The 72,089-nt window shown below is 43.6% G+C and overlaps 2 protein-coding genes across 4 annotated transcripts in view; one reads left to right on the plus strand and one right to left on the minus strand.

The window, feature by feature from the left end:
• Positions 1–4,655: 4,655 nt before the first annotated feature.
• nedd9 (neural precursor cell expressed, developmentally down-regulated 9) lies at positions 4,656–34,528 on the minus strand. 2 transcript variants are annotated; one of them, XM_046418479.1, is made up of 7 exons: positions 34,446–34,528; positions 20,595–21,011; positions 10,428–10,526; positions 9,460–9,582; positions 6,725–7,894; positions 6,304–6,393; positions 4,656–5,623 (listed from the first exon to the last, which is right to left on the minus strand). In XM_046418479.1, exons 2-7 carry the CDS (start codon positions 21,003–21,005, stop codon positions 5,078–5,080), a joined length of 2,439 nt encoding a protein of 812 aa, XP_046274435.1. In that variant the 5' UTR covers positions 21,006–21,011; positions 34,446–34,528; the 3' UTR covers positions 4,656–5,077. The 2 variants fall into 2 exon arrangements, with proteins under 2 accessions (XP_046274435.1, XP_046274434.1); XM_046418478.1 differs by lacking the exon at positions 34,446–34,528 and adding an exon at positions 32,714–32,942.
• Positions 34,529–71,036: 36,508 nt separating this feature from the next.
• Positions 71,037–72,089, plus strand: part of tmem170b (transmembrane protein 170B) — a 10,225-nt gene continuing 9,172 nt past the window's right edge. For both annotated transcript variants that reach the window (XR_006845924.1, XM_046418108.1), the window contains exon 1: positions 71,037–71,736. Coding sequence is in view for 1 of the 2 variants with exons in the window: in XM_046418108.1 (XP_046274064.1) it covers positions 71,283–71,736 (454 nt within the window). In the remaining variant the exon portion in view is untranslated. The remainder of the gene's footprint in view (positions 71,737–72,089) is intronic.

Here is a 72,089-nt window from a genome sequence, read left to right on the forward strand (position 1 = left end):
ACTCAATTTAGTCAATTAATCTACTGTATGTATAATCTAATTGGAGTCTGTCTAGCTTTAAAACATTATTTTAGTCTCTGGCGAGGCATAATCCATTTCAGTCTCAGGGGTCATTAGCTTATTCCCAAAGAGCTCGCACTTAATGCAAAGCAAGGATGTGGTGATTGTGACTGCAAACATGGAGTGAGATCAAAAGGTATGAATTCAGGTGTATTTTTTGAAAGCTGGTAAAGTTAAGAAGCAGAAAGGCAAAGCAGTAAGTTAAATACTCATATGTGCTGAATGGGATTTTAGAACCTTTTCTGCACCACTAAGCTCTTTTGAAACTGAAATTATTATTTCACTCATGACTTCAACACAGAATTATCCTGTGTGCTTACTTATAACTTCATATTTGCAGTTTGAGAACCATTAAAATCAAGAACACAGCAGGGGAAAGTAGCTAAATACATTTAATCAAGTACTGCAGTTAAATACAACTTTGATGTACCTGTGCAGTACTTTGGTGATTCCCCTCCATTTTTCTGATACTTGATACTTTTACCCCAATACAATTCAAAGATCACACTTTTTACCGCAATACATGTATCTTAATTTTGCACATTAAGATCACTCTAACAAAATAAAATCATCCATTATGATGTATGATTAAAGAGTCAGCAGTATAAGTTTGTTAAATTATAATATATCATATCAATAATTATAATCCAGTAATATGTGTTGTTCTAAACCAGGGCTTTCAGTACAATGAGCTTCTAGTACTGTACTGTAGTATTTCTGCACTGTGGTACTGCTACTTTTACTTAAGTGAGAGAACTGAGTACATGTTCCACCACTGCAAGAGCATAAATCTAATTAAATGCAAAGAAGAAATATTTAAAGTGCAGTAATTGATATGTTTCTCTGTGGTATGACTCAAATGTTGAGAATCCACTCATCTAGAATATCCCGCATTCATCATCTACTGGAAACAGATGGAGAAAATTAAGAAACCATCCTCACAGTAAAGTGACTTTGAGGCAAAGCTTCCCTCATAGTTTTATTCATATTAATGATGCCACCTTTCCCTCAGATCTGGCTTAGTGTGTTCCTGCCTGCAGCTGGGGCCTTTTTTTTAAGAAAACGAGGCCCTGCTGAGCTACGAAGCTGTAATTTCAGAGCCTGCAAATACTTTACAGGAAATGATTGTGGTAAGCCAAGGAAATGACATAGACTCTCCAGTAGGCTACTCTATATATACTGTAAAGAGCCACACTCTGCCATCAGCTGTAAGTACTGCACATTACCACCCTGATGACCTTTCACTGTTTGTTCACTCAACAGACAGGTGAGCAGCTGACGTCTTGATTGCTGCTGCTTTTGCATATCACTGCCAATTTCCATCTCAGCAGTCCAACACCTGTTTGCCGCTCGACTCGACCAGACAGTGTCTCATCGGGGAGTGTGGAGACAACTGCTCCAGGGGATTGGACAAAGTGCAGCTTCAGCTCTCCGTCTCCGCAGCACCTTGTGTGGCTGTGCAGTTGTGGTAAACCAAAGACAGCCATTTAAGGGATGTTTGGCACAGAGCCCCCGGTGACAAACACAAACACAGAAGCTCCTGCAGCTTCTGCAGCTTCTGCTGCAGCTGAGTGCAGGATTGTGCATTATGGCCTGAGTGGATTTATTAGAGCTGCCAGGACTAAAATAACTCATTGATTCACCAATCTCTCTCCAGGTCACAAGCATTAATCAGCCAAAAGCTATTTCCTCACTTGTTTGGAGCAGCAAAATGAACTGACTTGCCACTGTTACTGCCCTACAAAGGCAAAAGAACAGCTAAACAAAGGGAGATCTCAAAGGAAATATTGAAAGCTTGTGAGATAGGTATGGCTGGCCTTAGATAAAGCTATAACTAAAACTAAATGTAATTTTCCCCCAGCTGTAATTAGTGGACCAGCTTCTTAGTAATTTAGTTAATTATTCAGCAAAATTAAATGAGGAGTAGGAAAATCAAACCATGGTGGAGAAACAATACGTCCTGCTAACTATAGCTAGCTGAGCACCAGTAACTGCCATCTCGGCTGTGCAGGACTGAGTGTTCTGGCCCAGGTGAAGAGCTCCTTAACTAAAGTAAATGGCTGATTCACCAGCCTCTGCCAGGTCACAAGCATTCATCAACCAAAGGTTATTTTTCCTCACTCGTTTTAGAGCCACAAGATGTTCTGACCTACAAAACAAGCTGGTGAGATAGGCTAAGTTTACATAATCTTTGTTTTTCTATCTCTTATTTGTAACTGAAAAATATCATTGATTGATAAACATTGTAGTAATTTGATTATTCCGTTATTTCCTTCTGAATCATCTAGTCATATTATCTTATAACTAAACGAGGCAGTAGGAAAACGGCTAATCTCTGACAGTAACTAGCTTAGCAGAAAAGCAGCAGTAACTGCCATCTCAGCTTTCAATTACAATTAAATTAATTGTGGTTAATGTACATTCAAATCACAACATCTTCAACATCAGCCTGTCTAAATGGAGACTATTTAGTTTTAGTCCAGAATGAAATATCTCAGCAACTGTTAGCTAGTTTGCCATGAAATATTGCTGCAGACATTTACTGTGTGTCCAGCTCAGGATGACACCATCATTGGGACAAAAGTCAAATATTTTGTCTTGGGACCACATACCTTAAAAGCAATGACATTTATCACTTAATGCTAACTGGCATGCTAACATGCTAAACTAAAATAAGTGAACAGGGTAGACCTGAACATTAGAATAGTCTTGTTGGGTATTATGTACTTTCTGTGGAAATTATTTTTTCTGTAGGTAACGAAGGCATTATAAGTTCCTGTCAGCCTGGAAACTTTAAATTCTCGTTACTCAGTTTGACTGTGATGTAGTTTCTGTTCTCTAGTTTTGCAGGGCACATTAGAATGTCTAGACTTGTAAGGTGTACCTGACGTTTCCTGATTTACCGTGTCTTCCTGCTGTTGGGTTAAATGGAAACCCTTTTTAAAGTCATTGCAAATTCCTTTCCTTCTTGTCTCCCTGGAGAGCACAGAGTGGAATGCAGTGAATAATAAAAACACTTAGATTGCCTGTTAAGTGTCAGCCAGTGTGAGTTCGAAGGACATTTAATGAGATTTTGTAATTGGTAGCTGAAGGGGGGGGGGGGGGGGGTTGGGTGGAGACTCACCATGTTCATGGCGTCTCTTCTCTGCACAGTCCTAACAATCTGTCTGTAAAGCAGCTTCTGCACAGGCACAGACTGTGTTTCACTCAGAGTGTAATGAAAGAGAGGAAAGCGTGAATGTGAAGAAAAGAGAGAAAAACACAAAAGCTGTTTCCAGCTGTATCCTACATTTAAGTTACTGTAGTTGCATGCACACCCGAGTCTTGAGTGAGGCTTTTGTAGAAGATGATCCTCCATTCTGGACATTTATCAGTTCACTACACTTTGAACCACGGAAAATGTGTTGCAGCTGATCAGGTGACTATGAAAACCATGTTTCTCACGGTCCAGAGAACATATGTTGCAGTGTCTTGTCCATTACTCGCCCCTCATTAATCTCTCTGTGTCAAATGTTCTTACAAGCAAAGTAAAGATGCCTATCCAGCAGCTCTGTCCTGCTTAGAGTGAAATCCCTCCTTTCCCCATCTTTAAAATGCCCCCCTTTTTTAGAGTATAAATAACTTTTAGAGCAGCTAACTCTGATCAGATATGACTTGAAATCAAAAATATCCATCAAGAGTCCACAAGGATGTGACTGGGTTTGAGAAGATAAAAATAAAACTAAAACCATCAGTGACATTTTACTTGCAAATGTGGATATTTATATTTATTTTTATTTAATAACTCCTCATGTGTCTTAAAAGAGCTGTTAAAAGTTCATTCTTGACCTTCATCTGTGAATGAAGACAGTGAGATGCAGTTAAAAGACAGAAACAGAGTTAAATTTGGCCGTTAGGCCTAAAGTTACTTCATGACTCTGGTTATAGTAGTTTGAGAGAAAGAAATCCAAACTTGAGGATCATTTCACTTTTTTTGGGCCGGAGCCTGACATGACAGCTGAATAAACTCCGTTAGCTGATGAGGACTGTGAAATGTAAGAAAAACTACACATACAGACTTTTTATGTGAGTGTGAAAGTCAATCCTGACACGAGATAGAAATTTCAGGATCCAGTTAGTAAGTTCATTGTTGACTTGGAAATGTCGAGGTCCACTGGAGGTGATGAAGACGGTGAGCTACAGTTGAAAGCACCGGAGATAAAGCTAATAAGTCAGCCTCAGTGAATTCTGTTTTTTCTTCTGGTCAAACTGTCATTTCCACTTCTGTGTGACTTTGACATCTCATGGTTTTCATCAGGCTGCAGCCAAACAAATGCTGGTTATACTGTTTTGAATTTCAGTGTCTCCTATCTGCAAAGATGATCTTTCAAAACCGACATTAATAAGATTATGAGAGAAGATTATAAATTTCAGCATGAAAATGATCAATGTTTATAGAGATTAACTGGTATTCCCTCGTGGCTTTAAAACAAAACTGGCATTCAAAAGCTTAAATTGTTTATCGTGTGTATTTGTGTCCTCTTCCTCCTCTCTTGGGAGTTTCTCTTCTACTATAACAAATCTGATATGTTGGGAGAAACTGAACTACACAATCACATGGTTAAGAACAATCCTTTACTCTGTGGAGACCTCCACGCACACACGTCGACATTAACACGATTTACAAGGAGATTTACTGTCACACCCAGCAGCAAGACACATCAACGACATTCTACAGGTAACAAGGAAAAGAAACATCTCGTAAGGTGCTTTGTAATATGCGACAGGAATGTTATGAAAAATGTCTACATAGACCTACAGAGACACCAATGCTGCATCTACATATATATTCATACCATAATATAAAACAATCTACACAAAAATAGAGCAAATATTTACAGAACAGACTATTTACAACATCTAAAACAGGCTTAAAGATGAAGAGCAGTATATATATACAGATATATATACTGTAAATATATATATTTATGCTAGATTAATGTACACATGGAGTCTACTGGAGCAAGATGGTTGAAAATCACAAACTGGCCAACTGCAGCAAGTGTTCTTTGAACTGCTGCGCGTGGTGTGAGAGATCAGTGACTCTGTCCACCATTTCCTGGATGGCAGCTGTGTTTGGGTAGTTCAGAGCGGCCGTTTTGGTTGCCGCCACCACCGTCTTTAACAAGTCACACAGCACGTTACTAGAGTTCATCACCCTGTTGGCCACCTCGGGAGCCGAGGCCTGCCTGGACAGAGTGTCTCCGATGAAGACCAGTTTGTGGGCGCTGAGGATGACGAACTTGCTGTGCGCCACGAAGATGCGAGGAGGCTGCCCGGCGCTGACGCAGCTGAAGAAGGCGTCCACGGCGCTGAGGAGCGTGACAAAGTGCTGCTCACACTGCTCGGAGTAGAAGCCGAGCAGCTGGCGGTCCCGAGCGCACACGTGGGTGGACGGGGACATTGAGGAGGAGGAGGTGGAGGAGTCCGAGGGGGAGGCCGGGTGTTGGTGTGAGATCCACTGTGTGATGTCGTTCTCCACAGGCTTGATCACTTCCTGCTCCAGCTTCTTGAACTGATTGATCTGTGAGGGGCGACATGATTCAGATTAGTTTCCGACGTTGCTTGTTGACATGCATAATATCTTTCTGATTTTACAGAGATCATCATGAGATCCAGAGCTGTGAAAATCCATCTGAAATTAAAATTCTGCCCCTTGCTGTAAGCCATGAGACATATGCCTCAGAGTACGGCTACAGTCCACTGGTCCATTCAGCCCCTTTTCAAGCAGAAATGCCAAATATTTGCTGGTTCCAGCTCTTAGATATGAGGTTTGCTGCTTGTTTTTAGCACATTAGATTTTTGTTTTTTGACATCACTTTGGGCGATCGGCGACAGATTTCTATTTTTAGAAACACTCAAAAATGGTCTAATTTTAGCAGAAGTTGCGTGTAATGTAGGACAGCAGTGTCCAAAATAAAAAGCTGATTGAGAAAACATGTTTCCAGGGTGTCAGATATCTCAGTTTAGTTATTTTCTTCACTCTAAGCACAGCAATGAGGGGCCGTCAGGCTGAAAAATGTCTCCAAACCCCCCCGGTCCTTGTCTCATAAATCCTCTGCACCCACGAGACCCAAAAGGTCAACCGCTGCGTGTACCCGATGCTAAGCACGAATATATAAATATTTATGAACGATAACAGAGAATCACGCAGAGGCACCAATCCAAGCAGCTTCTTAATCACTGCAACAACGTCCGTCTCACCTGTTCCTGGCCCAGCTGGATTTGACTCTGCTTAATAATGTTTTCTTTGTCCAACAGCTCCTTCTGCTGACGTTCAAAGTCGTCTTTGCCCTGCAGAGGAAGACAAATTGGTGAAAACATATTCAAGTTTCACCTTTGATGCATCCTGCATGACTCAGAAATATTCTCTGTAGTGCAAAATCATGGGAATTTAGTAGCCATAAAGTAGCATGTCATGATCAATCTAAGGTTTTCTCATTTAGGGGTCACAGAAACAAAGTAAAAAATATCTGAAAATGTCTTTGGTGACATTTAGCTGTCGTGTTAAAAAAAGAAATTCTGGAAATTTCAACAAAATGTCATCAGGACGGTTTTAAATATGAAACAACTCCATTAAAATCTGAACGCATACGGGTTTTCTTCTGTCACTGTGAGGATTTACCTGCAGATGGACGTAATCGTAGTCCTCCATCCAGCTTTTGACACACTTCTCACTGTTGTTCATGTTGTTCATGTCTTTGTCTTGGCTGGAGGGCACAGGGAAGGGTTTGGTCTGGCCTCCGTAGTTGTCAACATCAGAGGACGGGGAGGTGAGGGGGTGCATCACGTTCTCATCAGGTGTGCTCCCGACAGAGTAAGACCCGTCCACGTGCGTCCGCCTGAACAGCAGCTCAGCATTGCTGCCTATCGTGGAGGCCAGCTGCTTGGCGTCATCAGGAACAGTCCTGGAGACCATGACAAAGCGATCCAGGTCATCGCTCTTGTTGTGGTGCTTGCCAGAGGACACAAGGGCATTCAGAGCCCAGCTGCAGTTCTCAAGGACTTGGTAGATCTGCAGGAGGATCTGTTGCGAGTCCTCCAGGCGTCCCAGCTGCCTTCTCAGCTTACTGTGCAGGCTGGAGTCTGATAGAGCCGTGGCATTTGCTGCAGCCCCTCTACCAAACACAACAAAGTCCCCCAGAGCAGCCCGGACCCTGTCTAGCACCGTGCGGACATCGTTAGCATGGCGCTCCATAAAGGGAAAAGTCCTCCAGTGAGGGGAAGCTACCATTGAATGTAAAGCTCCGACTGAGGCTTCCACGGCCTGCTGCAGGCGGTACAACCTCTGAACAGCCGCGTCCAAATCCAGAGCGAGGCGACCCTCGGAGCCGGAGCCCGTGGAGGACGAGGAGGTGGACATGCTGCTGCGTGTGCTGCCAGTGCTGGAGAACGACAGGCGGTTCACGCCGTCTATCACGTCCCCCACGGCAGCGGGGATGTCGTAGATGCCTTTGCTTCCATCTCTGTCAGCGGGCGAAGATCTGTGCTGGGAAGGCTGCATGCCCCGGGGGAAGTCGTACACGTCCCGCTGAGACCCTGCCCCCGAATGGAGGGTGGGTGGAGGTACGTCGTAAATGCCTTCGTTGCTGTTGGTATTTGACTGTTGGTGAGGAGCAGGAGGCTCCACAGTCGGGGGGAAATCATAATGTGACTGGGGGCTCGGTGCGGGCTTGGTGAGGGCAGGTGGCGGTACATCGTAGATGCCTTCTTCTTTTTGTTTGAGAGGCTGTGGGAAGTCATAGTTTCCCTCCTGGAGGACGGGGTTGGTCCTGCAGCGAGGCACCGAGTAGACCTGCACACAAAGACAATCAGAAATCAATATAACCTCACACTTCACATCACTCTGCAAAAAAGACAACTTTGCCTTCTGTCTCAGGCAAGTCTACACGCAAACCAGACAAACAAAAAGGTTCCTTTTGTAAAACACAAGGTTCTCATCAGACATGAAGTAAAAGAGCAGTCATTAAATAAATCATCATCTAATGAGCAATAAAAGTTGTTTTTCATCAGGCAGCATGTTTGTGATTCTGGTTTGTTCCATCAGCAGAACATGTCTCCTTGCAAATCAGGAACGTGATGCGCTTCAATAACCAAGTTACTACTGAGAGAAATCCAGTTACACGGATAATTGAAGAATGCTTCTTACATACACTTTAATAACCCGGTTACTGCAAATCCATGGACACATGGAGCAAGTCAGTAATCAGATTTGTCCCAGTAGCTCTTTTTTTTTTTTACTGTAGAAGAGACAGAAACCACAGAGTGAAGCATTTCCTGAGATTGCTTCTAAAATTGAACGTTCAGTGACGGTAAATGACTTGTTTAGATTTTTAGAGGTTGCATTCACAGTTTAGACTGATTTTTTTTTTCTTTAAATCTGAGGATGCATCACTTCACGTAATAACAACTGATTAGAAAAGCAGCTACACATGCGCAAGAAATCTGTGTTCTCCGGGAGAAAATCGAGTTTCACTAATCCCTTGCCCACATTAAGAAAGCCAGTTTTCTCATTACATGACATTTAAGAAATCAGCTTACTGGAAATAGTCGACTGTAACCCGTTAAGTGTAAATGTTAATCGCACTGAATGTCAGCAGGGTTTCCACCGGATACAGTGTGCGCAGCAGTGCAGCAGTTACAGATTGAGGAAGTGAAAGACCTTCTGGCTTGTGCAGATAAATTTCAAACCTTAAAGTTTCTTCCTCTAATACAGAGTCAAGAGTACAACAAAACCTTAACCTTCCGTTAGCTTGACAGGGCAGGGTGTGTGTTCTGACGTACATGGCACAGAGCATGATGGGAGCGCAGCGGGGTGAATAAAACGGTGGTCTGTAAGTGATTTCCATCAGCCTTGAAATGCACTCTTTGCAGCTAGACAGGCCTGCCCAAACTGTAATTTGGAACGACGCAAATAACAGGTCCCGGCATATTTCAGGTTATTACAAACAAACTGATGGCGCTCTGCCTGGTCGGGCCTGGACGTCTGGTGAAATCTTAGAGGGTCTGGAAAGAAAAGAGTTATGTCCTTTAACTTTTTTTCCCCTCCTTGTTGGAGAGTTCAGACACAGAAGCATAACTCATGGAGGTTTGGTTAGACTCTTCTGGCAGGCAAAGGTTTCATTTGCTGCAGCCGCAAGAATGTCTTAAATATGACATTTGACGTATTATTCATTTATTACAGACAATTAACAGAAATACAAGGAACAGGAATCAATAAAAATAAAATAGCATTTTCTGGTTATGAGCAGCTACCACTTCCTTAATTTTCTTTTATTTGCCTGAAATGTTTGGAGCGTCTGACTGATGTGCCCTTTCATTGAGGTGGAAGATCGACTAGTTGTTGAAATGTACTCGTACCCCTTGTGCAGAGGGAGGTATGTCGTAAATGTCTTGTGTCCTGGTTTCCATCTGAGACGGGGGAACGTCATAGACTCCTTGGTTTCTGGCACTGGGGTACTGACCAGGTGGAATATCATACACCTGAAACATGAAACAAGCATAAGACAAACCAGCAAACTGCAACCCTTTATTTTGTACAATCTCCAGGTTTTGCTTTTAAAAATAACTTTATTCAGCTATCACTGTAACAGTAATGGAAGACGTTGCAAGACAAGATGACAGGACAAAACTGTAACTGTCACAGATCCTTTCTGAGAAAATAAGGTCACTGCAGAGAACAGGATGTGTGGTACGTTCAAATACAGAAAACCTGCTGAGGATCAAAGAAACAGCTTTCTTGTTCTGATGCATACAGATCTCCAACTGGATTCATCTCAAAAAGCTCTTAATAATGTTTTTGTTTGTTTTAATGTTTGATTTATTTCATTGCATTTGCTTAACAACAGTGAAACACAACACAGAAACTGCTCAAGCTTTTACAAATAATAATTTTCCTTCTGTTCTGGGCAGCCATTGCCTTCCAATGGAATATAATTTGGGTCATTTTTGAAACTCTTCGAACATTTTTGAGTTGCGTAATCCACCACGGTGAACCTCAAGTCTGCACTGTGTATCGTGCAACTTTGACAAAAATCAGAAAATCAATCTGCTTCTTTTTTAATGTACGGATATGAACGGAAACCTGTGGCCTGAAGAGGTGGGAAAGCTTCTGAGGTTTGTAGAAAATGGGCTAAAATGTGCAAGAGCTCAGATATGATGCATTAATATTTTCATGTTGCTGGAGTTGGACATTTTAATTTTATTTGAACATATATTATAGCCCATTTTAGCCAAACCCCCCCCACTATTTTTAGATTTTTAAGCAGACAGAAGAAATACAGTCGCAGCAGTGAAGTGTCCATGCTGTGGGAACACGAGACACCTACCCCCTGTGATCTGCTGGGTGGGACATCATAGAGGTCCTGCTGGTTGTGCTGGCCTGGACTGTAGGTGTAAGACTGTCCCACTCTGGTCGGGGTCACCACCTGTCCGATCACAGCGGGGGGAAGAGACAAACAATCAGAGCTGCTGTCTAAAAATCATGACACCTGGCGCACAGCAGTGTTCAAGAAAAAAATCGCAAACACACCCCTGCCACCCAGCTCTAAGACCTCTGTACATCTGTCCTCCACCATTTTCATTCCCAGTCCTCAAGTGACCCGGGAAGAGTCAGTGATTACAGTTGAGGGAGATGTGTTCTGACAACAGAGACGGACAAACATCCCTTGTAAGGGACGCAGGAAACCCCGAGAGGAGCTGAAACTATGAGGAAACTGAATACTGACGGGTTAAGAGACAATCCAGCAATTCAACAAATAAAAACTGAATCAAACTAACGTGGATCAGATGAGCAAAATAAAGGTTTTGTGAAAAAAGTGAGTGAGTCTATGCTTTTTTACACAGGTAGGTGTTTTATGATTGAAAAGGGGATATGAAAGAGTTTCATCATGGAAGGCTTACTGGCTGGATTGTGGGTTTTTAAATGCAGAACCTGGAGAAGTAATCACTGAGTCATTGGCACCGATGAACAACCCCAGAGGTTTTGTGCTGTAGAATTAAATACATCTTAAAATTATTTTATACTGGGGGGGGGGGGGGGGGACCCTAAACACAAACACATGCTGCTGGTTTCACCTTCGCTGTGACATTTTGTTTTATCACATTTTCCCTTGTCTTTTCCCATCGATGCTAATCAGTACCTCCACACCTCCTAATCCCAATGCTTCCACCCCCACTCCTAAAAGCAGAGCTGCAGACCTCCTTGCTGCGTCAGACAGACAGAGGAATGCTGGGAATGTCCTCCTCCAAACCCAGTAGTCCTCTTCACCAGCATCGCAAGCTGGGTTCATTAATAGGGCTCGAAAATAGGAACCATACGCATGGCTTCCTAGCAGAGGGGAAAGTGTCCAAGGGGGTATAACACTTCCCCAGTCCCAGTGTCCACTCATGAGCCGCTGTATAGCCAAGTTAATATCCTAATACCACCTCTCGTACTGTGGAGACATTTTAGCGTGAGCAGTAGAAGCCGCAGCCACAGCCAACTCAGAATGGGATTAATGTTTCTGAGGAAGCAGCAGAGGTGGAGGGGGTGGGGGTGGTGGTTTGTGAAAAAAAGGGTAACAGGGGTGGGAAGAGGGGAGGGGGAAGAAAGAAAGAGCAACGGAAAATCAGAGTACGTCGCCTAGTATGGAAAGGAATGCCATTCATATGAGCTGGAGTCTGACTAACAGTAGTCCATATGGTTCTCATAAGTCCAATCTGAACAAGCCCGCCGTGATTTAAGGTGTTCATTGTTGGCATTCCTGTTGGTGCATACATCATCCCAACAGGGCCTGTGGGGTCAGAGCTGAAACATACACCGGGGGCTTTAAACTCGCATCGGACCGGGCTCTGAAATAAACCGGTGGAGGAATAAATAGACCTGTTGCTTTGAGCTGTTGTCACGCACTGTCACACACTTCAAGCTGGTGAAACCACGGTGCTGTTCTATGGACTACAGTAAAGTGAGGGAAACCACATCATCGTCACGTCTTCATGAATGTAGGATGTCACTTCTGCATGTCTGTATAGGCCTGGTATGGTTCATATGATCCACATTAGGGGTTTTCAAAATCTGACACTCCGGGTTCCCCCCTGGACAAAATCAAGACAACTGCATCGCATAAATAAAACGCCCTTATGTCTCTGTAATGTGGGTGCTTCAAGGGATATTTTAAGCCTGTGTTTGTTTAAATTTTGGCAAAGTCCCACTATAACAAGTAAGCCAAATGATCTGTTACCTGTTCCTGTGGGCAGTATGCCCATGGGTGTACAGAAAACTACATTAAAACTGAAGTAAATTCAATAAGTGATGGTTCTCAGGCAAGTACATTTTTCTAGTTCTAAGCAGGTTTAGTGATGTTTCGTGCTAATGACACCCACGGAAAGTCTAACAGGAAATCTGAAAAATATTTGGCAATAACTGTTAGTACCTTCACCGGCTCCACGTTGGATCCCTGCTCATCAATCCGAATGTAAAACACAATCTGCCTCGGCTTTATTAGCAAGACTCGAGAGCTGCATTTCCAATTTCTCCATTTTCATTGTTTTTCACTGTTAGAATTGAGGCAGAGTGCGTAACCACACTGCAGACGGGGAGCTAGCCTTTCACTAATTAGCCTACCAACAAAGTGATGCTGGTAAAAGGTCACTTTAACCCTGCGGGTTGAGGCTGCGTGCTGGCGATAAGCGGATGTCTGGACTGAGCTGCCGCGTGCAGATGGCAGCGAGGTGTCTGTTAAAGACCTCAGTGACCTTTTCCACAGGTACCTGTCACTGCTTTGAGTAGCACTTGTCTCATCAGTGGCTCCTCTCAGTCGCTGCCAGATGCACACTGCTCATTTATTTCCCATCTCCGCCCTCTGTTTACCCGGCAGGCTGCTGCTCCGAGGCCGCTCGGCGCTGCTGCAATTGTGGGTGGGTAAATATTTACCACATCCAATGAGGTTGGTGCTTGCACGGTGGAGGAGGCGATCTTTTTCCGAGAGCGATGACATCATGAAGGGCCGGGACAAATGAGCAAACATTTGTTCCCACTCAGGTGATACGCTCTCAGGATTCCTTCATAGAGGAGGCAGAGCAAACTGAGTGACTAAAGAGGGATCAGGTTTAAACTAGTGCCTTGAAGAGCCAAATAGATGCCTTGTTAACACTCCTACGTACTATGGGCAGTGACTCACGGCTCTTTCAGCAGTACTGTGTTTACTTATCATCCTGGCAGGCTCAGGTTTTGACTTTTCAGCTTTACTTCAGACATTTGAGAGGTGTTGTCATAACGACAACTACCTCATCACCTTGTTAAAGGTGCTCTTAGACTGATGTCTGATGAGCGACCGGTAATACGGAATTAGTGTGAGTCAACTTTCAACACAGTCATTTTGTGATGATATGACCCAAATATAAAAAGCGAAAAACATCACTAGGGTTTTAAGATCTTTGCACTGGCCTCCTGTGTGTGACTTCTATTGGCCAATAAAGCAATAAAGTATTCTGGTGCTACGTGAAGAACCATACGTGGGCTGGTGTTGTCATAACTGAATTGGCTGCTTACTGTCCTCAAGATCAAAACTACAAGGTCACATGAAGAATCAGTGAGACAATAAACCACATGTCTGCCAGAAACTCCCAGGGATCTCGACAGTTTTCTATTTAAGAGTTTTTGTATTGAAGCTTTTGGTTTACAATTGAAAAAGTTGGTCTCATGCAATGCAGAGCTGTGGATACGTAGTGCGTAGCTTTGACTTGCATTTTCCTTTTTAAAATAATACAATATATAAACTATAAAAAGAGATGACATATTGGCGAAACAACTAATAAGTATAGGAAGTATAAGAATATATAAATGAGAAAATATATATTATCAGCCCACAGCATATGATTCTCATCAGCTGAACATCACACCATCATTAAAACAATACATAAGGGGATATATTTTAGAGGAATGGTGCTCATAACTCCAGTAGTGTTTACAGATTTCAGTGCCAAGATGCACTGAAACTGTTTTGGCCCTACACTCAAAACCACTTAACGCTGGTTCTTATTTTTCTCATTTCTCTATTTATATGGGAAACTATCCTCTTCAATATCATTATTTTTTCCACCTTCATTTCTGCATGATTGCTCGTGGGTGAGTTATGGCACTTGTGCGTGGTAAGATTTCACAGGAAATCATCATTTCACACCTTTTCATTGGTTATATACGCACACGCACAACCACTTCCTCCCTCCTGCCAAATGGCCCGCTGACACAAATCAACAACCCAAATGAAGCTTTTCACAAAAGGTCTGCTTGTAAAAGAAGGTCACGATGACAACTCTGTCAAAGTGGCACTCTATTGAATTTCATTCATCCGTCTCCTTATTCACACCTCGTCTTATCCTTCTATCTAGATGCCGGCAAAGTCGACCTTCCCCCGGCATCCACCTTCAGCTCTGTCAACACGGTGCGTGTAGATTCACCTTTAACTAAGTGTCACGGAAAATTAAATCTGAGCCATCAGCTGTGCCAATCAAACAATGCTATCACTCCAACATTAGGTAAGACTGGCATTTTGTATATGACAGATCTCTTGAATGTAGGGTGTGTTTCTGCGTTGTAATAACCTGCCCTTTTCTGCTTTGCTGAATCACAGTACAAGTGTGTCTCTTGTAGTATTGTGGTCCATTTTCCTCGCTGTTCAGGACTGCTCGATAATGTTCCCCTCAGCTACTCAGAGATGCACTAGCCTATTAAAGTGCCAAACTAATTAATGCAGGTAATTAACTCGAGAATCCTGTGAGGCTTTCAGCCGACTGCATAACACGTCCAAGCGGCTACACCCAAACAGACAGCAGGCTTAATGAGGAGCATTAAAAGAGAACACACTGATTTTAGCACGAATGAGGATCATTCTTCATCCTCTCTGATCAAAGCAGCTTCTTAATCCAGTGACATGATCGTCTGAAGTGAAGTGATGTTAAAGGATGTGTCTGACATTCAGTGTTTACTTTCTAGGAAGACAATATCATGAGACAATCCTCTAAGAATAAAAGAGGATAATGTGAAATGAGAAATGTCTTGAGTGACCCTTAAATCTTAAAAGGGAGCAAGACTAAGACTCTACAGCCATGCTAGCAGACACTGGCACAGCAGTACTTCGAACTAAATGCTAATGCTAACATACAAACATGCTCACAATGACAACACCAACATGCTGATGTTTTAGCATGTATGAGGTTTACCATGTGCAACTGTTCTTAGTTTAGCTTGCTGTTGAACATTTGCATGTTAGCGCTAAATACAAAGTACAGCTGAGGCTGATGGGAATGTCATTAGTTTGACAGGTTTTCAGTCATAAACTATAGACCAACTGAAAATTTAACCTGATGATTGTGCGAGATGTAAAATCAGTGGGTCACTAAAGTAACCAGAAATCATCCTGAGGAGAACATGAATATCTCAACCAAATTAAATTGCAATCCATCTCAAAAGACACATTTAACTAAACCATAAATGTGAATCACGCAAGTCAGATGATTCATCCTCTGGGAACCACGAGTGATTGGACAAAACTTGGCAAAACCAATCCACATGTGGTTGAGATCTTTTTGTCCGGACCACATTGGTGGACTGAGCGAGCAACAGGCCAACACTGCCATTCATGAAGCTGATAGTGTGACCGACAATGTCCAAAAAACACCCCAACATATGAGTATTTCCAGTTGTTCTTTGTCTGTTATTACATGTCACTGAATCTCTTTGGGTTTTGGACAGCTGGTTGACTGAAAAAAAAAAGCCAATCTGAATGTCAACTTGGGTTTTGGTAAATGCCATCTCTAAAGCCACGCTGCTAAAATGTTAACTTTAAGCAGAGCATTTCCTGCCTTCTCTCTGCTCATTTATCACATTCTCTTCTTCAGACTTTCAAGGGGAGAAAGTGCTCCCCTATGCACACCCCAGTGCAGATTACTTTTGGTAGAACTGATTTATGACCTTCGCCTCCTCGGTCAAACCTCATGGGCCAGTGATTCATCACGACTGCGACAATAGCGAGCAGACAAGCATCTGAAGGAGCTGCCTTAGTCCAGGAAGAAATAACTCACTGATCTGGTGCTGAGATTGTCGTGAGCATGATTAGGTAGAGAAACTATGGCCAGGGCAAACAAACAAGCTATTCATTATATATAACCTGGTTACAGGGACTTTTATCAAGGTTGATGGCACACCCTCGTAGCCCATAAAACAGAGCACTTCCTTGAGTTGTATGGGAGTTTATTAATCCTTTTGTTGCACCCCTACCTCCTTATGGCACCAATGAGCAGACTGGACCTATGAACACAGTGAATGGAGGAAATGCCCATACAAGGAGCAGACCCCATGAGCCAGGAAGTTAGGAATGCGAAAGCCGTCTGGTAGGAGTAGATAAGAAGCTCGGCGGAGATCTTTGAACTCTGAACCCAACCCATTTTTGAGCGCCATGACCTCAGCGCCTGAGTCAGAGAGGGAAGCACAGGAACACTGAGGAGAAACTGATGCAGTGAAACAGACACACCTTTCAGCGCTGAAGAAAGGAAATGAAGAGCAGCAGGCTGGGATGAAAGATGGCCCTCTCAGAGCAGAATGATAAAAGGCGGTACAAGGCTTGTCCTGGCCTCCGAGTGAGTGGCCTCTTTGTGTGGCCAAGAGCTACAGGCATCTGTCCCACACGGACCCAGCTCGGAGGCCTTCGAGGAGGGGTGGGGGCGCTCCAGCTCACCCTCCCAAGAGGGTCACCCAAGGACAAGGCCGCAGAATCAAGTCAAACAGCCAGAGAGGCAGAGAGTGCCAAACCTCTGTGTGCCTTTATATACCAGAGCCCCACACCACATGAAGAGAAAATAACCAGTCGCCAATCTGGATTTGCACTGCAGGGTTGGCATGCAAACCTGGGGAAGCATTCTGGAGGATATGTTGAGATGAGACTTGACTCCACGCACACATCAAGTACATACAGGATCCTTTGTGGGAGGCTTTAGGGTAATATGAGAGGGGATCATCACTCGACCGAGCCTGCATCAGTCTTCATAATCATTTGGGAAGCAAACACGTGTCTGTGTGTGTGCTCACATTGCACGTTTGCTCTTGACAACAAGAAAATGGCTGTTTTCCCTTAAGCTCCATCAGTTCTAAGCACATTACACCGTGTGCAGCATGAGTCACTGCTCAGAGTCTGTTATCAATACTGCCCCACGGAGACAAGCGGTAGTAAACAAGACCGAGTTTGGTGTTGTGAAGAGCAAAGGTCAAGGTTTGGATTTCACGTCAGCAAAAATTATCTCCACAAACACTGCATCGCAGTATACTTGCAGAGTCTCAAGGAGGAGGGAGCTGCTGGTTTTGTGCCCACTTTTAAGCCCGTTGAATAATTTTAACTTTACTACCGGTTTATTACAGCTGTCAGTTTGAATTGTTTTAGCTTTGAGAAATCAGTTTGGGAGAATGAACAGCTCTAAATGCCTAAACTTGGCCGCAGTGGTACAGAGAAAGTACTGCCAACGCTTTGTCATTGCAACTTGGAACAAAAATAAAAACACCACACCTATTAAACCAAATAGAACAATTGTTTTTCAACATACCATGCTACATTTTTTCCAAAGAAATTATTTTTTTTATTCTGAACTTTTAAAAGAAGCATGATACCATTAAGTGGATAAACAATGTTTAAATTAATGTATCTTTGGCACAAATGATTCAGGTGGGAGAGTTTCATGTCCGTCCAAGCCTCGAAAGTGCTCACCCAACAAAGTCTATGCAAAAAAGGTGCCCAAAATAACTCCTTCAACTTCCACTCTACAAACCAACAACACTTTTCCTGAAATCGCTCTTGCAGTTTTCACTACACATATTGCTGTTTGGCTTTAACAGGACTGACTGTGGCCACAGAGACCGATGGTGCTTCAGTCCAACAGTCAGGCGTCACTGGGAAACAACAGAGCCTTGTCTGGACTCCTGCAATACACTGACACACAGAAGTTAAGTATAACACAGAGTCAAAATCTTTCTATTTAATAGACAGGAACAACCGCTGAAAATTGCACCACTTTGATAACCACAGATTGGAGGGAAAGTTAAATGTCCAAGACTTAATTTAATCACTCCAATAACATGATTACAGCAGAAAACGCACTCTCATTAGAAGCACATTTAATTTTCCATGTTATCACCAAAGCCTTTTTTAATACCATTCCTCCGTTAAGCCTTGAGGCCTGCTTGTGGAACAGAGAGGTGTTGGTAGACGATTGGTTGATTGGCAGGTCTCTCCTCTCAGGCCCCTGGCTCTGACTACCTTTATCACACGGTGAATCACACAAAGTCCTCTAAGCCTATGGCGCCTGCTGCCTATTTACCTACTAAAATGCACACCTTGGCTCATTTCTATGATGGCTGGGACTGATTTGTTAGAGCGAGAGGAAAAAAAAACACCCTTAGGATCTCAAAAGCTCATCCAGCATGTAATTACTATCCGTTTCCTGGAGGGATGATGTGGTCTGAGGTGCTAGAACTAGTTAAATGGTTGACTAAACACAAAAATTCTTCCTTCCTGTTGGAGTACACACACCTGCCAAGGACTTCCATTTGTAATGATCACTCTGCTCACCTTTGTTTATTTGGTGCACTTAAAATGAGACCAAGCAACTTCTGCTGAGAAGCAGCTGCTGTAGCCATAAACTACTGGATAAGGGCAAATTATATGTAGTATAATATTGTGGGAAAAGTAAAGAGTGAGCAACAGCAAACGATTTCAGCATTTCATTACCAAAGCAGTATCTAGCTCAGCTGCGCTACCATCATAACATAAGCTACCATAAGCGACTGCTAGTTAATGTAAGCTGGAAGTCAGCTAACGTTTTCTAACATCAGGTTACATCCAGACATTTTTGGTAGCGCTAGTCAGCACAACAGCTAAATAACATAATCAGTGACTGGTTACTTGTGATAGCTGATGTGAGCTGGAAGCTAGCTGATGTTTGCTGACAAATATTCTATTTTTTATGTTTCATGTACTTTACTTTTTTTAAATTAATGTATATTTATTCATTTATTTCTAAACGAGACTAGACTCATCTCACTTCCCGAATTTCTATGTTTGGCAAGTTTAAAATGTTTGCACTTGAACCTACTGTACCTATTGAAAAGAAGTTTGACTGTGACAAACACTGGGCCTTTGCACTGTGGGTGGTGTTAGCTGAAACATTTATTCTTGTTATTCCTCTGAGGTGTCAATGAATAAATAAATAGATGATTACTTTTCATGTGTATCAGAACAAATGTGAGACTCACAAGGTTGTTCTTGTGCGCAGTGTCTGTATTTTCTAAGAAAAGCCTGAGATATATGCTTTAAATGACACACCATCCAGCCACTGAAACAACAAATATGGAGTACTGTATCCATACTGTAAAGGACCATATCAGGTGTAATGAGTTTGCCAGCAGCCCCGTGTACAGCATTTAAATACCATATATATATATAGATATATATATATCTATATATATATATAGATATATACCTTTTTTTTCACACAGCTGGGCTCCACCAAAATCCAAAAAAACAGCTCTTTGCTGTTTGCTTTTCCAGAACTTCTTCCTATTTCCACTGCCCTTTCTGTGGCTGAGACTGGCTCTGCTACACACAGTGTGCCAATGTACAAGAAAAGCCAAATGGGAGCCCTGCACAAAAACACTACCCTGCTATGTGGTAAGCGCCAGGCCCGGCACACCCTGTCCACATTTCACATCGCAGACCCACAATCGCTCCTGCCTTCTGTGTGTGCAATCGCACTGATGAGAGTTGTGGCAGACCGTCAGGATCACGGATCACGGTGCTAACTTGTAAATGCCATGTCTCATCACATCTGTACCCACACTCATCAGATAAAGCCACACACACCAGAGATGATGGTTTGTTTGAAATCTGCTCCGATCACAATCACGTTTCTTCAGAGGTCAGATCAATTTCCATTTTCTCTCTTTCTCCAAACCCAATTTTCTTTTTAAATTTATTGATGCTTTAATTTATCCATCCCCCTTTCTACCATCGTATCCAATATATTTTACTTAATGAGATCTTTAACTATGTACCCCACTACATTAGGACTAAGCTGATGAAAGTGAATGTCTGAAAATCTGATCACCAGAGCCAAAAAATTATTAGTAAATTAATTTAATTGTGCTGTGGTGACTTGTGATGGGCATTTTCTAGTTCTCTTTTAAAACATTCTATTGAGGAGTAATACATCAGAGAGAGTCAACAGTTCACAGCTGTTCTTTCCAACCAATCACCTTGTCATCTTGTGGTTTCACTAATGAGTTCTTCCCCTCTGATTGAAAGCACGCTAATCAGTGAAATCTGGTCCAGCTTTGTTGGCTCTCCATGGTGCATGACTGGATTAAATGATTAATCAAAAAAACTAATTGACAGATTGATAGATAATGAAAATAGTCATTAGCTGCAGCTCTAGGGAAATATAAACCAGAGTTTTCTTTCTTTGTGCCTCACCTTGCTCGGAGTGCTATCAGCAGCCAGAGTGCTCCTTGGTGGGACTTGGTAGACGTCTTGTGCAGGAGGAACCTGGTATATGCTCTGCTGACTCTGCTGCTGTGGACTCTGGAAGGATGGTGGCACCTGGTAGATCCCCTGAGCTCCCGAGCCAGGCTTCTGCTGATAGGCCGAGTTCTGAGGAGAGGACTGGGCAGTTGCACCGGCGGTTGGCGACTGGGCCTCGAACATGGGTCCAATCAGCAGCTTCAGACGGTTTCCAGGGGCGATGCCTTGGCGGCCATGCAGGGAACAGAGCCACCAGCCCTCAAGACCTCCTGTGTTCTGCTCAATGACGGTCAGGATGTCCCCTTTACGGAAGGCCAGCTCCTCGGGAGACTCCGGCACGTTGTCGTACAACGCTTTGGCCATCAGGTTCTGCAGAAAGACAGCGCAGTCACTCGTTAGACAAAGCTCTTTACTCTTGGCTTCTGTCACATACTGTCAGGTCTCAGGAAATTCTATTAAACAATAAAGGAACAGCTGTATTTACTTTACAGACACAGCAGTGCTATCAATGCTCTCATCTAACTCTGCACAACCTGGATAATAAAAGTAGTTCCAATAACATCAAACTATTCCTTTAGTTCACTATTATTTACAAAACCTCTATGGTAGTTTTGAAATGCTCTGGTGAATGACATGCTGGTGAACTTCTTTCTGCACTTCAAATTACCATGCTTTACTGCACTAGGCCCCCAGCTTTACACCAGATGTCTTTCAAACCAATCTGGACTTGATGGGATTTTCTCAGCTTGCGCCCTGCTCCAGGGCACAGTTATCTAAAGGGCCAGCAAGGACTGAGGGATAATGACTCAAAACCACAGATTTTGGAGATAGGAAAAGCCCCAGAGTGTGCCGCCTCTGTTTCTGAGAGAGGCATTTAAGACTAATTGCCTCAGTAAATGCATCAGTCTTTTTCCTTTTACCTTTATTCATGCAGGGAAGGAGTTAATTGAGCAAGAATAGTCCTTTTCAGTTGCTTCATACTCACATGACTCAAAGTTTAACTGAGCTGACAGACTAACCCTGCACAACAACAGTCCTGTACATTAAGCTTTGTAAGCTCTATAAACACATTTAGCAATTAGGCGCCTTGCTCAAGGACACTTCAACTCTAGATACTGAGGAAGAGGAGAGTGTTCAGTTTTCCAGGCTTGTCTGTAATTCAGCACATATCCATTTTTTTCATATTTTCGCAGCACCACTTCCCGGTCAAATGGGCCTTGTAAAGAGCGTAAAAAACAAGCACCACATCTTTTTTGGTTTGCAGTTATTGCCTCTGCTTCAGCAATAAAATGGCTAAAAAATATCTTTTAATGAAGAGGAAAGTATGGAGGGAGAGCAGGACTGAAGTCACATCGCTGCAGACTTTAAATCTTCATCATCAAAGGACAATCTAGCAGCATAGTGAGCTGGATTTAATCCACTCGTATCAGATGAAATGAAACTGAGTTGAGGATAAAATTGGATTTCTAATCGGACTGAAAGCTACATGTACATTTGGATCAAAAAGAATTTGCTCAGATTGAAGATTATCAGACACATGTGGACCAGAAATATCCAACCAAACACAGCGTCTTAAAGTAAAAGTGTAATTCAGTTTCACTTATCTTTCTAGTAGCTTTTTTTGGCCCATGTAATCATCCTACAGTAGCTCAGTATAAGAATCAGGAAGCCAGCTTTGTGGCTGCTGCTGCTGGTTTGATTCTTCTTTGAACCCTCTGTGGCCTTCTTCCTCTTTCAGGCAGTTCCCATGTGAAACTCTCTCTTCGAGTGACATCGTTATCTCTCACTGAGGGCCTGGCCTCCCCGGCTGGCTATTGTCTAAGTGCACTGTCAGGGCCGTTAGCCAGCAACACCCATCGCACAATTGCACCCTCACAATCATCCCCCCCGCCATCAGCTAGCTGCAACAAGTTCTATCGTGACCCCCGGAGGTCGACGTCGTCCAATGGGAGCGGATCCTGGATCTCTGCTCATTCCAATAATTTGATCAAGGCTGGCAGAGGCATCCATGAGGAAACAGAATGCTGATTACTGTGATTACAACTGCAGCTCCAATTAGCGTTTGAATATATTTGTTCTGGGAAATGAGGGACACCTTTAAAGCAGCAGAGACATCAGAGCAGCTTCATATTCTCATCCTAACTTCTCTATCTCTCTGTGAGGTTTGCTTGTACGAGTGGGGCTCATCAATCAATCTTTAGCTGCACAAATTTAGTGTAAATCCCTCCTCAATAAATTTAACAGTAAGTAGGGGTGCGAAACTCTTAGAAAATATTAACAGTAGCCCACAGCTGCCAGAGATACTAAACCAAAGCCTAAAATATGTCTTTCTGAAGCAAGGTGGTCCATCACTAATATGAGAGGCCTGGACTCGGAGGTGTTAGAAGAGAGAACGTCACAGCCTACAGTGAGTGATGCTACACTGTCGGGTGCTGCAGAGGATGAAACTGGACAGAAATCTGCAGAGAACCACTGAGGCAGCTGTTTTCCCCCCAGAAAAACTACTGAGCTGTGGCAGTTGCTGTGCCGAAACATGTCTTTAAAATCATAACATCTAAAAACCTATCATTAAATTGGCAATCCATGATGATGATGATGATAATGATGATGATGATGATGATGATGATGATAGCAGATTATACAAATTAAGAGATCATGGTGGATAAGTCAAATTAGGATTTTTTTCCCCTGTGGAAAAAGGCAGATGACTCATGAATTTCATTCGTAAATAAGAGAAAACTCTGAGCTTGAGAAAACTGACGACTTCAACAAATTCTCTTAAATCACCCGTACGTGCCACAACAAACCTGTTCAAACAAGTGGTTTTTGTACGAAGCTCACTCTCCTGCTGCGGTTAACTCCTTCGTGTTTGACGGTCTGAGGAGAAATGAAATCACTGCATGCATCACCCTCCTTTGTCTCTGCTAATTACTGTGATCGCCATAACCAGCTGCCCGCTTCACCAGCCACACGTGCACACAATCGCAAACCGATGTGTGCAGGCTATACACGTGTTTAAAAAAAGCCCTGAAAGCCACTTCTGCAGAGGCACAAGCTGGTGGAGGTCAAAGTGCGGGAGAAACTGTGACCTCCAAACCACACTGAGACGCTCACACCTGCTCAACACCTCGCAGCTCACAAACACAATCACTCAAAACATACTCACACGTTCATGAAGCTTCTCCTAGCTGAAGGACTCATTTGGTTTTGGGTTCTGGCGCCGTCTTTAGCAGCTCAAATACAAACACTCAACATTGCTATTTCACCTTCACGACTTCATGGCTTCTCATACTTTTATGAAAATTACTTACGAACACAACAACGTGAACATTTGAAGGTATGAAGTCAACTACAGAAACTGATGCATTACGTCTGTTTAGCTGTGGAGGCTCGCTGCATGTGGACAAAACACGAGCAAATGAAAATATCTTTATGAATTTGACTAAAAAAGTGAGGCATTTAGAAAACTAGAACCAGGTGAAAGGTCTCATTATCATTTTTCCACGTCAGACAATGAGGATGTAAAGTCAACAACAGTCATCAACATGCAAAGGTTAATATAAACTCTATAACCATTACAGTATTGACGCCACACGTTGAAGGTCTGTTTATCGACAAAATGATAAAAAGTTCAGATTGTAATCAACACAGTTCACGAACCAACTTCTCTGCATCTGGACTTTTCATAAGTCTCACATCAGTTTGTGGAAAAAAAAAAATGCTGCAACCAACGTGAACACATACATTTTCATCGCCTTTTGCAGTGAGCCTGGGCACCACAAGGATCCTACAGGGGGAACTGGTTGACACAGTTTCACACGCTAAACCCTCGTTCTCACTGTGCTTTAGCTATACAGAGCCAGAACTTATATGGAGCTGAACTTTACAGATAATAAAAATGGAAATCCTGATCACGTTTACAGCACATCCACCAAAAGAGAGTGAGTCATAGATGAGTTCAAACAATAATGACTGACAAAACAAATACGGAGGGCCATGTGAAACATCACCCCTAATCATACTGAACAAACACGTAGTTAGCTGTAATGGATCCTTTTGAAGTGATGCAGAGGGGGAAGCTCCTGTTGTCGTGTTTTTGTTTGCTTCAGTCCGCTGTAACACTGCAATCGGAGCAGGTGAAACTGACTATTAAACCGGGCGTCACATCTCTGGCATAAACATCGGTTACTCACAACACGGTCACTGCACCACTCGCCATTGATCCACCTATAAATAAACACATGTGTTTGCCATTTGTCATGCATGGAGGGCCCCTCCTGCCTCACCCACATATGAGTGCGAGCTTCCAGGAAGTCATCTGACAGAAGTCAGCGAGGCGAGAGGCGCTCTGCTGCTTCCTAATGTAAATATAAAGTGTTTCTTGTCCTGGCTTCAAATGGTAATGAAACATCACAGGGTGACAGAGGTGGACAGAGGGAGACACAGCTTCACTCTTCATACCTGCACTGTCTTCATCCACAGGTGTTTTGTCAAATGAAATACATGACAAAGGAAACGAGGCTGTCTGACACGGAATCTTTACATTTCTTCTTAAAATATACTTTTATTATAAAGCTTATTCTAGTTTTACTTCTTTCATTTTACTGGGTTTGGTTTACCTTATTTATTTGTGGCCTGTCTCTATTAAAAGTCTGTTAATTACCCTGATTTGACTTCTGCCATTTGTCTTGATCTAGATCAAATGACTGGTGTGTGAGGATTTGCTGCTTTTCTTTGTCATCTAAGATAATAAACTGAATATCTTGTTGGTCAGTAAAAACAGATTAATATGATAAAAATCTGAGTAAAGAAAAAACAGATAAGCGAGATAAGATTTAGATGCAAATTTCTTCTCTGCTGATCGATTATTCACATAATCCTTTCAGCTCTTTATATGTTAACAACGAAGCTAAACAAATTTTGTGCTTATTGCTGAAAACAAAGATAAAAGGAGGCATAAAACCAGGTTTCATCCTGCAACATCTGGCTTCAGAGACGCTCTCATGGCCTCATATGTTTTCCCCATTAGAAAGCGAGGAATCGTGCAAAGCTGAGCTGTCCAGGTTTGCACCTGGAGCACGATATACAGCCTGGAGACCCAGCTGCCTGAGCCCCTCCGCTGTGAGCCCCTCTCGGCTATGACTCACACACCTCTACATCAACAAGCCATTTATTTCCACCAGCGTCTCGCCTGAACACAAACAGTACAAACGTCCTCTCATTTGTGAGGAGAGCCCGCTGACCATGCTAAAAATAAAGACTTATGTAACTTCAGGGCCCCACCTTTGCTTTCCGTAAGAGCTCTGTGGGTGGTTTTGGCTCTGCCTCTCTGGGGTACACATAAGTCTAATAATAATGATAGTGGCTTTGGCTAAACAAGCTCACAAATACTCAAATTCCTCTGCTACCGCAGCCAAAATCATGACCTCGCCACAAAGCCCCCCCCGACGATGTGGCAACAGGAACTGCTTTCAAAGACAGGAGGATGTTTTCAATCCAAACACACACACAACCTGCTCCCAAAAAAAGTGGTACGCTCCGACTCTGGGAACATCACGCAGTCGATTGAAAATTAGGGCCGTACCACTGTAACACGTGTCCCGGGGGTGGTTCGCAGAAACGGGCGAACCAGCACACTCATTTGGCCTCATTTCACATGGTTAAATATAGAAAATAATTATAGTAATGACGATAATGAGGACCTGATGACTTTTACGAGCCGTTCCTCAGAGTGCGGCCTGCTGCGGGTGAGAGCCAGTTCAAATAAATGGGCCGTGTGAAGGGTTCTGGGTAGAAAGGGCTCATGGGAAGCGGTTCAGAGCTCGGAGTACATGGTAATTTCTTCATTTGGACCGTTTTCAGAAAGGCTGACCCTCTGATTACAGCCTCTTTGCAAGCCAGTGGCCGTGTATTAACATAATTATACAGCAGACTCAGTGAAACCTCACCTCCTCTATTTCTGAAGTCCGTGTCACATTTTTTGGTGCTTTCGTTTTAAGCATTCACGGAAACGTGACCCAACACATGCAGCCACAGAGTCACTGATTGATATCTTACGCAAGCAGTTGTAAATCAATAGCTACGACGCAGTTACAGCGGCATAAATAGAGTTGTAACTACATAACTGTTAAACAATCAATAGCTTATTCCATCCTTGTGGCCGAGCCTTGGCTGGTTGGCTTGTGTCTTTTCCAACACGCTCAACAGAATCATTTTGTTTTGGGACTGGCTGTTGTTTAGTCGCATCTCTCTGGACACAGCACACCAGTCTCCTCCAGACTGAGCGTCAAGGCCCTTTTCACCATGCCTGCTCTTGTATAAAGACTATTGTATGCTCAGTGTGAATGCGACACCCACCTTCCAGCTCTCATGTGCGACTCGCGAGCTGCAGCGCTGCGAGGAAATCTCCACAACAGCAACAGCGTGTTGACTGTCTCTCCAACAGGAAATGAGGTGCCATGTTGCGTCTAACCACACTGCAAGCTGTAACAAACCACTGATGCTCATAACAGTTTGAGAGCTGAGGTATTTGTTTAGTCAGAAGATAAACATGATTCAAACTGTGTCATGGTTGTGGCGTTTCCCTGAAAACAAAATGAAAATAAGTATGTAAATTTAGTCCTTTTTAAAGAGGTGGGCACCTATCCATGACAGACTTCTGCTTCTGACATAGAGACTGTTCTCAAGGCTACGTATTCACTGCTGCACTGCAATGATTAGATCGATTCATAATGGCAGAAAGCTTTAGCTGCATTTGTTGTGGAATTTATACCAATCTGATTGTGTTGGGAGTAAAAATCATGATGAAATGCATGTGCAACAGGAGTGATTAAGTCACAGGAAGTGACCTGAGGAACTTCTCGGTTAAAATGACTGTTCTCGTCCAGCTCCTCCTCACTCTGTCCATTCATCATGCTGGTTTTATTTCTTTACTGTCACACAAACTAGCAGGTAAGCTGACATGACGCCCTCCTCCATTTCCATCCCACTCCTTAGCCTGCAGCGCTTCCTGCCTCCCGCAGAACCAGAAGAGATCCAGGCTACGACTGACCTAGTCTTATCGTTTCACATTATGGACCCCCTCGCTCTGGTCCTGGACGCCAAGCACAACCAACCTATAATTAGAAGTGAAAGCCACACTGGAGATTTTCTCTCAAAAGTGTATCATATTCTGTGAACTGGAAGGGCTGCTGGGGAAACACGTGGTGCTACGTTGCTTCTCCTATTCCGCCAAGTCATTCTGGGTTTGAGTGAAGCAGCAGAAAGAGACACTGTCCTTCAGTTTGAGGAAAGCGTCCACGCTGCTGAACCCTGAACCATGAGTCTCTGCTGGCTTTGTGTGGTTGCTGACAATGACCTCTGACCTAAAAAGACAATTTACTGCAGCTACAGGGGTTAGAAAACACCAGCAACACAAAAAACAACAGCATGGTTGGTATTCATGGGGCGCCAGCCAAGAAGCGCTCAGCGCTGGCGGAGTAGAGAGGTGGATTATTTCCAAGCTTGGCAGCGATGCCAAACGAGGGTACATGAGTGCGTCGTGGTAACCCCCGGGAGACGAGAGCTAATCCCTCTGAGGGGGAATAGCCGAGATGTGAAATATGTTTCATGGTATCTCTGCGGGGCCACATTGCATGGTTTTACATATAGGAATAGCAAATGAGATGGAGATTCACTCCAGTGTCCTCACAATTTCACGCTACGCAAAGATCTCACGGAGACAAAAAGGCGACCAGCCAAAGCTGCCATCTTCTCCCTTTGAAACATGGAGGGTATCGGAGATGAGAGGAGAGTCTTTTGTTTATTGGAGGGGAAGATTCATGCTGTTTGACACTTCGGTGCTTTTGAAAACATCCACTGATGACATGCTTTGAGTTTACATTTTGTATTATGCACCAAATCGACAAGTGACCTCTGAAAGCTGCTACATGTGAGACAAAAGTTCTGGGAAGAACGCGAAGGCAGCAAACAGTATACGTCATCATACAAGTGACAGCTTAAAAGCAGGCGAAGGAGGATTTTTGACTGATAAAGTTCAGAAAACCAAACTTGAAACTGATTTCGAGAACTCGTTCATTCACTTCTGAGATGTTTGGTTCCAACTAATGAGTAAAAAAACTTACGTTGGTTTAAATCTTAAAGGCCTAATTCCACATATGAGAGAACTGAGAATTTTCGTCATTTTTTCTTGGCTTTCGACTATCAAATGGCTCCAAACTATAAATCATCTCGTCTTTTCAGCTCTACTGAGAGGCATACAACATGCTAACTTCACGTGTTCAGACGGCTAAAGTCACCGACACTTTTTCAAAGCACAAACACGTAAAGTGGGGTTATGTGCAGCGGTATGAACTCTTTTCTGGCCCGGCGTTCCCAGCTGTCGCGCCTCCTCTTATCCGCCACGAGGACCGACTCTCCACACAGTCACACCAAGCTGACAGAAGCCAACTACATCTTGAGAGATGACCCTGCAACATAGCTGGCATTCCTGAAGGGGAAGGAAGGGGGTGGCGAGAATTGTTTCCGCCAAAGGTCAAACGTGGAAATGATTATATGCATTGTTGCTGATGTTGCGAAGTCTCTCTCTCTCTCTTGATCGCTCGCTGGCTGAAACGAACACACAATGCAGTGTGTCTCCCCGCTGACCGTTTTCAAATGTTAATGGCTGGCTCATGGTGCGAGGGCGCAGTGGGGGGGTGGAGGGACGGCTATTCATTCTGTCTGAGGGGGGAGAAGCTCTTCACGCTCGCTGAAAATCTTGCACAGGAGCCAGTATTTCTGCACTGAAATGTACTCAAAGTGCATGCTTTTCAACAGGCAGCGGGGCGATGCGTGATCTGTGCTGAATTTATTCTCATTGTTTAGTCTTCATGTGGAGAAGTGTGTGAAAATGTGTGTGAAAACCTCGCACAGGAGGGTCGCGAGCATAGAAAAGGATTGTTTGCCCGGTTTTCTCTGAACAAACATCTTTCAGGAGAATACAAATGTCTCTTTCTACGACCGCGATGCATAACCAAACATGCAGGAAAAGAAAAGACTTGGGAACCCCGTGTGCCCTCCTGCCAGACTCATTAACAATGTAAAGGGGCACCTTGAAACAATCATGTGCATCTTCCGAACAGCCTTCCCACGCACAATTGCATGAAATGCTCTCATTCTCACAGGGCGCTCCTCGACCTCCCGGCTCCCACCCCCCACCCCACAATACATCCAGCTCTGTTTGCCCTCTCGTTCCCCCCACAACTTCCTCTTTCTTTCATTTTCTGCAGGCCCTTTCAGCATCACAGATCCTCCTCCTCCTCCTCCTCCCTCTCAGAACAATGTCTGCTCCACTCTCCTCCAGCACTCTTTGCTTTTGGACCAGCGCCTGGAACCTGAACCCATAAAAAAGAAACACAGAGAAAAACACAGACACACACACACACACACACACATTGGCCAGAATATGGGTTCACCTAATCACTCTTCACTGTGCTTGTGAAGCTATTTCTGCAACAGTTACGTCAGCTATGAAGGAATGAGTTAAAAGGTTGTGGAAGTCTCTGGACGAGAATGTACGAAAGAGAACTTTTTGACTCATTTTGCCCCAGACAGATGTGTCATAACTCTTTAAAGGAATAGTTTGACATTTTGGGAAATGTTTTTATTCGTTTTCTGGTGAATACTCTGATGAGTACATTATTTGCACTCTAAATATGGTAACTATGTAAAGCTGGAACGCTAACGCTAACCTGGCTCTGTCTAAAGGTGACAAAATCTAAGACATCTTTAAACCCCACCATTTAACGTGTTACTATTCATTTGTTTAGTCCATTTAGAAACCAATGAGTAAAATAAAACGGGGGGTTAAGCTGAGCTAAGATATAGCACGTTAGCTTTAGCTGGTAGGTGGATTTTGCCACCACTGGACAGAGCTATGCTAAGTTAAACCAAGCTAACGGTCTCCTGGCTCCAGCTCCATATGTCCTATGACTGTCCTTTTTCCTTTAAAGCACCTCGGGTATCACCTCTGTCCCTCTTTGTCTGTTTCCTCCTCACACACCCCTGGGCCTCACTGATGCTGTAACAGACCCGTCCAGGGGATTATACGCATTAGGTGACCTATGGAACACAAGCCTTCCCTTCACACCTGAACACCCACTGGAAACCATCTCTGATGTCAGAGCGGGAGGGACGAGGGGGGGGGGGGACGGGGGCCAACGTCTGGCCAGGACCTCACCTAAGGACATGTGATGGGGCACCAACCACCGGGGCGACCTCGCTGAGCTTCTGTGGAAACATTGCCCCTTTGCGTGGAGAAGAAGCACTTAATATAGCTGGGAATAATTCATCAGGAAGGAATGCTGAGACTTGATAGGGGGAACATAGTAAACTTTGACACTGTTTAAGAGATTCAAACAAGGACCAGTGAGAGTCTGACCTGCAGGAAACTCTATAAACACAGTCGTGACGCAGGATGTGTCGCCTAACGTCTCCCTGCCACCCTGCTTTGGCGGTGTTGTGTAATGGAGATATGTTTATCATAAGCAAAGAGCACTCTGCATGATTTCTGTGCTCTCCCTATCTCGGGCTGTGCTAGAGGCAAACAAAGAAGTGTAGACGTGGTTTTACGTCACAGAGATTGTATGGTGTACGTGCTGTACAGATCTCCATCCTTAGATAACAGCTTGGAGTATTCATTAACATCCACTCATCAATCTTCAGGCGATCAACTCTTCAGTCCCTGTTCAAATACTTTTTTCCCTGCCCCTGAAATCTTCACATCTCACACCCAACATCACCATCATCACCCTGGACTTCTGGGCTCTCTTTGCTCCGTGAACTTAACAGGACAGTGCGTCAGTTAAGACCATGACGCTGACACACAGTGTTAACGCCCTCCATTCACAACCCCACCCGACGGAGGAGTGACACCAGGCCCAGAACGCTCTGAAGAAAAGAAAAGAGTGTCTGGAGAGTCTGAGCCAAAACTATAACAAACAGTAACTTCACAGTTCACAGAGCAGCTAGTGAAGATGTGTGGCCACTGCCTTCCAGCTCCCTGACTCATTAAACACTTTGCACAGCTTGGCATGACGGCGCAGTTTTTGCTTCCCTAATATGGTGAGGCAAACTTCACTGTGAAACATGTGTCTTCTTAAATTGCCCACATTCCCCAAATTGTGTTGAAAGCATTCATAAAGCAGCACAAGAGTAAGACCAAAGCTTCATTTGCACAATTCCACAATACCACTGTAAATATTGTTGCCATCCCAGTTCACTGGTTATATCTTTTTATTCTGGTTGTTCTATATTTATATTTCTAGCATTAGGTATTTGTAGGTTACTGGGCTTATACCTGGACCAGGGAATCTAATTTCGTTCCACCTCATGTTTCTACATGTGTGAAATAACAATAAAGCTCCTTGAATCCTTGAATGACGCTCAGAAGAAGCTGACATCATGCTGTCCATCACAAAATAAACCTCAGTGACTGACGGTGATGGACATAACAAAGCTTCTGAAGGACTGTGCGCTAAGGTAAATAACAATGTGAAAGTTTTATGACCAAAGCATCATGGGGAATTTATGACGACATGATTCATATCAATGTAGTAGCGTCAAATGATGGGTGGAAAATGGGGGGGGGGGGGTTCATTGACTTGAGTCTCTACTCTGTTTACGCCCCTGCGATGGCAATAAATATAACCTGAAGGTACAGAAGACACAACCGCAGCCTCACACGAGACGTTCACACACACACACACACACACACAGACTATAAGCACACGTTTTCATATGAATCAACCAGAAACGTCCAACAAGACGAGTGACAGCATCATCTTCACCTTTGATAAGTGCAGTTTCAGCTTTTCAACCGCTCTGAAACAAACCCGGATGCACTCATTTACACAAGTCATAATTACCGCCATTAAAACCAAAGTGGAAAAGTTCCATAATCCCAGCACCCGCATCGACTCCTCTTTTTGCAGATCCCACAAAAACAACAAAAACAAAAACAAAAAAATCCAGCACACATCATGAACACAAGAGACAGAAACTATGGATCCAATCTGTGCCGCTTCACTTACTTTGTATTTCATCTTGGCAGCTCTTCTCTGTGACTCCGGGGAAAGTGAGAAATATATCCGCTTTTATCGCATCAAAGAGTGTTCCTCTGTGAGCTCAACCAGCCATCCAGAGCTTCACAAACACGAGAAACACGCACGGAGAAATCTCTCTGAGTCCGGACCGCTTCTCTCTACTCGTCTACACCGGATCGCTCCTGACCACATTGACCGTCTACCAGCTCGTTTGTGTAAGAGGCCTCTGATTGGTCGACAGAAACATTCGGACACGCCCCCTCCTCCCCGCCCTAGTTAAAACTGACGTCATCCTCACGCTACGACAGCAGGCTGGATTAAGCGTGTATTAGTTAAAAAATAAATCTGTTTTCTTTCAGATGTGGTTCAGTAAAGTCAAAACATACACTGATGGGAGCAGAAAATATTAATGGATATAATATACATTATTTTGTCACCCCTTTGTCTCAGTTCTTTGTGGGGTAAACATGCTGTAAGTATTGGAACTATTAGACTGGCATCACTAAAAGTATGCCGAATTAACTGTTGGCAGTTCTCGATTGTAATGAACCTACTGGTGCACAGAAAACAGTTACTGAATTACCTTGACGCAGATGTAAACTTAAAATGACACGATTCTTGGGCAAGTTCTGGCCTTATAAGATGCTCGTTTTTTTCTGTCTGATTTCTACATGGACATTCATGTGTAATACGTTCGTGTGTTCAGATCTGAGTCACTGCCTGATTGTCACAGTTTGTGCAAAATTTCTTTTACTTAATATCATGACTCTCAATCACTCATGATTCTCAGTCATTCAGGCATACAGATGAAAAAAGTTTTAACAGTGTTAAAGTTATTCTGTTTGCCAGCTAAAATACAGACACTCAACTCCTACTAATACATGCTCTGCTGGCTACACACTAACAAACACTCAAGTGCAATTATATATGGTGGCCGGTTAGTACAACTGCCATGAATTTTTCAAGACAATTCACCAAAAATATCTGTTCAACAGGAAGCAAATAGACCCTTTAGCAATGGGACACTGGAATAGGACGAGGAAGATGGATGTTTCACCAAGTGAAAATGTGAAAAAGACAAAATTTACGAGCAGGAAGTCAACCTTTCTGAGCTGATTACATACGTAACACCAAACCTTTCATGATGTTAGTCCCTTTTGTGTATTTATGTCCACAAGTTGTACTGCTGATTACTTGAAATGTGTGCTGCAATAAACTTTACTGGAAAAAAAGAATTATGTGGCTGATGCGTTACATCATAAATATTTCCCAGAATTTCCAAATATGCTTTGGCCACAGTATTTTTCTTTCAAGGCATGATGAATAGTGAAATCCTGAATGCGAAGGAAGTGTGATTACCCTGCATTTTCCTCTGCACGGAAGAAAACTGACACCCAGTAACACCTCACAGCTCTTGTCACCTTTCCCTCCCAACATCACCTTCCTGCTCCTCGAGGAATAAATAAATACAAAGATACATAACACTTTCTCTGAGCCGTCGCCTTTCCAAAGCCGTCCTGCACTGCAGCACTCGGGTGACAAAAACATGTACTTAAACATCAGCAACTACAGCTTTAGTTTGTTCAAAGGAACACCAGTAAAAACAGTGAGATGAATTGATCATTAGACAAAATGCCACATGACACACGCTTTTCATCTTTTGCCACAGGCAGTACAGATTATTTGAAATGAATTTTACAGGTTATTTCTCAATGCTCACCTAGACTTAAGCGAAGACAGCTGGCAGTAGAGATGTCACCTCAGCCACACTCAGCTCAGCATCTAACGGAGGTGACAAAAAACGCCTAAGCTCATCTCTGACAAACCGGCAGGAAAGCCTTTGCTTCTCTGCATCACCCTGCTAACACCTCCTCAGTGCACACAGCTCGTCTCTGCAAAGTGTTCAGCTGTTGCACTCGAGATCTGCATGCCGTGAGCACAGAAACCCGATGGAAGGCAACTTATTTCGATCATTTCTTCCTTTTTGTGCACAGCCAGGCCTGACTGGGGTCTGCCTGTTTGTTATTGAGGCTGTTTTCTCTAAAGAGGCAGAAATCGCCTGTAATTAGCCTGCCCCCCATGTGCTTCCGAATGCTCTAATTTGTGTCAGCTCATTTATTACAATCACAGGGACCCTATCGGCTCTCATTGTCCCCTGTGAACAGTCATATCCTCAGATGAATGCCTCTTGTAAGGGCACTCAAAACACTCGTTTGTGTAATATACACCATGCCCAGCTGGAGCCCATTCTCTGGGCCACAAGTGGGTACAGGGGGCTATTCTTTTCTGTGTATGGCATGTGATTATGTGCCTGTGAGCACCTGTTTCCTATGACAAACACAACTCATTTTCCCATCTGTTTATATCAGTGCTTTGGAAGAAAACAGCCTGGAATAAGCCAAAAAGGTTGTTCATCCCCTCCTCACAACATTTGGCAGGATTGAATGAGTCCATTAGTCTTCCGTCTCTAGTGGCGTGTCATTTTGGCTGGTTTCAACTCAAGCCTGATGTGCATTACCGGCTCGCCGTTGGTAGAAATGAGAGATTTGGAGAGGCCTTTTTTTTGTGCAAAATCCTCCTTTTGGATCTCAGCGGAGAAGTCAAACAATCGCCAGCCGGGAAAAGATTTGTATTGGCATCTGGGCTCGAGCTGCTATGGCTGCAGCGTCTGTGCTCTCACACCTACTGTATTACATGAGCAGAAAAGGCCTCCAGTTTTCATAGGCGCAGAGGTCTTTCAGTGTTATTATGGGGCATTTCAGCGCGGAAATAGCCGGTAATAGTCCGAGTAAAAAATGAGCCGCTCCGCCTTTCATCTCTGCCAGGTGTCTGTGATGTTTGCGTTACATAAGCGCCCCTGCAGACCTGACCCCAGGTTTAACAGAGGGCAGAGCAGCCATACATCTTCCATAAGTGGAGATCACAGGGCTGCGTTGCCTGAAGCAGGGATCCTTATTACCGTTTTGGAGGATGGACAGAAGCAGGAGGCGTTGTTGGCGGTGGTGGTTGAGCAGGAGCCAGACAACGGCTCCTCTGTGCGGGCCGGGCGGAGGTGGCCCCTCGCTGCTGCCTGTGAATCACCGTCCCTCAAACTCTCGCAAACCAGCTCAGGCAGATTTATGGATCTGCCACCCTCCACCACCCTTGTTGTTGCCTTACTCCACAGCCCCCACTCGTCCTCAGTGTCTCCCTCTTTGTGCCCTGTGACCTTCTGAAGCCTTGTGGCCGGGCAGCAGCAGAGAGGAATGTGCAAAACACACAAGAGGGAAGAGCACACAGTTGGTATCACAATGTTTTCCTGCCATTTGTACCCCAGACTTTGAGAAGTTATGTCTAAGTTAAGGTAAGTTTCCCCCTTAATTTCTCACTTAGCTCTCATGGTATCGAGCCATGCAGGTAGTTTGGGTTTCATTCGTTTTCAAGACGCAGTGGATGTGAACGGAATCTCATACGAGGTTCTCTAAGCACTCAACAATTACATCTAGCAGTTCAGTGCCAAAAATTGACTCATTACTCCATAAACCTCAATCTGTTTTCGTTTTTACTGAAGAAAGATGCTGACAGCTTGTTCTGCGGATTATCCAGCGTAACAGGGACACTGACCCAGACAAGAACCTGATTCTGCAAAACATTATTTTCAGTTTCCTTTTAAACCTCTTGCTGTCGGGTAAAAGTCTTGCGTGGCAAATTAAATGGTCAGAGTTAGGCAGAACATTTGGTTCATTTCTGTACATGTACAGTGTGTGATTTCCTGTTTGAAACTCAGAGATGCCTCACAACCATCCACCAACCCGACCTCCGTGCATTAATGTCACGCTTCTTCCTGCTTCAGCACCAAACTGCAACTAAATTATGCATATTATAAATCTTGTTCACTTGCATTGTGTTCGGATGGAGGCAGAAATCTCTCCAACCCTTTAATTAAAAATGATTTCTTATCCCAGAAGAAGGTATGTCAAAACCTGGACACATGAAACCTAAATGCACTGGAGGTTAGTGAAATCATAGCGTACCTGAGACGGAGAAGAAAAGACAACATGTGGTTTGTAGTTGTGCAGGCGGGACCAGTCTGATCCTCCCTCGCACTGTTTACTTTTCCTCTTCTCGTAAATTCTCCCGTTCCCCTCTTCTTTGAAACTGCAGGCTTACCTCAGGTGCTTATTTTTGCTGCCTTGTTCTTTGGAAGAAGAGGTGATTAAGGGGCTGCGGCCACAAGGGCATGAACAGAAGATCCTCAAACTGTCTCAATCCGAAACTGAGGATTCAGTCAGTTTGAGAGGTTTGAGAGGTTTTCATGGTTTTGGTTTCACTTGGTTCCTTGGAAACAACAGTATGTCCAAACTGCAGGTATCTGTGGCCTAATTGGAGACTCTGGGAAGTCTCTGGTTTGTGTCTAAATATCACCCAAGTGGATCCAAATGAACTCGCAATCAGCCGCAATCATGTGCATCATCATCGCGGGATAAAAAGAAGGTGTTTTTTGAGACGAGGACGCATTTTTTGAATGTGTGAACTGTGAAACGCAGGTGATTTGTCATTTGGTCATCACGCTGCTGCCGTTTGGGCCGATTTAAATGATTTGTGATTTCCAGCTCCGTGGTGAACTTTGGTCGAACTGCCGAAATGAACCCAAAGTGACATCAGTCTCCTCAAGTCATCGCATTTCCAAGTCTAAAAGCTGCTCTCACAATCATTATGTGCCGTGCTTAATGTTCTCAGTCACACCACTCCAGCATTACAGCAGATTGATTCCCTTCTGCATCATTAGCTGAATCAAGCACATATCAGAGGAAACAGTCACAGCACTATTAGCTCCAAGGCTCCAGCTTGACCAACCTCACTAACATGAAGGGTTTCATTTACGTCTGATTGTCACAGTTGTATTTCAATGACCTGAATAGCTCCTTGTATGCCGCTAAAGGCTTTGCTTTATTTGGCCTTCAACTTGGCAGTGATATAAGTGATCCACGGTCACTGAAAAACAAGGCCATAAAAGTCCGTATTAGACTTAGATTGTGCTGCACACATAAACGCTCACTCTGAACGTGAATTACTCTTAACTGGAAGGCCAAGGCTATGTTTCAAAATCCAGAGTTCAGTGTTGACTCTGGGGTTTTTTTTCACCCCTTTCACTTGTTCATTCATTGTACGCTGCCCGGGCACACCTTCCCATGTGAGTAATTTGCCTCTGGATTGGTCTTGTATTCTTCTGCAGGGCCAACTGTTCATCATCCTGTCACCGGCTGCTGCAGGATAATGCCTCAGTGTCGGGAGCAGTTTTAAAATTCAGACAACATACAGATCCCTGCATACAGCAGAGCTTTATTAGTGGAAACAAGAGAGGTGAAAAATACCTATTTTACACTTTTAAATGCAAGGACGCCAAGGTCATGCATGCGATGCTGACAAAGTGCAGGCTCAGGTTTTGCTCCCAGTCTTCCACTTCACTGAGTAGCACCGAAAGCCTGTTTAAACGCAATTCTGCCCACAGCAGGAGCAGACTTTTCAGCTCAAAGTCAGCATACGGCAAATCTGGGATGGGATTCATGTATTGATACATGACTGACACTCTAACCAAAGTGAAACAGAAGCAGTTCAGCGATCACGGAGTTGGTTTAACATTATTATGAATATTGTAGAAAGAAAAGTCTTTTTGCTTCTGGAAACATAACAACTGGTCATCATAAAAATAATAGGAGGCAAATATTCATATTTCATGGGGGTACTTCTGCGGTTGCTTGGGGAGTACATCCAAGATGGTGGATTAGAGTTCTCTGAATTAATTTAAAAGGATAGAAATTACAGTTCGATTTGACAAAATACATCATAACAACAACATAATGAGTGAGTCAGCTGTAGCGCTGCAGATGCAAATGACAGTGTGTAGAAAAGCAGCTAATGAACAAGAGAAAAACAACACTTCAAACAGTTTACATGATGAATAAACAGTTGACATGTTTAGTTAAAAGCTATGATAGATGGCACAATAGTTAGCTAAAAGTGACGGATTAATGCTGTAAAGGTGAAGTTTAATCCATAATGAATGAACATCCATCTTCTGCTACGTGATAGGAGTGTGAATACAAGCCTGACCAAAACAAACACAAACACTGAAAGGTCTCCTGTACAAAAATAAAATGACCTTGTAATGATTTACAGTAAGACGAACTGCATTTAGTTAAACGACATTTAGTTCAGATGCAATTCAAATCGACGCACGTCCTGCACGGCGTTTGGTGCTGGTGAAGGCAGTCGATCCGTGAGGGGCTGCGAGGGTACGTCAGACAGAAAAAGGTCTGAAACCAGCGGCGTAGGATTTAAAGTCCTGCTTGTGATTTGAGGGTGATGATGCCTGATAAGGTGCTGACACTCATTTCTGCTGCGAGATGCTTTTCCGCCTGGTTGGAAGCGTGATAAGACCTGCAGTTGGCAAGGTGACAGACTGAGCGTATTGACCCCCTCTGCTCTCTGTCTGATTGGAGTGTGTGTGTGTGTGTTTACTGTACATGGTGTGTGTTGCAGGGATGTGTGAGCACAAGCAGCTTTAATCAGGCCAGATGCTTTAAAGCTGCAGCATTGTGGGAGTGAAACGAAACACCGTGAGCCGAGCTTGAGACGACGACGGCGTGTTTTGGCGTGTACGAGCGTGTGTGTGTGTGTGTAAGTTATTTTGTTTGTGACTTTAAGAAGGGCTCCGTCTGTCATTATTTTCATCATTTCATCGGTCAGCTCGAGTCTTTTGTTCGCTGCAGAAGAACGGAGGGTTTAACATCAAATCAGAGGAAGAGTATGAGGAGTTCAGTCGAACAGAAACTTGTGAGAGATCAAAACCAAACTGATTTGGCTTCTTTTCACTAGTTCAGGAAGTGAATTTCTTGTTTTGTCCGACCACCACAGTAAACCCACCAACAAAATCATTTTTATCAGTATAAAACAGACAAAATCTGCAAACAGAAGCCACACATTTACAAAGCTGCAACAAGCAAACATTTGCTCATTTTTGCTTGATAAATCATCATCATCAAACTGGTGATTAATTCTGTATTAGTGGGTTTGTCGACTAATCGTTCAGCACAAATTTTAAAGTGAGGCTTCAGAAGTTGCAGACTCAGTTGCAGACACTTCAGACAGATCTGATCATATTCACGGTTTTCTTCTCCCTTTCTGTCCACCAAATTCTATGCTTCTGTGCTCTTACTTTCCCTTCACGTAAATGAGTGCCAGAGCCGTGATGGATCCAGCACATTTGGACAGCTTCTTTCTGAAGAGAGCTGTCCGGGGCTTTGAAACAAAGCATGGAGAGAAAAACATAGTGGTTTTGGCTTTGCTCTGCTGGTTATTTATGGAGAGGATCCATCCATCCTTTTGTGCACTGCGGGTAGGGCGATGCGGGTGGGAATTCTGGGAAGCGAAGGATCTAAACGAGGAACCCCCCCCCCCCCCAAACACGTCGGTGGACGACCAGGACCGCCACTGCCTCTGGCTTTTGAAATACAGCACTCCAGAGTGTACGCACACGCACACACACACACACACACACACAGAAGACAAACACGACTTTAAGAGGGATTCCTGACCTTTTCCTCCACCTCAGGCTCTATTATTCACCTTTTTGTTGTGAGACAAGCGGCTGTCTGCCAAGTGACCTACTTTTAGCTTCTTCTGGCCACACTGTACACATTAACCTTTTCTCCTTCCTGCTTTATTTAACCAGCACTTCTCATGTTCACTATGGCTGCGCTCCTCTGTTTTCATACCTGCACGTAAGTGTTTTCTTTACTTAATCCTACCAAAACATGAAGCACAATCACACCAGAGGAGCTGAGGAAATACGTGGATATGCAGGAAGGAAAGTCAGTCATACAGTCAGTGATACAATGCAAGCCGTCCGTGCTGAGGTCTTTGTGAGTGTGTGCGTCTTGTATGGCTGGCGGTGCATTGGAAACGGGACTCTGGTTTCCTGCATACCCTGCTGACTGAGATGAATGGGCGTAGTGTGGGTAGTTTCTTAATGAACTCATAGCAGGGTGTAGTCTAGGCTGGCGGATTGCTCAACACCAAGTCTGGAACGAAAACGTTACAAATCTAATTGTGGCTCTGGAGAACAGGGTCTGACTGCTCTGATTGCTCTCTGGTTGCCGTTGTCAGGACACGGAGCTCTGCCCGGGATCTGCGGCTGAAAAGCAAAGTGAGCGTTTGGCTTACATCTGGATTTGGTGTTGGCCGTGGGTGGAGGCAACATGATGAGACACGGTGAAATGAGGGACATCTCTGCTATTAACGATGCCATGTTTGCTGTGAAATGGAAGCAAACAGATTACATCAACAGGCTGTAGGAGGAGAGGCTTTGAGGGCATGTCTGGAACCACCCTGGAGGTCACACGAACTTGCTAGCTGTTCAACAACAAACCTGGCGGCTGCAAGCAGCATGATTAGCGTCTCGGTCAAGCTGTCGTTAGGCACAGTTGTACTCTGAGCAAAATGCTAAAGCCAGCATGCTAACACGCTCACAGTGATAATGCTAATGCTGGTATTTAACAGGTATAATGTTTTACAATCTTAAAGTTTAGCTTTTGGGAACGCTAACATGCGCTAATTAGCGTAAACCTCACGGTGACACTTGTGGAAACACAACTGTGAGTTGGACTCATTATCTGAGACTTGGATACCATTTGACTTAATATCATTCATCAAGTAGTTTCTGAGAAATTTAGTCTGAACCAAAATGGTGGCCTAACTGACTGACGCTCTGATTGGTCTGTTGTTTCTCCAAGTTCAATCCAACTGTCTGTTGTTTATCTGAATACAGTCTGGGACATTTGTTGCTTGTCAATTCTTTGTATTGTCTAATGCAAGAAATGCCCCCAAATGCTTGAATTTATTTTGGTTAAGCCATCTGAACACTCCATGACTTTTGTCGTGATTTGTCTGCATTTAAACTCAACAAAACACGCACTTATTCAGTTTGTTAGAAAGCTAACTAGCTGACTAACTTGATAATGTTTAAATGTGACTACATGGGAATGGACATCCTGCAGCTGAGTTTTATTAAAGGAGGATATTTCACGCACGCTCCCTTTCCCCGACCTCCTTTGTGTTTTCAGTTGAAGTTTTTTTGTGCAAGTGGCTGCCATGAAAACATTCATCTATAAGCCACTAGCACATTAGCACACATACAAAACAGATGTTTACAACAAGGCAGTTATTGTCAGCACACAATAATCAATCTGACGCTCCAGTGAGTAAACAACTGCACAGGCAAAAACATGTCTCGAAGTCTCTTTTTGTAAAGTCAGTCAACTGAAGACCTCCAGTAAGTCTACCCTCACCTGAAATCTTTGCTTTATGTTTCTCTCTGACATGCACAAACAGAGCCGAAGTTGCGGTCGGCACTTTGACCCAGTTTCTGTTCATGGCCATCCGGATTGGTTTTCTCTACACATGCAGTAGTTACACAAACCTTCAGACTGAATACATCTGTTTTTTTGGCTTGATCTAGAAGTGAGCAATGTTGCTGTTGCTTTTCACTGTTTCGCATGTTAATTTGGCTAAAAGAAAAGTCTGTTTTTGACCAAAAATCTTTCAGGCTGTAGTCAAGCTGAGAGAAGACAAGCGCAGTAATGAAGAGCTAAAAGAGGTTCTGCAGATGCTGTAAAGATCATCTTATTTCACACGGTCGCTGTGATGCGAAAACAACGTCCAAAGCTTCAGCAGCCCCCTTTATGGCTTTGGGAAGATACATTTTTTTGTGCAAGAGGTTTTTAAATGTTTCCTCAGCCCTTAAAGGGTATTTCAAAAATCACCACATTTGTAGTAAAGTGGTTTCACCGAGCAGCGAAGAAATGGATCAAACAAAAGGAAGAAAGCGACGGTCATCAGACCATCAGCAAGTTACTGAGCCTGTTTCTCTGCAGGATTAAATAGACCAGACAGCTGAGGCCAGTCAGAAGGAAAGCAATCAGCAAAAGGTGTCTCCCACCAGCTCATCAGCTGGTTAGGAGGAGTCAAAGGCCTGTGAGGGTGTCAAAGTGCACACTTTCTATTTTCTCTCTCTTTTGACTCTCTAATGCCCCTCAGGTTTCTGCACCCTCACACAGCAGGAACATTTCCAGAAACTTTCATCACCTCAGACTAATGCTGTATTCAGATTTCCAAGCAACAGATGCTGAAGAAGAGACACAAACCGTCCCAGCAGAAGAAAAATCCATTTGGTGAAAGAATGTGCGCGAGGCTCGGTGCCTGACTTAACCAGCCATTTGTTTTTGCTATTGAGTTCATCTGGGCGCAGGAACTTTAAGTGATGTTTATATTTGTATTCCTCTGGCTCAGGAGAGCAGCTCTGAGTTTTAATGTGGGTGAAAAATGTACCTCGCTGTAAATCATTGCATATTCCAGGTCATGGACGAAGCAACTGGGGATTCAGTCGCAGATGTGTTGTGATCCTGCAAAACAGTGTTTGGTTGTGTTGTTCTTGCATGAAATAGAGTACAGTGTTTGGAAATTTAAATCGTGTGCTGTTTGGCCAGCATTTTAAACCAAAGCTCATTTCAGGTCATCTGCTATAGAATATACCAACAGCTTTTTATGTGATGGACAAGTTATTTCCTGCACGAGAAGCCGCAAAAGGAACAATGCAAACAGCCAACCTTTTGTCTCTGAGCTGTTCACGTCTGGTTTTTAACCACTGATGTTGAGGTTATTGCACCGAACAGCAGTGCAGATTTCACTACTTAGCAGAAAATATGGATTCCTCGTCCAACGCTACCTGAGGCTGCACAGATTCCACCAGAGCTGATCCCTGAGCAGGAGGCTGGAAAGAAAACAGGCCGGGATAGCAACTCCTCGGGCCGCTGCGGGGTATCCAGCTCCAATCCTGACCTGATACAACCTGCCCCCACGAGGCTCCCCTGACACTTCACTGCTGCTGAACTGAGCCCGCATCTGGGCTTCACACACTTACCGAGACCACATTTCATCTCGTTATACACACAAACTGCGAGGAGGGCGCGTTACGCTTCAAGCGAGGAGAGGGATGTTTGTTTGTGCGCGAGAAGAGTCCTGAGGGCACGCTGATGAAATCTCCAGACGGCTGTTAGATGTTTAGACTTCAGAGATTGCAATCTATTTTTACTGTATGTGGTTTTCATTTGACTGTGGGATCATTTCTGACGCTTTTTAATCATGAACTCTTTCCCACTTTGCCAGTTTAAATTCCTCTTTTCAGTCAAGCACAATCAGGTGCAAATGCTATCGATGTACATCTGATCAATCAGTGTTCATCAGTACACAATTAATTATTGCACTCAAAGGACGAGTCTGGTGGTTTTCTATGTTTCTGTAGTTGTCAATAAAAGACCAAGACAGTGGAGGGTAACTGGTGTTGTTTGATATAAGCTAATCCTCAGTGCTCCACTGTCATCCAAAAGCTATTAAAAACAAATTATTAAAGAAACACCACGACAATAAACGCAGTCACAGTCGCACACACACCATCCTGCTGCACCAAATGGGTATTAATCCGCAGCTGAAAATAGTCCCTGACAAGAACATTGTTTGTTTAAGATCCCTGGTGGCCGTCTGTTAAAGCAAACAGCATGAAGCAACACTGGAAAAAGACCGTGTGTTTGTTGCTTGTTTATCCTTCATTAATAACCTGATATTGTGCATTTTATTTAATGAATATTGTTCTCTCGTTTCTCCCTTTTTAAATGTAAGTCATGTGTTGTTGAGATCCCAACAGCAGCCCAAACTTTTTGCCTTGAAGAGTCACAACTGAAACATGAAACATAATGGTGGGCCACAGGCCAAAAGCAAACACCTATTGTGTTGCATTATATTGTATTGTTAAAATGCAAAATGGCACATGGGATCTCAAGTTCCCTTAACTGACTGACTTCCTGTGTAAAACGTCACTCTGCCCAACAAGCTCAGCTCATGAAAAACTAATCAGGGATTTGACTTATGTAAAGAGAATTTTACTTAATATTTTACATACATTTTACATAAATCTGGCCTTTATATATTACCATTACGCTTTTTTTTCCCACTAGTGGCTCATCGGCCAAACGGATGGAGACCCAACTTTGGCCCATGAACCCCACTTTGGGCAGCCCTGTCCGAGACAATTTGACTATTTTTAAACTGACTTCACAATTGCACACACACGCACACACGCAGGCTGCTACACAGGTGTGTCCGATTAGGTTGAAGGGCAGCAGTTCTCAGCTGGATTCGTCATCGTAATCTGATCCAATCAGCAGACGTAAACAGAATAAAACAATAATTTGTAAGTGTATTCTGTTTCTGGAAACTGTGCTGTCAGTTGTGGCTTATCAGCTGCTTCATTCATGCTTCTCAATCATTGGATGCCTACCAGCTAATTATTAACAACCAATCGTGTTCAGTTAGTCTTTGAAAGCTCCGGCAGCGACTTCTGCACCTGATCCACCTGTGTAATTTAATGGAATAGTTTCTTGACTCAAATCATTCAAGCTTTCTAAGTTTTACACAAATGCACTCGCAGTTTTCCAGTCCGCACAGCACACATCCATCTTGTGAAGCCAGTGTTGTTGTTGTTGTTTGGACGAACCAGCAGTCTGGCCCATGTTGTGTTTGTTTTGTTGGTTTGTTTGGCACTTTGGAACAATAGAAAGTTTATCAGCAGAATTTCCTACTCTTATATTATGCAATCCTGCAGCTGGATGTGTGCCGAGCTGAGCCACAAATGGGCCGTGTCCTGTTATAATAACAAATGGTGTCAGCCGTCCTCTCACTTATCACTGCCACCTTCTCCTGTTGTCAGCCTGCAGAGGCGTTCGCTGTTTATCACCGTCACGCCGAGGCTGGATGTGTCTGTCATTTGGGACGCAGCATCCTCGTTATGAAATGACCTGATTTTCAGAACTGTGAACATGATTTAAGCTTGTCGACCGCACTATACGCCAGGACAAAACAACAAAACTAAAGCGTCCATTTTAGTTTTGTATGTTTTCCTCTCACTCGTGCTGTCAGACTGGTTCGTGTCCGCCTCCTCGGTGCTCCCCTCTCCTCTTTCTCTTGGATTTTTTTGTGTGAGTTGTATTTCATCCCGGCAGCTCTGTTGAGGGATGGTACAGTAATACCACCACACCCTGCAGTTAGCTCAGTCCTTCACAACAAAAGACCTCCGCTGGGGGATTATACTGTACAGGATGTAGTTGACTCTTAACTACAGGGTTAGCCTTTCACTCTCCTTGTTTGTTTGCTGTACGACGTCTCCAGTGAGTGAACACAAGGGCAACTTGAGCTCTTTTATTACCCTGCTCCATCACAATGACTGAATGTTTAAGTGGATCTCTGTGTGTGTGTGTGTGTGTGTGTGCAATATGCTGAAATATGAGATGAAAAATAAAGAACAAGTCTGCATGGTGGTGGGCGTCGTACGACAGTATGACCAGTCAAGAGAGACTTTCCAACTCGCTGAATGCACGTTTCCTGTTTGTTAGCTTAATTTGTGGTGTCAGCAACATGCTGACTGGTAAGACTGAACTCTGTTGACAAGTTGAAGGTGAAGTGAAGTGAAGAGGTTTCACATTACTAGGAATTTGCCTTAGTGATTGGTGCCTACACATAACATAAAACGAGTAACATATAATAATAAGAAAGAAGAAAAAGAAAAGATAAGTAACCTAAACTAAAGTAAGACTATAAATTGGCTTATATGCAAGACAACCAGCCCAAATTTCTCACGTGTCAGAAATTCTTATGAACAAGAGCCAATTAATGCAAAAAAACTGTCACAATCCCATTGAACAGAACATCCAAAAGACAGTCGATCTGTGTAGACATTTGGCCACATCCTATGAGGTTAGCGTAGCTGGTTGCTTTGGGCTTAAGCTACAGTTTAATACCACCAGCAGTCACACACCTGAATGTGTCTGAAGGGTCTGAAACTGAATCTTTGGTTTTAAATCTACATCAGGTATTGCGCCAAATGAACAACCTGCTAGAGTTTGGCTTTCACTGCAGCCACTGTTCTTCTTCTTCTATATGTTTGAGTCATGTTTCCTCTTTTATGTCTGTGCATGGAGAGTAAATCTGAAACTGCAGAGGTGATTCTAATTACACTGTCCAGAGGTGGAAGAACTGCTCTGATTTTCAGTAAGTAAAGAAGCAGAAGTAGAAGTAAAACTGGCGATACCGCAAAGTAAAAATATTCTACTTGGGACTTCTGCATGCATGAACATAAAAGATGAAACCTGACTTCTAAAGAAAAGGTGACAAACAAAATTACCAACAACAACATCGGCTGCAGTGACACAGATTTAAAACCGCTTAGTGGATTCTGAAACGGTGCATTTCAGTTTAGCAGATAATAACATATTACAATTTCTTGTTTTAAGAGTCTATATCAGAGAAAGTAACTGAAGCTGTAGACTAAATGTAGTGCAGTAAAAGGCACAGCATTTGCCTTCAAAATGCAGCGTTTGTGTGCTGTTTGCGGCCTATCGATCAGATCCAGCTGCCGTTTGTGTGCAGCCACTTTTAGCTGAGGTCAAGAAGATAAAACCTCCGTTTGTTCCATGTCTGCTCAGGCCATTTCACCATATCAAATCCAGAGACGAGCTTCACACAGAGCAGAGAAGTGGGTCATGGCAGCTGCTTCCTCACCAGGCGAGCCTCTCTCGGTAAATCCCAGCCAGCCTGCAGTCCCACCGGCACGACAACCTCAAGCCTTTTCCACTGCTGCTACATTTAGGTTGCAGCTCTGAGGAGGTGATGTCTTTGAAACCTATTCTCTACCTCGTCACGGAGGCGGAAAAAAAGAAAAAAAATCAATGAAATATTGGTCAGGGCTTTGACAGGCGAGAGGAGACGTGGAGGGATTCAAACCTGCTCCCCTGCTGGTTTCACGTCCGTCTCTGCAGAACACGAGATCAGATGCGGCTTTGATTTACCGAGCTGTCAGGACGTCGCAGCATCAAACACAGAATTTCAATCTTTGTTCTCCACTTATTGACAAGTGACTTCTGCCTAACTTTAGTTTACAGTCCCCACAATCTGTTAGCAATGCCTGCCACACATAACCGGCAGCGTTTTGTCATATTTACATATTTCTTATCAGGTTTTTTTTGTGTGTGTGTGTCAAACCAAGCCTGAAATTAAATTCTGTTCCAGCAAATAAGGATGCACAAAGTTCAACTCCATATTCTGGCAGAGATTCGTGTTCCTTTGTGTGGACAGCAGCTGAATGACAGCAGACACAGTGGAACATAATGAAGTGCACTGATAGGACAATGCAACTTCGGCACAAACAGTCAAGATGATAAAGAGAGAAGCCAAATGAAGCCTTTGTGTTTACTGTGACAAACTGACTAGCAGACTCTGGTTTGGGAAATTGTTTTTTTTTTTCTTTCAGTTGTGTAAAAATAACTGGCTGGCTGAAACTATTATTTTCAGTATCCATTGATCTGCAGATAATCTGGATGATGGCAGTGAAAAACAGTCATCACAAAGTCCCAAAACGCAAACCGATGTCTTCATATGTCTTGTTTTGTCTGACCAAAACCCAAAGATATTAATTAAGATATATTTTTACATAGACAAAAAGAAAATTGAACAGTTTCAAAGCTGGAACCAGGAAATCTTTTGCACATTTGAAAAACGGCTATTTTCCCGTCCGCTTGCTTCAGTTGTTTCTCTGGTAAACGTGACCGCCGCCGTCACAGGAGAGCATAAGGAGGCTTCACATAAGAATCAATAAACCAGGAGTTAAACATAACACTTTTACTCTGACTTGCTGCAGTAAGGACAATTGTTTGGAGATGCTTCAAATCATGTGCTTGGACACGAGGCCTGCAGATGTAATATCTGCGTGTGTGTGTGTGTGTGTGTGTGTGCAACATTCAGGTGCTTTAAAGACCAAACCAGTTCATCCAATCTGGATAAAAACCTTGATGATGCAACACAGTGCCACCCTCACTGCCCTTCTTCTGGATTATAATGATAAATCATGTGCACTTAGGCCCCGTTTCAACGTTACACATGCGGCGCCTGTCCAGACTCTGCATGTTATTTAGGAAACATAAGTTTGTTTCAGTGTAAACCGAAGCCAGACTGGCATTTAGGTCAGGTGGACTTTATGAGAAGAAAGTCTGCCCACATGTCACAAAGAAATCAGTTTAGGGTTGGAGATTAGCAAAAAGAGAAAGTAAAATAAAATGTCCCTTTGACTGACAGCAAAACAAAAAGTAAAGTAAACGAATTTATCCTGCTGTCTGAAATGTGAAATGACCCACATGACCCAAAGGCCTCAGTGTCTTTCTTATCCTGGCTAACATCTGAGCTTTAACTAACATGTCTGTACTCCTGCTAACTCTGAGAGGAATGTGCTTCACCAACTCGTAAGTTTTTACTGCATAACAAAACCAGATAATAAGTCAGCCGGTTTTGTCTCGGCCGCCTTTTGTCAGATAAGAGAATCTCATACAAATCCGTCTGCAGGATGAATTAACAAGCTTGTTTCCCATGTGCCCCTCTGCCCTCCCAGCACCTCATTAGCAGGAACAAGAAGCACTTAAAGGAAGGAGGAAAAGCAAGAGTCCTGAGTTCATGCTGGAAACCAGTGTGGAGATACTGCAGTAACCCACTGATGATTTTGTTAATCAGAACTTACAAGTAAATTTCCCCACTGCGGGATCAATAAAGCTCATCTTATCTTATCTTATCTTACGATGTTCGCTCAGGCTTGACAATAAAACTTCTGCTGCTGCTGCTGGTTTGTTCAGTAAAGAATTAAATTCAACTACGGATGGCAGGAAAGTAAAACGACTTACACAAAGAGACAAAGACGGTTAGGTACAAAGTATTAAAACCAACCTCTTTATGGTGGAAGAGGTTCAGATCCTTGTAATTGGATCCTTGTCCTCTGGTACAAAAGACCAAAGAATTAGCAGCAAAATGTTCTTGAACTACCAAAGTAAAAGTACTCATTCTGCAGCACAAAATGGTCCCTGTCAGTGTTTTACTATTGCACATGTATACGATTTAACATTTTAAAATTTTAGATGGACATACTGAAGAAAGGTATAGGTATTTGAGTTAATTTTCTTAGCTGCATTCCACCTCTGTTGCTAGTGTCGCGTGTTAGCATGCTAACACACAAAGTAAGGAACATGAGTAGCTGTTCCAAATTTCATGGTAAACCATCCAGCAGTTTCCCTCAAAACCAGAAATGTCAGTAGGTCAGTAGGATCTTAACGTAACAACAAAAACATCTTCACAAATGTTCATGACAATCGATCAAAGCGTGTCTCCTACGCTTTTGGAAACTCACTCTCTGACCTGTGATGAGAGCTGCTGTGTTATATATTCACTTCCTTCACACTGTCTTGTTTCTAGAGTCTGTAACACCTGTTAATGCCTGCATACGCACACACACACACACACACACACACACACATCCTCGCCATGCTGAAGCATAAGATTCCTACTTTATATGGAGAAGCAGACTTTCGGTGCGGGAGTTACAGCAGGGCAGAGGTTGTAAATCCACTGCATGCAGTGTCAGCATTGACGCAGAGGGAAATAAAAAGGTGGTTAAATTATTAGCCACAGTTCGTGTTCTGAAGCATCCAACTGAGAGCTGAAAAGTCCCTCAGAGTCCCTCTTTGAAATACCCCACTGTTGTTTAACTTAGCAAACACTGCACACCACAATGAGGGCTTTTAGTTTTTGTCAGTCTGAAAAGTTGTGTTAGGTGAGGTGAAGTCCGCTTCACGTGGTGTTGTATTCACCGTAAGTTCCTTTGTGTTTTCCCGTGTTTCCCTTTTCCCTCTCTATCTCTCAGCCAATCCGCTCCTCTCGTTTCCTCACCTGTGCTTCACCACCTGCACCTCATTCCCTCGTCAGTTTGTGTTCGAGTTCAGTCTTTGTCACGTCGCCTGGTTGGTTTGTCTGTTTCTGCGGGGTTTTCACTCATCCTTCACTTGGTCCTGACTGTTCTGATGTGGGTTTGTGTGTTACAGAAATTTTTGTCTTCCAAGAGAACTGAGGACCTCTCAAAATATTCCTGTTGAGGTTTACTTTAATCCTTCGTGAAGCGTCGTATGACTGGGTTGGAAATGAGTTTTTGGAGCGGGAGGGAAGGAGCAGCAGCAGTGTTGGTGTTGGTGTTGAGGCTGTAATGTCTGATGGTAAAAACACCTGTTGAACCATGACGGGCTGAGCTGAGCTGAAAGCCATGTGTGTGCGAACAAGAACAAAACTTATTTAATATATGTCAAAAAAAGAAAAGCACCACCCTCATCTTTACTGCACTTTTCTGTTGCACCTCTGCCTTAATTGCCGGGATTACTCCTCACACGGTCGAAAAGTGAGGCGTGTGAGATGAAGACAGGTCGGCAGAGGTGGCGGATTAAACTACCTGAGCTGTTAATGCTGCACCTTCTCTCGCAGCATCGACTGGAGGGAGCCGACAAGCCTGAACCCGGCGTGGCCCTTTCAGGTAAACCCCCGCGGCAGACGTGGGAGCTGAAAGATGATCTCCCAGCGTGCTCCGATCCCCTTCAGCCTGGACTGAGGACAGGAGTGTCTGGTTTCCAGTGTTTCACGCAGGACAGAACGTACTGAGACCTTTCTGCTCTGAGGTTCTGTGGGAAAACATGGAACAAAATGCAAGGGCCTCACCCCCCAGCGGAGAGTGCAACCTGAGAGCTAGCCACTTAAAGCACAAGAGAGATCAGGTATTCCCCTGCCTTGTTAAGAGAAGTCCTTGGGGACAGTGGTGGGACTCACAATGAACGAGCGTGACATATGCCACCGTGCAGCTCAATGAGATGTTGACTCATGAGGTAAAACCAGAGAAAAAGGGCGGGCGTTTAGGTGAGCATCATGGCTACGTCCTTTTATGAGTCATTGACACTGAACAATACACAGATGGTCTTAACTATGAAACATGGGGAGCATTAAAGCTATGAGGCATCATGGATGGATTACTGAACGGGCCTGCAGACACCAGCAAAGGGGCTTCACCTACAAAATATCACTGAAAGAGCAGCAGAGTGACAACAAAGAGATGCCAGATAACCACAACGAGGCCACAAAAAGACGTGATGTGATAACAAAGAGATGCAAAATGAATGTGAAAACAAAGAGACCTAAAAAAAAGGGTCATAAACAGACACAAATATGTCAAAAGGGACACAAAGGGACACAAAATGACCACATAGAGAAGCAAATCAAATACAAAAAGATGCTAAACAAGCGCAAAATGAGCAAAACAAGGAGCAAAGCGATGTGCAGCACCACCGCAAAGACACAAAACGATCACAGAGAGGTGCAAAAGGATCACAAGAAGACACAAAGGAGAAGCAAAACGACCACAAAGTCGAGATGTTTTGTGTCTCTTTCAGTCTGGGTGTTGGACGTCTGGAGCCCAGGGACTCATTGTCTAACAATCTGCCCATGGTGATGATGATACACACAATTCACATTCAACATGTTGACTTTAACTCCATGGTTGAAACAATTTGACCTCATATTTGTTTACAGGTCTAAGTTTTAGTCAAAGCCAGCAGGATCCCCGACCTTTGCACTCATCACATATCTCACGGCCGTCGTGTCTCCGGGACGTCCCCCGGGGATCCGTCCACAGACGGACTGACAGCACAAAATGTTCTCAGAGCTGCTGAGGGGCCGCGAGCTGACAGCAGTGTACAGGAAGAGCGTTTTCTTGAGGGAACGTCTCCTGTTAAAAAACCCAACACGTTTATGGTGTTTGTGCCTCAGGAGAGTTGAGTCGATACTGAACACGTACCAGACTGACAGTCAGACTGTGGACTTCTAACTCCTCATCCAGCCTCACTCAGCTGTAAAATCTGGCACAGCCGTGTTGATGATGAATGGGCAGCTGAGTTTGTTTGCTCATGAGGTTTTTGTTTTTCCAGGTCGTGCACACGAATGAGGTTTAAATCTTTGTTTTTTGTGTGTCCCACTGGGAGGATCAGCAGGGCGATGCCACAGCAAGAGCAACTGTTCATCAAATCACGAGCCGATCTGCCGCTTGATTGGCTCTCTAATTAACTAAAGGTCAACATGTTAACAAGCTGACTGATTAAACAGTTACATGATTAAAAAAAAGTCACATCAGCTCTGGATACCTGGTTGAGAAACTGAACTTCATACCTACAAATCCTGTAAAACTGCAGTTTGTTCAGCAGATCAGCCCTGTTGTGATGTTGGGGTTTTACTTGCCCCTACAGGAACAGCTGAGGTGAAATATGCTTAGTCACTTTCTGTCAAAGAGCTACATGAGATGCTGCCTATTTATGACAGTGAAACATGAGGCGATTAGCCTAGCTTAGCTTAGAAACTTTCTCCAAAGTTGGAAAAATCCACCAACAAACGACAACAGCTGTGGTTTCAGAGGGAGTCGTGTGCTGTGAAAACTCCTACAACAAAACCTCCTCAAGTGTTTTGTTCTTTAGTTCATGTGCCTTGTTTTTTTCATACATTTTGAGCATTTCATCCAAAAGCAGAGAGACACGGGGAATAATATGCAATAATATGCAACAATGATGCTGAACGCCAACCAGGAACGCTGAGGTCCACGGCAGGTCACCACAGCTCCTCGTATTTATCTTCTGAAAGAATATATTCTGGTTTATTTAAATGCTGTTGCTCACGTTGCAGCTGTTTAAGCAGTAAACATCACCGTCAACAAAACCTTTTGCCAGCCTGGTTCCAGACATGTCATCTTCCTGTGCCAGAACCAAAGGAAATAATGTCAGCTCCTGTGGATCAGTGCAGCTGGAGCCCACAGGTCTTTAGAAATCAATTCAAAGAGAAATAACAGCTCTTAAATCTGCATATTTCCTAAGCTGATGTGACGAAGGCAACTGCTCGAGATGACAGGCGTATTTTTACGTATTAGCCTTGATTATGCGGCTGTGACAGATCTTTCACGGTATTGTTGCTGTTGACTGACTCTGGTGCAGACAAGAAAATCAAATGACAATCTTATCACAGTATAAAAACCTGAAGAACAACCGCAGCACAGGTTCGAGCGCTCTGATCTGCTTCCTTGGCTGGCGTTTCCGACGGTAACTGTGCAGACAGGGACTCGTTAGCTTGTCGTCCAGCCTTCGGTTCGGTGCTTGCAGACTGACGCTTACTCCAGGAGACATTACATGTGTGCAGTTTATCATCTGACGAGAGGCTCGCCAGCCATTCACTCAGAGATTTACTGGTCTGAGTTTCAGTCATCGGGGAATCGGCCGTGAGCGAGATGAGCATGGAAACAGGCTGAGGGGAAGCAGCGAGCCCTGTGGGGTAACTGATGGAAATATTAAGCGCTGGAGGAGGGTCAGCAGATGTCAGAGAGAGAAAAACGATTATTGAGAGGCTCATGTTGTTTTCCCATCTTTGTTGTGGTCCAACCAATAAACAAAAAAAAAGAAGCACTTCAAGTACCGACATGAACCAACACACCTGGACTAGTTTTACGCAGCTATTCTTACATCTGCTGGTCGTTAGTAATGTGTGAATAGTTAGCGAGGAAGCGTCTGCAGTCGAATCCAATGATAAACAAAGGAGTATGCAGGACTGCAGCTATTCACCAATATTCATGATTGATAACCCTGGCAGTAAGTGTCTCAACTGTTTGGTCTAAAAACGACAGTGAAAAAAAAAACAGGCCGTCACAGTTCATTAAGGATCAGCTGAAAACATTTCAGTGGTGTGAAGACCAAAGAGGAGGAGGAGGAGGCAGAAGACGCTGCTGGTCGATTCACATCAGCTTTGGTTTCTTTGGGTGTTGAGACGAGAGAAGCTGCTGACCATTCAGACCACCCACAGCCTCACGTCATCACGGCGGCTGCTCTGAGGGGATTATCTCAGCTCCCTGTTGTGTGTGTGTGTGTGTGTGTGTGGGTGAGAAAAACACACACACACACACACACACAGTGAAAAGGAGAGAGAGAGATGAGGGCAGACTGACAGCAGAGACAGAAGATGACAAAGTGTTCGCGTCATCGACAGGTTTAATCCTCCTGAATGTGAGCATCAGTCCTGACAGTGTGATTAACTGTAAACAGAAGCTGCTAAAATCAAATGTTTCACGCTGATGTTCCTTGAATACCGCAGAGCTGCTCATCAGCATCGAGCTTGTTATCAGCACAGCACGTTTCTTTGTCCTGCACCTTTCAAAAAACAAAGACACTATAAAAAGAAAGACAAAACAAGCTAAGATTGAATAAAGAAACAAAGCTTATAAAGCAATAAAGCTGACAGGGATTCAAACTTTCTCTTCTTTTTTCAAACAAAACTTGATATAATCGGGCAGAAAGATTAAAGTGTGGCTGAACTCTGCTGCCTCCAAATATCGTCAGACGAGAAGTCGTGTCATTTGAGTCTGGAAGGACAAGAATCTGGTAAAACATTCAGATGACCAGTGACACGTCTGACGTCTCCAGAGGGTTAATTTTCACAATCTTAGTGACTGAAATGCTGTAAATAAGATTCATTTGCAGGTTTTTACAGTAGTTTCTATGGAGGGAAGTTTACATTTTTGTATTTATTAGCCCATCTCAAAACACAACAGTGTCATTAGATGAGATAAAAAATAAAATAAACACCTCAGAAGAAAAGAGGGCTACACTGCGGGAGTCAATCTCAGAGCGAATTTTAAGGTTTAATCTGAAAAGGTGCATCGATAGAGTGCAGCTCCTCTGGGAGCAGCAGAGGACGGACAGGAAGCAGCAGTCGTCTCCGTCTGACCTCAGCGACTGTCTGTGCTTCCACCTGAAAAAGCAAAATCCAGCCAGCGGCCTCCCTGCCCCACTGTGGGACCAGCCTGTCCAAACACGCACTGAGGTTCATCTCCGTCATCTGCCGGGCGACGCTCATGTTGGAGGTGCTGCCCTCTTCCCCTCCAGCCCGACCCGTTCAGGCCGGGCCCAGATGTTGCCACGTCCAGACCGCTGGATTCAGTTGCACGTTGCACTTTCCTCTCAGTAAACTCCAAACTCCATCTCTCCGTCTCTGAATAACGTTTCCACTGTCGACTTCCTGCAGCTTACCTCACCTCCCCAGCCTCTTCAGCTGTTCTGATGTGAAACTCCAAAACTGTTTTGTGGAAGAAGACACTTCACCGAACTCAATCAGATTGGTGGCTAATCTGGCTTTTTTTTTTAAAATGAGTTTTTGGGTGAACTGTTCCTTTAATTAGCAATCATTAATTGCAGTCCTATACAAAAACACTAATAATAATCTCATGATATATGATAGCAGCAGTCAAGACAGCCAAACTACTTTATATTACGTACCTTTACCTGATTATATGTACAAGTGTTTACCAGTGTTAACATTTTTAATTTTTACATTTATTATATTTTATACTTTTATTTAAGTCAAGGATCTGGACACTTCCTGCATTGCAGGTGATGTTTTATCAAAACACAAGAATCACAGAACTTTGATTGAATTTCATCCAATTTTTGATTGTAAAAAAAAAAAAAAAAAATCACTTAAATGCAACCTTGATTCATTTGTGTTTACAGTGAAATCTGTTTTGGCTCGGGAGCTCACAGTCTGGAGGAAAAGTCTGCTGTGGAATTTGAATTAATCCTCACACCAATCTGTTAAAGAAACACTCCTGTGACTGTCAGTTTACTGCAGGTTTACTTTGACAAACGCAGAAGCGACTGGTTAATGAACATTCCTCTCTGGGTAAACAGTTCATCTCTGAGAGAGGAGCACAAAAAGAGATAAAAAGTGAAAGAAATGCAGAGAATTTGTGGATAAATCAAAGTAAATGGATGCCATTGTAAATGCAAACTGAACTGTGTCGGTGCAGCCGAGTGGCAATTATTTCTCTGATTTGCATTTCAGATTCAATTCCCTGTCGTGGAAGACGTCGAGATAATAACATGCAAATGAGTTCATCAGAGTGAGAGAAGACGAAGAAGAAGAAGAAACAAGATGAAGAACAGATAGAAATTTTCTTCTTGGCACTCTGGATAATTTGGGAGACTGATGAGTTTATTTTTCTACGATGGATGGAGACAAAGGAAGAGTTCCCGTCCAGATCCAGATCTTCATTATGTCAGCGTTGTGAATCAGTAAGTAAATCACTAAATGGCTGCACAGCTGCGTCAGTATTTTCCAGCGAATCCGTCAAAACCGCATCCACTAAAACATGTCTGCTTTCTGAATTTTCACCTCGAGAGCAAACAGTGAAGCGCTTCAGAGATAACGTCGTCGTCGTGCAGATGCAGTCTTGCTAGCGCTGACCTTTGGAGGAAGTGGGAACCGACTGGTGGAGGCTGCTGTGCCTTATTAGTTCTCAGTTCGCTTTGACCCTCGTCTGTCTGAGTGCAAACTGAGTCAGCTTTGAACTAACTGTGAGACTGAAGGTAGAAATTTATCGAGTGGATAAACTCTGCGGTCTGATCTTGCTTGTTGCGTAACACGAAGTGCACTGCGAGGCCTTTATTTGTAGAGGCCTACAATTTCAAAACTGCCATCACCGCCTGTCACGTTGCAGTTACCATCCAACTTGACAACAAACTGGCGGGACAACCTGGTCTCATCAATCTGTGTAGAAACAATATGACTTTACTCTGTGTTTGTTTTAGCCGTCCATTAACCCAAAACAGACACGAGTCCAGAGTCAGTCACCTCCTCAAAATAACCGAGATTCACGAATCCCCCTCTTCATCAACCCAGATCTGTTGAGTCCTTGGTTACACTTGCTGCTAACAACACAAAATAATGCAAAATTATAAATTGCACCGTTCATAATCTCCATGTAATCAACCCCATTCATTCTAAGTAGTTGTCAGCAAGAAACTGTTGCAACAAATAAATACATAAATATAGCATAAATTACATGGACTATTGGTGGTTGCCATCTTATTTGTCATCAAGGGGACTCGGGAGCCAATGGAGTTGAGTTAGAAAAACTTCCTGCATGGCTGGAAACAGAACCAATACGGCTCAGTCGGATCAGGCCAAGTGCCGGACCCACAGGACTCATGATTGTAATCAAGAGCCATAAAATCTCGGTTACGCTGCTAACTAACCACTGCTAGCCCATGTACTTTATGCTATTCGTTGCCCCAGTTTCTTGCTAACATGGAACAGATGGAGTAAGTAGGTTTTAAGCTCAATGAATGGCACAATTTAAAGTTTGAATTTAAATTTGCCAGCAGTAATGTTACTTTACATCACATTTATTCAATACTCCATTAACTTTATTAATCCAAAGACATGACACCACAGAGCAATCTGTCTTTATTGCATCCATTTTAAACCAGAATGCAAACCTTCTTCAAACTGCTTAAAATAATCCACTCCAAAGTGAATTGCATGTTTCACTATGCACTAAGCTTACACACACACACACACACACACACACACACACAATGACCTTGGGAGCACAGCTGGTTGCAGATTCAAACAGGAACCAACATGCTAATGACTGGCTTTAATTGAAAAATGAGTCTTTTTTTCTAGCAGGGGTACGTTCAGGTTAGAAGGTGAATGACGTACAAACACTCGACCCAGTTAGCTGTACCACACGTCACCTGCTCGCTGCAGACTGAAATAGCTCAGACAGGCCGAGTGGGCTGGATAATTGGGCCTGTTTTTAATAAACGGTGACTGAGGATGTCGTTGCCGCCTGGTCTGCTCCACACAGATAAACATCCCTTTCCATCTTCTGAAAAACTCTGGCTTTGCAGACCCTCTGATGCTTACAGGAACAGCATTTGCCCTGCAGATCCAACCCCCACCGACCCTTCAGTGAACAAAAACCTCACCGCCTGCCTCTCGTCACATCACCGCCGGGCACCGAGTGAGCTGGTTTGAAGCTTTACCGTATGTTTATCCAATCATATTCCCCTGCCATGACCGCAAAGCTGGGCTTCCTCACAGTGTCCAGTTTAGTTTTTCCATGGGGCCTCACTGGTGAATGCTTTGTGGCTTGGGGTTCAGGAGTGTCATGGAGTTAAGATGTGCTGCCTGGCTGGTGAGCCACGAGGGTGGATCGTTCCCTTATTGGAGCGAGGGGACGATTTACGTTGGGAACCCTGTTATTATGGGAATCTGGGTCGACAGTTACTGCACTGGTGCTGCATTAAAACATGTAGCTGCTGTGTTAAACCTGGTAATTCCAGGGTTTCCATGGACATTTTTCTTTGTTTTCACTGATGGCCAAAGTTTGGAGGTTGTTTCACTTGTTTCCTCTATTCCGAGGGTTATGATTACGAGGAATACATTTTGGCTCCTGATTTTCATATTTTTGCTGAAGAAGCCAGCACGTAGTGGCTAAATTTGCAGTTCCTCCAATGGTTACTGGCTACCAAACAAGCTATAAGTGGGAGGGAGTCGAAACAACCAATCAACTGTTTTGAAATACAAAGTCAAAATTCATGTTTCTCGAAAATGATATTGAAGGAAAAGGCTGATGTTATTCTAAATTATATTGGCAACAAATCTCAGGAAAAGACCGAAACCAACAGCGTTTTGTCCGTCTAAGTCGACTGAGCCCATTAATTTGCACTGAAGGCCAGCGTCTTTAAAACAGGATGGATGTGGTTTTATTTTTAGCGAAGGATATTCCAAAACAGCTGCAGTGTAGAAACAAAAGTTAGTCCAACAGGAGGAAGCGGTGCATTTGTTGGGAACTATTTTCATCTGTGTATTAATACACTTATGGCGCACCAGTGACCGAATCGCAGCACCAAAACGACCGTCTCAAAATGCACTACATTTCTCGTGTTCATCACTCAGTATGTTTTAACGGATTTTGGAGTTTACGTGATTGCTTAGTGTCTCCTGGCTCTCCAAAGCTAAATGAAATCAGCACAGTGGCCGCCATGACAGGAGCAACATGCATCTGTCTTAGTCCCTGAAAATTTCACATGTGCTCTCCAAACACCTCCACCTCCAGGCCTCCTACGGGCAGCCGTTCCTGCTGAAGGACCTGCTTGTCCTCATCTGGCAGCGAGGACAACTCTGTAATTGTTCAGGAAAAGATGAATGTCTAAGCAGGTTTCAGTGAGGCTCGTGGACTGTGTCCCACCAGCTGATGTCTCGCTCTGTGAGGACACATAAAACCAAATACCTCAGAACCTGAGTCACCGGCTGACGTCCTGCCTGACTCAGATGAGACAGTCATGCAGGACAAACAACAGGACACACAAACAATTGAGTCAGTCTCCCTCTCTGCAGCAGTGTCTTCACTCGACTGGCCGCTGTCCAAATCTTCCTTTTAAGCGTGGTGAAGTGGGCCTGCATGCCTTCCTCTTTAGCTCAGCCCAGATCAAGAAAATACTCTTCATTCTGGGGGCTTTGAGATGGGGCAACTCTGCTAAACATATCAGATGGTGAAGTGGGACGTTTTATGCCGAGGAATTTCTCCACACATATACACAGACACACACTCAAAGACTATTTTCCAACCGAGTTTTAGCCTCTGGTATGCTGCCTCTTGTCCAATGTGCCCGATCAGAAAGCCTGTGGGTTTCTAATACTCTCTCAGGGAGACTGTGAAAGCCAAGTATGCCTTGTCCTTTGTGTGTGTGATCCCATTATGTCTTTAAGTTCGGGCCGAGGTATCCATGGGAATGAAAGACACTGAGGGTGTGTGAGTGCGAGAGAGCAGCCACCAGGTAATGCAGATGGAAGGAGCAGCCATCCCTACCAGGCCTCCCTTCCTCTTCATTTGAAGCTCCACCGCTGAACTGTGACCCATCAAGACGCTCAGCCATGATGACCCCCCCCCCACCCGCCCAGGCTGCCAGCACATGCATACAAATAACGGGCAATATGAGAAGGGGGCATCTGTTGTTCATCCGAACCGTCATTGAATATTTGAAGAGAAAACAACAAAAAGAAGAAGTAGAATTCACAAGGATCCTTTTTCCTCTGAGGGAACTCATTTTGACCGGCAGCGAACGTGTGACTGTGCAGTTCAGGCTTTGCGAAAATGTCAAACATCTTAGGACAATAGATAGCAAATGTTTTGTAAACATTGGATTAAAGTGAATCATCTGTCTCGGGTTAAAATAACGCTTAATCCTCTTATCTCCTCTTAAAATAAATCTGAAAATACAATGTTAAGAGATACGGACACGTCTCACTTATCCGTCTTTTATAGTATGGCTATAGCACAAGAGCTGGATGCATTTTTCTTTTTTTTCCAGGATGGTGAAGACCCTGCCCTATTCTGCCCCAGATTGGCTGATTTTCTTCCAGCTACAAGCTATTACAATGTCAGCCCAAGTATGTGGTGTCATCTCATGCCATATTGTGATTGATTAGGCTGCAAAAATGGGGCATTGCAACAGCGGTGAGATTCTCATCCACGGCCACAGATTTTACCGCATTTCTTTTATAACCATCGACTTTCTTGTGGGACGGCAAAGAATTGCACAAACAATACTTGAAAACCTTAGCAACCACATGCACTTTAATTAAACTAGTGTTTCACCAGACAGGCTGCCACACCACCCAGTGCACACAAAGCTTGTTTAGGCTGAACTGAATTAAACATTAACAGCTTATATGTGGTTATAACCACCTATAAACGTCACGTCACATCAACGCAGAACTTTATACGCTCCATAATCAGACGGAAATACAGAGAATATTCCACATATTTTCACAAAATCAAATTACAAGGTTCATTAAACATCAGGGGATTCGTCGTCACAAAAACAGGCCTTTAAAGAGTCTAAGATGGTCAAATTATTTTCTCTGGGGACTAAAGCATTTGTCACATGAGGCTGATTACGTGTTGTTAAATTTTGATTGTTTGACTTTTGCCAGGAAAAACAACAAAACAGCAGCAAACATGACAAAACTGACAAAACAAAAGGAAGAGATGGGATAAACAAAACTAAAAACAGATAATAGATTCTAAAGAGAGAAAACTGAAACCAGATGTTTGAAGTCATGTTGCAGCTCAGAGCTGCTGTTCACAAAGGAAACTGACACACATCTCCGTCATCCTATTAACACGCATCAGCCGTTTTGTCCCATGTGTTATGAAATAGCCAGACTGGTATTTATAGCCCTCATTACAACTAAAAATAGGTTCCAGCGTTTTTGCTGTTTTTCTTACCCCTGGAACGAGTTTCTTATTTGAAATTATTTTGAATACACACTCAGTTTTGCAGCACTTTTTTAACATTCACGAAAGCTCAGATTTTTTTCCAGTTGTGAATTTTGAGAAAAAGTGTCCAAAAATCCAGCGTCAACACACAAACGGGAACACTGTTTGTTTGTCCTTGCTGTGTTTCCATGTTAGCAAGTGTTGTTGGTGAAGCCCTGTAATTTCCAGCTGAGCTGCTGCAGACTGGCACCGCTCAGCGCCCGGTGACATCAGCTCTCTGGGCACGAAACCCGAAGAAGACCCATGTTTAACCCACACCACAAAGACAAACGACTAAAGGCACAAACGGCACAAAATCCGCTCAGTCCTCTTCTCTGCCTGTGCAGGTATTGGCTAATTCTGAGGTGAACTGTGTTGTAATGGAGCTTGTATAGTAGCCTTATATGGCTGCGGTGGGGGTGTTTGTCCTGTCAGTACATGCCTCTCAGGACTCCAAAACACTGCTGCATAGAGGTTTTGGTAACAAAGGAGCTTTATTACCAGTAAATACGCACTCATGCCTCATAAAATCACGCCACGCAAAGGTGTAATTTAACCTCAGAAGTAGACACCTTTCTCAGTAACAACAAACTTAACAGCCTCAACAGCATCCAGGTATGTCAGAGAAAACATCAGTGGTCCTCCTCTAAGCCTCAATGTTGACAACACTTTTGTTGAAGCTGAAAAGATTCTGAGTAATTTCTGAACTTTTTAATGTGATTTTCAGATAAAGGGAAGTGTGATTTATTCAGTCTTTACTATCTAATCTGATGTTTTGACAGATATCAAGTGATCTCATATCTACAATAAATCATCCCCCACATGCACACCTTGCTGCTCCTCTCTGCTCTCTTGGATTGTCTTCAATAATTAATAGGAGCACTTTCCTCTTTCGTGCTTCGACAAATCCTCGTCTTACCTGAAATGAAACTCCGCACCTGCCCCCTCACTTTCCTTTTGATTAAACTGTCCACGCTTGAATCAAAAGCTGATCGGAAGTCTGCAAAGGAAATGAATAATTCACTGGAAGCACATCTGCGTAGTTGTCAGTTTCTGTCGATTAGATTTTGTTTACCCCGAGGCACAAACGCACTGTGATGATCAGCCATTCGTGTTAACTTTGGATATTCGATTTCACACAGAAGAAGACAAAAGCAGTTTCTCATTTCCAGCTGACGACTGTCGATTTTGATAAATGGATGTTTACGACCTGTTACTGTTGTACGCTGAGCACGCAAACGAAAACAACAACACGAAACACGTTGGTGAATCACTCACTCTGTTACGAGACAAACTGACATCAGTTTAATGACGTCTTGGTAAGAGGACATCAGTCAGGACAAAACGAACTTCAGAAGAGAGGAGAAGGTAAGCAAAGTGACTGGAACTCAGCTGGGTTTCACTGGAGTGAAGGCGAGACACGTTCAGGTAAGGTTGCTGCTTGTCTCCATGTGTTTTGGGACTGGATGGAGTAGCTTATGGGAACAGTGAGACACAGAAAGCTCTGGAGAATTCAGGCCTAGCCTCAGTTACATCACCAGTCTGAAAAACATGCCTGTGAGTTGTGTTTAGTCTCAGCACTGCCAACTTTAAGGGTGACTCATTCAAGGTTACGCAAATTCAGAGGAAAACTCACATTTCACTCTGACCAGATAAGCTACATGCCCACCATATCATAAAAAGTCATTCTGATAGAAAGCTCGTCCTCCTGTTGGAAAATGCAGACAGGAAGCTGATGGGGTTTTTCTCTCTGCGACGACAGACGAGCTTATCAGTTAAGATGGCAGAGATGGAGACGAGCGACTCTGTCTGATCTCTAAATCTGTCACATTAGAAAGATAAACGACACCGACTGAGTGCCGAAAGGCTTTCTTCACAAGTTCACATTGAATTTGGGAAGATAAAAAAAGCATCATGACAATGTGCTGTCCAAGTAAACATCATACGTTACCTTCAGTGATGATCCTGGACACAACCTACGTATTTATCAGCATACTACACATGAAATACACAGCGAGGAAGGATGTTTGCTGGACTTTACATTCTTTGACTCTCCACCATATTAGCTTCCTGTCTATAGCACACAGATTGCGATCCCAGCCATATATAAGAACAAATCTGTTCAAGCTGAGCCTCAGAGGGAAAGTCTAACTACTAATTTGGTTTTGGTTTAATAAGCAGAAGCAAAACCCATGTTAACAATAAGCACTGAAAAAAATAAATTAATTTAAATATCAGCTCATGACTACTGATCATTTCAGCGATAGAGATTCAAAATATTCATTTAACTTCAGATTAAATGTTGAAGATTTGTGGAAGATAACCTTCTGGAGCAGTTCTTCAGTTCAGTTCAGATAAAGTTCTCTCAGCATAAGTTTGTGTTTGTGATGGTGAATTTCCAGTCTTGTTCAGGGACAAACGGAGCGCAGCAACACCACGCTGCTCACAATACCCTCCGAGTACGTTTCTTTGTTGAGTCTATCTGGCTGATAAGACCGACACGTTCTCAGCTGGTGTTATGGATGCTGCTGTGTTATTTGTCGTCTCATTGTCTCTGCCAGAGCCCAAACAAAAACATTAATGGCTCTTATCTTGAAGGAGGTCTTTGCTGGTGGTTCAAGAGCTTTTTGTCACGGATGTCTAATCAATGGAAATCATAAATTCCTCGTGGTCATTTGTTGAGCACTGGCTGACACAGCCCACTGCATTTCATAGCTTACCTGGACTTTGAAAATAACTGTGATGGCGAGACCCCAGTGTCCTGAGTGTAATCTACACCGTAGTTTTATATGGGTCATTGTGTTCCCCCCCTCCTGCAGAAGGATCTGTAAGGCCAGATCCCAGACGTTGATAGGCCTGTTGGGACTGGATGGTTTTGGCTGCCTGACTGATTCAAAACGTGAGGGGAACATTTATGCTTCTGGAAAGTTTGGTGTTAAGCTTGTCTGCATCACCCACATACTGTTGGCACCTGACCCCCCCTTCGTTCCACAGCAGTTACAGTGACCCTGGGATGAATATGGGCCTCCAGGGGGGAGTAAAGTTGGAATAAGTGAAGATTCAGATTTGGGGGTGTTTCTCATGTGAATATACCAGCTGCACTGGAGTTGCAGCACAAACAGACCATGCTGACTGTTTTCAATTTTGCAGCCTTTCCACGACTTCATTTCAATCTCAAAATGTACTGGATGCATAATATTTTGTAGGTTGTACCTCCCACTGACTTCAATGAGCTGTCCTCAATGAGCCACCAATGAGGTTAACAGTGCAGCTACTCAGTGAAATGGTTGACATTGGTTTTGGTTCATGTGCAAACACTCAAAGTTAAGATGCTGGACATGGTAAACAATGTAGGCTACCTGCCAAGCATGTTAGCCTCATCATTATGAGCCTGTTAGCATTTAGCTAGCATTTGGTCTGGTTTCAGAAACATGTCTGGACAGCATTCTTGGATTCAAAACAATTTCAAAACAATTTAGTATACTAACACACTTAACTAAGATGGTGAACATGGTAACGTACATTGGCATCGTCAACGTTAGCATGCTAATGTAAGCATTTAGCTCAAAGCTGCAATCTACCAGCTCTTTGTGCGTCCTCACAGAACTGCTAATATGTTTGTAGACTCTTAGTCTTGATTTAATATGCTGTAGTGAATATTAAAATACCTGTGACTGTTGCTACAAAAAACTTAATTAGTAGTTAAACACAGTTCGGTAAACACAGTTTGTTTGCACACAGTGTCTGAAAGTTTTCTTCAGCTTCTGGCCTCCCACCAAAGTTATTTAAGCTGTTCTTTTAACTTACAACTCAAAACACTTTTCTTCTTTTTTGCCAACACAACATTGTGGTATTGGTGTGTTTCCCTGCAATAAAAACCCATAAAAGTAAAAGGTTATTAATGAAGACAAGTGAAATTACAATGCTCCAGCAATGATTAACTCACTGACATTGACCAAAACAGAAAATGTGTGCCCTGAGGAGAAGTTTCTCTCAATGAAAGACCAGATCCTCCCACGAGCAGGAGCATGAAACAGCTCGTCCTCTCTGTAATGACTCACCCACGCTGCTCCAGTCCTGAGCCTTAGCTAAACATTTCTAGTCAGAAGCAAAGGTTTCGCTTGTCTTTCATCAGAATCGCATTGCCTGAAGCAATATGGATTTCGATCCGGGTTTCCCACAGTTGAACAGCGGCGTGTGGTCACTCAACGCTTTTTTGATGTACCCCTTCAAAGAGACAAGATCCCTCTAATCACATAAACCCTGAGCTCTACCACATGCTGCAATAAATTACCAAGTCAAATACATGGCTGCTAATCATTTGTGTCATTTTGTTGTCATTTCCCAGGATACAGAAGAAACCGAAACAAAAATATCTCCATGTGGGGTTGTTTAAAGAATAAGAAGAAGAAACGAGCACCAAAAGCACCACCAACATTTTCACAGGAGCATGTTGGAGGACGAACTGACTGAAAACATCAAGACACCCTGGGGGCAGACTTTGACAGATGCAGGTGTAGCAGTTGGTTGTGGTCAAGCACTGAGCCTCTCAGGTGCAGCTATTTTCATGTAGAGCCAAAGGGAGATCAAACCCTCATTCGTTCCCCCGGTTTAACTCGTGCCACTTCAAACAGTTGTTGTTGTTCGAGATTGTGAACACCTGCCTGTAGAGAGCCATCAAAGGTGAGCTACAATAACCTTGCTTGTGAGTCTCTGGGAGCTCCTTGTTCTCACTACAAAGGGAATCAGAGTACCTGCCCTCGTGAACTCTGGTTGACTTTAGATTTGTGGACCAGCGCTGCACCAGACAAAAGAGCTTGCATGTTTTTTTCCTTGAACTTTTAGTGAGGCATGCAGTTGGTACTGCCAGGGCCAGAGTCATTGTGCCTCTTCTCAGTCAGACAGATCAATTATATCAACCCATAATACAAGAATTTTGGGGCTAATGAGTTCATCATTTCACCAAAACACAAAGACAGCATTGTGCCAGTGTTTACTTATGATGGAACATTTGAAATCATCCAAGTCTACAGATGCTGGAACACGGACGACAGATTGTCAGCAACAGTTGACAAAAAACTGACAAATTAAAACATTTAATAACTCCAGGGAAACACAAAGAGAAAGTGTTACAGGAGCCGCTTAGCTTAGCATAAAGACTACAAACAGAGGAACAGTCAGCCTCATTTTGTCATTAAGACTTGTGTGTTTCAGCTTTTTCATCATCTTGTGGTGTTTTATGTTGTTTTAGGCGTACAGATTGATTGTTTGTTAGCTTGTATGTTTGCAAACTTGCTCGCCTCAAACTGCCTGTCACAACGCTTAGTTCTGTGAATGAAAAATCCACTAAAAGAAGAAAATACAAAGAGCTGAAGGGCACGTCTTTGTGTAATAGTAAGGCAGCAGCACCTTGAGTCATCGCACAGCTGGTTGGTTCCAGTTAATGTCCTCACTGTGACAGAGATGTTAACCAGATGAGGGGGCTTCGCTGATGATGACTCACCTGAAGTCAAGGCCATCTGCCTGAGGGGAGCAAAGACAAGAAGGCACGGTGAGAGAAAGGATGACAGAAAGACCACAGCACCCGCAGATGAATAGGGCGATATCTCACCTTGCAGATTCAGTTTCACCAAAGCAAAAATGAACACAATGGGCTCAATATATGTGAGATCAAAAAAACCCTTTGCACAATGGGTCCAAAATGCTGCAGGTCCATACAGAAGCTCAGGCTGACTCTGTGGGCAAGTACAATGCCAGCATGGGTCTATCCAGGATACAGTGACGTCTCATGTTGCCCCCAAAAATCCCCCCCCCCCCAATTTGAGACAAAACCATTTGTCAAGACCCATCATGGGAAAGGTGATTCACATGGCCTTTGCAGATTACTCCTCGCTTTTCAAAAGCAGGGACTGACAGTTCAAAAGTATGCTGTGACAGATGTGGCGAAGCCTTCGCTTGGTGACACGCACATGGACGTAATGACAGTGGGGACAGTGCGAGTCCAGAGCCAAATGCCAAGAATGTGTCATAAAGAAGCCAGATGTCGTAACTGTAATCACCCTCTAACTCACTAACATTTTGATGTTTTTCTTCAGTAGATGTATAAACATGGACATGAATGTTGGGAACAAAAACCCAGCTCTGCTATGGAAAACTACAGAGAAGGAGATGTTAGAAAAATGGGAGAAGGAATCCACCTGCTGGCCAAACGAGGGAATCGTCTAACTGATCGAAGCACGCAGTCATACAATGGAGATAATATTTCAAAGAGAGGAGACATTTTACATGACATTTTAATCTGCTCTTTTCAGCGAGGATCATTAATTATGCTTTGACCTAATTCTTGTTTGACCTTTATTTTTTGCATTCAGCCAGCTGTTCATTAAATCTACACGACACGAACGGCATTTGATATGTTAATAACTTGTTTGTTTTCCACATTCTCCCTCAACAACCATCGCTGGATTCTCTCTGGAGTCGCGCAAAAGAGCAAATATTTCACAGCTTGTATTTGTGGTTATTGGCTGACAGTAAACTGAAAGGCGAGAGTGCAAAGTAAATGCATCTTTTGTTCTCAGGTCCACGCTCAGAGACAGGCCAGATCAATTCAAAGATGCTGCAAGCTGGTGGGAGAGTCAAAGGACTCTTTCATCCCACTGCCGTGACCACTGATGTGTCTGCTCCTTCATCTCCTCCACCCACATCACTCCACCTCCCTCAGCACAGTTCATTTTACCCCACTGACCTTCTATATCGTTTGAAAGGGACAACTAAAGAACAACGTCCCCATTAAAATACACTGAGAATTCATTTTGCTCCTGTGGTGTAAATGTATTAATGGAACTGCTTTGTTAGACGCAGGCATTTTAGATTTCTAGACTTCAGGCACAAGAAGGTTAAATGAGAAATTAGACCTTTCTGCGGGGTGAACTGAAACGTCTTTGTTCTAGATGAAGATCTGGACACTTAGATCTTTGATGCGTCAATTTCACACAATAGCTTTTTGAAAGTCGGAAATGTTAACTGATGGTGATTTAAAAATGCTGTCTTTTGAAAAATATTCAGCAATGGACATTTAAAAAATGCAAAAACACACTTAAAAAAAGAGTCCTGTAGGACAAAAATTCAACTTGGTGGGAAGCAGGCAGTAACGTGATAAAAAGATGTTTATTATTTAGTGACAAAGCTGACAGGCTTTGATGCATTCAAAGACTCGCTGGTTAAAATAATACTGACTGTAACCAAGTGAAAAGAGGCTTTCGATAATTGTGCACTGACAATGGATTCTGTTTGAAAAGTCAAGCTTTTGCACCAGACAGACAAAAGCTGACATTTGCCTTGCAAACCAAACATTGCCTTACTGACTCTTGGCTATCTTGTCTGCCTGGTCCCCCAAAGACCACCTATCAGGGTACTACAGAGTGAGATAGCACATGATCTTTTTTCTTTTGTTGTGTCTCATAGAGAGTAATGCATGTAAATCCAAGTCAGATACAAAGCAGGATTTACATTTTCCATGACCCCTTTATGCTGTAATGCACATCTCATTCCCAAAGAGGTTGATGACGTGGGATAACTGGCAGTGAGTCGTAAGTGAATCACAGTAAAGACTCAGGATGTCCATTTTGTGATCCACGTCAGACCTTATGGAAAGACACAAACAGCGCAGTGCATCTCAAAAACACAACCAAGTAAAAGTTGTGAGGAGACCCGTGCTGTGTTTTTTTACTTAACACCTCGCCTGATCTTTTTCCTCAGACTCGTCAGTCTCTATCAAGGCCCGCCGGCAGGGAAAGCTGGAAGAGGAGGAAACAGGAGGGCCACATGGGAAAAGGGAAAGAAAGAAAGGGCTACAAGCACAGGGCTGTTTTATGCACAGTGTCTTAGTCAGCCATTCGGTTATGTTTTAGAAATGTACATTCATTTTCTACCCTTACAGGCGTTTATTTATTTCATTTATTTGATTTTATTCGACTTCTGTGTGGTATAAAAATAAATGAGCGGAGTAATCAATCACATAGAAAATCAAGTCTGCCATGCACGAAAGCAGACTTTATGTTATCTGTAGCGGATTATGCAACTGAAGCAAGTTTTCTCGAGTCTGCTGAAAGATTTTAGCAGACTGCAAAAAATGAATGGAAGATAATAATTCCCTGACAAACATTTAAAAGAACTGAATTTGAAGAGGGTATCACCCTTCAACAATACCTTTTCTTCAGCTCATGTTGCATGTTATACTAATAATATTTGTGTCGATGGCTGAGCTCATGGGGAGCCATGAGTGTGCACGAATTCCCTCCTGATCCAGCTGCCTATTAAAACCCACCCTGTTAACCTCCGCATTTGGAGAAAATTCTACAGACTTAAAAGATGTCAAATGTCAGCCGATTCCTCACCCTCATACCTCTGAACTGGGACGCCTTCTTAAAATACTGCACTCCTCAGAGAAATGCACCAGAACAGTCAGTGTGTGCATAACTCTCAGGTTCCCTCCCTGCCTTCCCACATCGTCTTTTTCTTTCTGACTCTCAACCATGTGAGGGGAAAAAGATGCCAGACAGGTGTAGAGCTTCACACCTTTTAAAGTAGCTGTCATCTCTTGTCAGACTCTGCCTTACTGTGGGCGACAGAGCAATCAGTTCCTCACGTTTTTTGTTGTGAGGTGGGTGCTCTGTGACAGAAACAAAAACAATACTGAGGTCTATTCTAGTGCACACATCTTATGAGTCTTGTTCAACATTCAGTTGTATCCTTCTACTTCAATTTAAACAAGACTCACCCTTTCCTTTGTCTTACTCACATCCATATTATTTATTTATCAATGGATCAGGCGTTTGGGGGTGACGTGGCAGGAGCCAGTCAGAAGCTCCTGCGTCCATCCGTCATCATGGGCGACACCCCGCCAGCAGCTGCTATAGGTGTATGAGTACCTGCCACTTAATGTCATTTGATTTTGATGTCTTTTTTTTTTTTTAAATATCAAATAAATGTATAACTAGTATTCGTACTTCAGATTTAGGCCTGTAGACCTGTAGGTTAAGCTCGTTTCCGTTGGAAAAGCTCGTGCTGCCTGCGAGAACGTGCTAGCAGCCGCACGTAACCGTCCCTGTCTGTCGCTTAGCAACCGCATTGTTTGGCTGCTAGTCAATTGACAGCTGTTGGCGGTAAATTAATGAAAGTGAAATTTTCCCGTAAAACCAATTGTGTTGTTTTTAGCTGTAGTCACAATATCATCGTCTATTGAGACAACAGAATATTAGTATTTGACTTATAGCACAATATCGATCGCAGTGTGCACTGATTAGCTACGTCAACAATTTTTGCGCAACTACGCATATTTTCTGCGCAAACGCCTCCTGTCCTCTCTTTTGTTGCCCATTCATGAAGCGACGTCCCAGAGATGTGACAACGTAAAGTGTAATGCCCCCGCCTCCCCTTCACAAAGCAGGCGACTGGCCCTTTAAGGGTTATGTAGCAGGGCTAGTCGATGTAGGACGAGCCGACCGTGCGTCTGCCTGCCTGCGCTCCTGCTGCCATCCCCATCATGGCCTCCACACAGCCGCCACCGACACCAGCGAGGATGAAGCGACCAGCCAGCGGCCCTTCCCTTCCCGGAGCGGAGACGGACGTCAAGCCGAAGCAGAGGCACCGGTAGAGGCGAGCCGCGCCGGGGAGAGCCGCCTCACATCCCATGCCACCCCGGTCTCCTCCATGCCTTCGTCTAAAGCCAAGTACAGCTATTCGATAAAGAGGGGTGCGAACCCGGGCGGCGGCGGCAGAAACATGACAACGAACAGGGATTATTCTGTTAATCTGTCGGTGCAGCAAGTGCTGAGCCTTTGGGTGCAAGGCACGACGCTGCAGCACTTCACAGGTATGCGGAATGAATGCTGTTTTCATGTCCTCAGCTGTTCACACACAAGTCATCCCCGCCGGGAGGAGCGTGTAACGTTACTGTGTAGTCGCTGGCAATTAGCGCGTCCATTTTAAAGCAGAATAAACCTGCATGTGGTTTCCGTGCTCACATGCTCGGTGAGCAGGAGGGGCAGAGCTCTGCAACACCTCTGGACCCCCTGAGGCTCACGAAAGCCACCGGCTGGGCCACAGTATAAAATGCCACTCCTGTGTCCACGCGTGCGGAGTCAGTGGATGGCGTGAAAATAATCACAACATGCGGCTAATTAATCTTTCTGCTGCGTGAATGCGCCTTGGCTGTGTAGTAAATGA

This window comes from Scatophagus argus, chromosome 17 (assembly GCF_020382885.2).
Source record: "Scatophagus argus isolate fScaArg1 chromosome 17, fScaArg1.pri, whole genome shotgun sequence".
In the NCBI taxonomy this organism is placed as follows: domain Eukaryota; kingdom Metazoa; phylum Chordata; class Actinopteri; family Scatophagidae; genus Scatophagus; species Scatophagus argus.

Coding starts and splice junctions, on each gene's coding strand:
- nedd9 (XM_046418478.1), bottom strand. Junction 10,527..20,594: donor CTGATAGCACTCCGAGCAAG/GTGAGGCACAAA, acceptor GTGATCGGACAG/GTGGTGACCCCGACCAGAGT. Junction 5,624..6,303: donor TCCAGCTGGGCCAGGAACAG/GTGAGACGGACG, acceptor CGCCCCTCACAG/ATCAATCAGTTCAAGAAGCT.